The 69,357-nt window shown below is 56.5% G+C and overlaps 3 protein-coding genes across 3 annotated transcripts; 2 read left to right on the top strand and 1 right to left on the bottom strand.

Annotated features, from left to right (window-relative positions):
• Positions 1–49,308: 49,308 nt before the first annotated feature.
• DUS3L (dihydrouridine synthase 3 like) lies at positions 49,309–55,427 on the top strand (the record flags this gene model as incomplete). Its single annotated transcript, XM_084276335.1, has 13 exons — positions 49,309–49,346; positions 49,561–49,873; positions 50,312–50,872; positions 51,487–51,528; positions 51,606–51,758; positions 51,852–51,968; positions 52,354–52,419; positions 52,502–52,612; positions 52,924–53,020; positions 53,536–53,611; positions 53,915–54,103; positions 54,191–54,319; positions 54,686–55,427. 13 exons carry the CDS (start codon positions 49,309–49,311, stop codon positions 54,756–54,758), a joined length of 1,965 nt encoding a protein of 654 aa, XP_084132461.1. The 3' UTR covers positions 54,759–55,427.
• Positions 55,428–57,054: 1,627 nt separating this feature from the next.
• On the bottom strand, positions 57,055–60,608 carry MICOS13 (mitochondrial contact site and cristae organizing system subunit 13). The gene is made up of 4 exons (XM_084276295.1): positions 60,512–60,608; positions 59,351–59,507; positions 58,555–58,606; positions 57,055–57,267 (listed from the first exon to the last, which is right to left on the bottom strand). Exons 1-4 carry the CDS (start codon positions 60,538–60,540, stop codon positions 57,170–57,172), a joined length of 336 nt encoding a protein of 111 aa, XP_084132421.1. The 5' UTR covers positions 60,541–60,608; the 3' UTR covers positions 57,055–57,169.
• On the top strand, positions 60,539–65,393 carry HSD11B1L (hydroxysteroid 11-beta dehydrogenase 1 like; the record flags this gene model as incomplete). Its single annotated transcript, XM_084276161.1, has 8 exons — positions 60,539–60,854; positions 60,981–61,088; positions 61,746–61,876; positions 62,242–62,353; positions 63,012–63,103; positions 63,923–64,020; positions 64,775–64,936; positions 65,207–65,393. The coding sequence occupies 8 exons, from the start codon at positions 60,539–60,541 to the stop codon at positions 65,391–65,393; spliced, it is 1,206 nt and encodes a 401-aa protein (XP_084132287.1).
• Positions 65,394–69,357: the final 3,964 nt, after the last annotated feature.

Genomic DNA, 69,357 nt, shown 5'->3' with positions numbered 1-69,357 from the left:
CTGGTTTGGGTTGGAAGGGACCTTAAAGATCATCTAGTTCCAACCTAAAATGCAGGGACATCTTGCAGGAGACCAGGGTGCTCAAAGCCCTGTCCAAATTGGCCTTGAACCCTGTGCCAGGGCCTTCCCACCATCACAGTAAGGGATTTTTATCCTGTTTCTAATCTAAGTTTGCCCTAGATTAGAATCTTGAACGTGGGAAAAGACCTCAAAGATCATCAAGTCCAACCATCAGCCCAACACTATCACATCAACTAAGCCACGTCCTGGAGTGCCACGTCTACATGTGTTTGAACCCCTCTGGGGATGGGAACACCACCACCTCTCAGGGCAGCCTGGTCCAACACCTGATCGCTGCCCTTACCTGCCCATCTCCCCCAGCTCCAGCTCACATCCCAATGAGCTCGTGGACAAGCATCCAGGATTGCTTTCCCTGCCCCCAGCTGACGTGGTGTGCTCCACGCTGCCCAAAATGTTCTCTGCCATCGGAGCACGGCGGCCCAAATCCTGTGGAGGAGCTGACACCAGCAGTGGGGTGAGGGCAGGACCACAGGACAATGCAGGCAGTGACCACTCACCCCTCTTCTGGGAGTTTTCTGGGAGTTCTCTGGAAGTTTTTCCACCTTTCCCAGCCCCACACCAGCAGTGGGACCCGCTGGTGCAACCCAGAGCACTGGGACATTAAAGGAAGCACTGCTGGAAGAGAACAGTGCGGCTGGAGGAAGAGGAGATGGATCTCTGGGCATCTCCTGACCTGCTGCCTGCCCTGCATCCTGCTGGCATCTGACAGTCCTCACACCTGCTCCTGGAGATCAGTGGCAGGAAGCCAGACCCCTCTCCCCCATCATCAGTGCTCTGCCAGCGTGAGGTCGGTCGCCTTCCTCGGCCAGGGAGATCCTGCACAGGCAACACTTTATCACAGCCAGGCATCCCCGTCCCTCTGTGCTGGCACAGTCTCCACCCAAATCCTGGCTGGGTCCTTCCAGCCTCTGCTTTCCCCCCCACCCAACCACCCTCGGACACTGAACATGCACACATCAGCGTGTGTCCATCCGTGTCCCCTGGTTTGGCAGTGACACGATGTCACCAGCTCAGCATCGCTGCCAGCGGCTGCTTCCCACGTCCTCCTGCCACGTGCGGCAGCTCCGCCGCTGGCACCGTCCCTCCCAGATGGCTCCACAGAGCTGCTAAACCTCAAAAATGTGCTCTTAATAAGCCAGCACCACTTAACGAAGGCTGCAGCCGCCCTGGTAAATCAGAGGAGAGCCTTTCCTCGGGGACACCCTGGAAGGATGGGACTGGTGTCCCTGGGTGGGATGCTGCACCTGCTCCAAGGGATGGGGGTGTTTTGATTCGGACCCAAGGTTTTGGTCCCCCCATGTTGCACAAGGACATGGCATCCCGGCTGGGAAGGCAGCAGAGAGGGAAAACCCCAGGGAGAACCCAAAAGGCTGCTCCAGATCCTTGCTGGGACCATCCCCATCTGCTGGCTGCAGCCCAGAGCTGCTGAGGGACCATGGCCACTGGGACAGACCCCAAGAGAAGGGGGATTTTCAGCTCACAGCCCTGCTATTGGCAGCACAGGGACGAGCCAATCCCTCTCCACAGCACGAGGCCACCCAGGGCAGCAGGACTGGGGGGCTCTGCCCCATTTTATGGCACCAAGAGGTCCTCAGCCACCATCAGCCATCACCAAGTCTGACGGCCCCGGTGTTTTATAGGGAAGGGTCAGGGAGCAACAACAGCCAGCAATAAATACACAGCACGCTCCCAGCCAGCCCCAGCAGAGCACAGCCAAAACCAACATTATTAAAGGCAAAAAAGCCGCCTGCGGCCTGCGCAGCGACGCGAGTGCTCCCTGCTCGGGCAAGCGGCTCGGCCGTCGCGGGGCACGGCCTAGGCCCGCAGAGCCAGGCCGAGAGCAGTTCTCACCCCCAAGACTCAACCATTTATCGATGCCTGTCTGGTGCCGAAGCTGCCATGGCCTTGAGACCGGAGGGGTAGAGGACTGGCAGCCCTCCCCAGCCCCTGACAATGCCCCTTTGCTCTATTCACTGCCCCCTTCCAAATCCAGGCCTGTTTCCTTGCTTTAAACAGGCCTCAGAAAGCGGCAATCCTTTAGTTCCTCCAGGACACACTTTTCTCCCTTGGAAGGATTAGGGGTGGGCTCACAACCACCTCACCCCTCTGCTGCTGGCTGGAAAAACACAAGCCAAGGGGAAACCAGGGGGTCCCTAAAGCTGCTGCCCCCCTTACAGCAAACCCTGCTCACGAACGGCCTTTGTGCTCAGTGCCGGGCATCACCCAGGAGAGCTCAGGGATGGGATTTATCACCCTGCCCCCAGCACTGTGCAGAAAAGCTGTTGAAATAGAGGAAAATGCAATTCCTGCCCTGGATTATTGCAGCCTGGGAGTGATGCTAAAGGAGGAATTTCCCCCTCTTGGGACTTCTCCTCCTTGTGTGCTGGGGCAACGTGGAGCTACTGGCACCTCAGAGCACTGCCTTCCCTACCAGGCAGGGCTGCCCTGCTCTGTCCTTGCAGCCACCGTTCATCCCCTGGAAAAAGTTCAAAGGAAACATTTTCTGCTGGAAAACAAATTCAAATAAATGTGTTTCCATCAAAACCAAAACACTCGAGGAACCCGGCGCTGATGGGACCGACATTTCTTATTAAGGGACTGACATGCCGGCGACGCGGCCTTTGAACGGCTGTGGGAGGAAATGCTTTCTCCTCGTTGCTGAAGAACAACGTGGTGGCAATGAGACTGTTTCAATTTAGTTCCTTTGGATGTTGAGTTCCAAAGTGAGCCCGTTTCGGGTTTCGTGACGACAAAGAAGCGATGGGAACAAAACTGCTTGTGGCATTTCCCTTCCCAGGGTGATCACAGAGGGGGTTGGTTTGTTCCTGTGCTCTCAGGATGCTCCTTCACACGAGAGCATCTCTCTGCACCATGTCCAGCACAAGCAGGAGGGAGAACTTTGGGTTTCTCTTCCTCTCCTTCAAGCTTAATGGGGAAAGATGACTCCAAAGTGGCCAAATCCCAGAAAAAGCTGGGTTGGGTGGGATGTCTCCAGTCCTCCCAACTAATGATGGAGCTGGAGCTCACCCTGATTGAGGGACTGGTGTGGCCCATGGTTGCATCGCTGCAGCAGTGCTCCTGGGATGCCAAGTGCTCCCTGCCACAATAGGAGGGAGTGATCAGCTGGTACCCAGATCCTGATCCCCTCCATACACACACTGGGAGCCGCTGGAGCAGGACCACATGCTGCTGCCCCGGCTGGGCTTAGCGATGGTCCTGGAAGCGGCCTTGTGCACATGTGCTTTAGCTTAAACCAGCAATGAAATTGCCTGCAGCACTGGGGTGGGGGGAAACCCACACCAGTAAAGCACACACCAGTCCTGAGCTGTGCTACTGCAACTGGCACCCATGTGGGTCCCCTTCCCCTCAGCATCCCCCCCGCCCCAGGCTGAGCCTCAGTCCTGCTGGGTACCACAAGATGCTGGGTAGGAAGGGGCTGCCACCAACAGGCAGCTGTCAGCTCTCTGTGACCCCCCTATCCAAAGCCCACCCCTACATGGGCACGGTGTGGCTCAGCACGGTGCAGGATGGGGCTCTGCTGGGTGGGAAGCTGAATGCCAACACGCTGGGGACAGCCAAGGTGACTCTGGAGCCACATGAAAGGTACCCTGACCTCAAAAAGTGGATACTGCAAATCTTAGATCCTCCCTCACAATCCCCCAAAGGTGGAAATCAACCTTAGAGGCACGGCCTGGAGCCCCAGAGCCTGGCACGGCCATAGGAGAGCAGCCCAACCGCAGCCTTAGCCAGAGATTTCCCTGGGAAAGCAGGGAGGTGGCCGAGTGGAGAGCTGTGATTCACGTCTGCACCGTGGGAGGGCACCCAGTGCAGCTGCAGCCAGGCCCGCTCCATCACCCAGGACCACCCTGCCCACCCAGGGGTGCCCGCTTCCCGGCGAGAGGGGACCTGAACGTGTCCCTCCAGTCCCTGTCACAGCAGCTCTTCTAATTTCCAGCCCAGGGGCTGGAAGGTGCTGGGCTCTGAGCCTCACAAACCCGGAGGAGCCCGGCCCTGACACCACATCCAGCTGCGAAGCAGCTGCACAGAGTGACTGCAAAGCAGCAGGGGGGCAGCCTGGCACCCCGGGGTGCCTGCAGCCGGCACGGGCTGCGCTGCACCTCCCCACGCTCCTTCCTCCCGGAGAGACGCGAGCTGGAGCAGGACCGAGCGAGCACCCCGAGATCCACCGCTATTTAAAAACGTGAGGTGTACAAACAGGGGAAAGTCTTGTTTCCAAACACCCCCCCTGCAGCCCAGCCCGTGCTGGGGATGGCGCTGGAGGTGCAGGAGGAGCCCTCAGCCTGCTGCTGGGCAGCTGTGTGCTCCCACCGAGGATGCTCACACCGGGTTCACATCACAGCCCAGAGCAAACCTCAGGCACAGCGTTTCCAGCTCTGCTTTGCTACCGGGACCCAGTGCTGCAGAGGGTAGATTTGCATCTGAACCAGAGGCACAGCTAAAACCAGCAAATGAAACCCAAGAAACAAGCACCCAAGGCTCCTAAAACCTTGCAGAGAGATCTCCCCTCCCTCTTCCCTGCTCGATTCCTCTGCCCTCCGTCACGCAGCATCTGAGCTGCCTCTGCCATTAAACCCAGGAGCACCCACGGATGTGGGAACCTGAATTTGGGATCCATAGCTGATCCCACCTTCAGACCTGCAGCTCCAACACACATCCACGACTCGACACCGCTTCCAACGGCCACCAGCCCCCCTCTCCCGCTGCCACAATCCATGCCCTGGACCCAGCGCCTAATTGTGGGTTGGCTCCCAAAGCCACCGTAGGATTTAAATCAGTGCTGGCTACAAGCTACCATATATGTGCAATAAAGACATCCGAGGTCTAGGTTGTTTTTTTAAAGCCTTCATACAGAGTAGGAAATTCCCTCCCTTGACGCCGGGGTGCGATTCGCCTCCCAGCCCCCGCTAAGCTCTGGATATATTATTACCACAGCTCGGCGGCGGCCGAAAGCCGGCGGCTGGAGCCAGGAGAAGGTGACGGGGTTGCAGATGCAGGCAGAGCCCGGCCACAGATCCTTCCGTTTCTTAAACTAATATTTAGACAGCACGCATTTTCTGTCGTCCCCCCCCCCCCCCCCGCCTCCCCTTCTCCCGTGAACAAGCTGCACCCTGAGCCGTCCCGAGCCCTGTTTGTGTTCCTGCGTGGCGGGACGGTCTCCAAGTATGAAGCAAACTCCTCCGGCGGCAGCAAAGGCCGCCCCGACACCGAGCCCGGGGCCGGATCCCGCCGCCTCTGCCCGCTCCTCGCATCCTCCGGGGAAGCGCGCGGGAGCCCGGTGAGCCCCGGCCGCGGGGTGACGGCACCGGGCACCCCCCGCACCCCGCCCCGCACCCCGGGGCTCGGACGGGACGCGCGGCCCCCGGCGGGGGGAGATAAAAATAAACCAGCCAAAAAACCGGGACCGGGCACCTCGGGGGAAAGAGGCTCCGCCGGGACCCCCGGGGCCGCCCGCCCCGCTCCGCCCGCCGGCCCCGCAGCGCCGGGCAGGACCCGACCCGGGCGCGGGCAGGTGCTCGGGGCCGCCGCTCCCGGGCCGGGGCCGGGGCTGCCCGCGGGACTTACCTGGACGCCGGGCCGGGGCGCGGCGCTCAGCGGCGGCTCCGTGCCGGGGCCGGGACACGCGTGGGGCCGGGGGCCGCCATGGACGAGAGGCGGAGGCTCGGGTCGGGCTCGGCGCGGCTCGGCGGGGGGGGCTCGGCCACCGCCTCCTCCCCGCGGCGGGGGGCGGGTTTGGAGCGGGCCGGTTCCCCCGCCCCGCCCCGACTCCGCCCGGTCCCGGGCCGGGCCGCGCTCCGGTGCCGCTGCCGGTCCCGGTGCAGCCCCGCCCGGTGCCGCTGTTCTCCCGCAGCCGGGCGCGTCCGCGGCTCCCCCGCAGGAGGCACCGGCCGCTTCTCGTAGCGGAGCCGACGGGGCCTGCCCGGTCCCGCCCCGCCCCGCCCCGCCCGGGCGCAGCCTGACGCTCCGGTCCTGCTCCCCTCATCGCCCCCGATCCCTGTCCCCGGACCCCCGGGGCTGCCCCTGCAGCCGGTGCCCGAGCCCCGGTCCGCGGGAGGGGGGTGGCGGTGCGGGCCGGGGGCTTCGGCCGCCGGGGAGGCACCAACCGCGCTGCGGGCAGCGATCAGCCCGGTGCCCAACTGTCCCCCGGCTGCGGGGCCCAAGGCCCCGGCTGCATCCCTGCCACCTTCCTGGGGCATCACTGGAGTCACCTCTGACAGGACTCACCTGCTTTGCCTGATCCAATCAATCCCCAATCAAACCCAGGTGCATCCAGGGAAACTAACATTCTGTGGTTTACATCAGCCAAAGCTCAAAATCCCAGGAGCACATCACATTCCCCCAAAGATCCTAATTAAATTACACTTTATCAGTGAAAAGCTCCTGCTCTTCATGTTCAGGGGGTTATTTTCCTGCTGTATCACTTGATCTCATCCCAAAGGATTCTTTTCTCTGGGTTTGCAGAGGAGAAAGGAAGTTTGGAGCAGCCCAGAGATGCTGCATCCCTGCAATTCATCTTTGGCCACACAGGGCTCAGGCAGGGCTGGGGACAATGAGGGATGGGGGTGACAAACAGCCAAGCTCCCAGCTCCTGGCCCTGGCCACAGTGATGCTCTGATAAGGCAAATTATTTCTAATAATAAATAAATCCAGGTCAGCTATCCAGAGAGTAATGTTGAGTTTAAATCCCACAAGAAACAACTTTTAATTGAAGGCAAACCTTGGCCACCTCCCCAAGACCAGAGGGGTTGCCTTGTGGTGGACCTGCTGGGGGGACGCCGAACCCCTTGGTGGGAAGGGCTGTGGCAGCACCCACAGCTGATGCTTGTGCACCTCAGGGCCTTGGCAAGGATACTCAAAAAGAGCCAGGGACGTCTCTCCTTTTCATCTCTTCCACTTACCAGCTGTCTCCAAAGGGGATAAAGACTCCCCCAGCCTCGTTCACCCCCATATCCTCACCCGAGGGCCGGTGGGACTGGTTTCAGTAAGCCCATCACTCCCTTGGCTCCTTACAGTCACCTCAGGGGTGGCCACAGAGAAGGACTTTCATTTACAAAAAGAAATGGAAAATATCTCCACTCCTCCTTGTGGGCATGGTTAGAAACAGGACAGTTCTTTTCCTGGCCTGACATCATTACTCTTCAGAGTTAACAGCCAGCTTGTGGGCACAGACAGCTCCTACCTCTCAGTGCCCTCACAGCCTCTTTGTGTGCGCCCAGCTTTGGAGCTGGGTGATGTGGGAAGCTGGCAGTAGGTGCAGACGGACGTCGCTGCAAAGCTCAGCTTAACGATTTCACTCCCTTTCCTCCAGCTCCCCAAAGTGGCACCGGGTTGGGTTTGTGGCAGAAACATGATCCATGTTTTCCGTTTGCTTTTGTGCAAGTGGGAGGGGTGCAGGTCGGGGCAGGCAGCCTGTGCTGGGGGGAGGCACGTGCATCCCAGCTGGGGCACCCCAGGCACCTCGCTGCGGGCTGGAAAGGGTTCAGCTTTCCTGGAAACCATGACAAACTTCACAGAACAAACAAACAAACAAACAAAGAACCCAAAATAGACGAGTTCTGATTGGAAAACTGCAGAAGAGAAACGCTGTTTATACAGAGATTTGTGGAAAAGCACCAGGAAGAAAACAAAGAATGAAGCTGATGGACTGGTTGGGAGGCAGCTTGGATGGGGGGGGACACCAGCTTAAATTTGGGGACAGAGTAAAGCTGAGCTAAACTGCCTCCATCTGCTAGGGGCAGGGGTCCTGTCCTGGGGGTAGCAGGTCTTACCCAGACCCGAGTGGAGCAGGAGGACCATCTGCCCCCATCCCTCGGGATGGTTTCGGGATGCACTCAGCCTGTATGAGCCCCACCGGCTCGGCCCGCTCGAGGAAGAGTCTGGTACACTGAAGTGCTGGTGCTCCAGGCAACAAGCAGCCAGGTGAGGGCTGGGAGGGCATCAGCTGCGTTTGGATTTCATCAACCTGAAGGAGAAAACAACTCTAATCTCAGCCTGGGGGGAGATGGCACCACAGAAACCCACCGGCCAGCCCCAGCATCGGGGGCTGAGGGGTGGGCAGCTCTGTATCTATGGGAGGGAAGAGAGCCTGTCTCTAGCTCCAAAAGTCCTCTGGCTGTGGCGAGGGGCACAGAGCAGCCCTGGGAGGGGAGGAAGGAGCCCAGCCCCAGCAGTGGAGCTGGAGCCCAGCTGGGAATATAAGCCAGATGTGTTTGCTTTCCTCCAGCTGTGCGTCTCCAGGACTCCTCTCGCCAGACCAGGGCTCGGAGGCATTTTCTGGCCTCTTGTCTGTGGGCTCCCTTGCCTGTTCTGCTCCCAGGGAGAAGGGTGAGCTCTGAACCACATCCAAACACCCCTAAATATCCTTTAAATAGCCTCAAACACACAGACACAAACTGGGGTGGAGGTAGTGTCCCAGTGCTCCCCATCACATCCACTCCGGCATGCGCTGAGGCTGGCAGCTCATGCTTGGGATATGCTCAGCATCATCCTCACCCAGCAGGTTCCTGCAGGGAAGGGCTGGAGCCCCCAACTCCTGCCTGCTTGGACCTGGCTCTGCTCCATCCCCAGGAGCCTCTCTGGTACCAGGCAGCCACTGGAGCTCCAGCTACCTCGCCCTTCCTCAGCCTCTCCACCATCAGCTCTTCCCACCTGGTTCCCACCGAGGCTGCGCAACCCCAGAGCTGCTCAGAGCTCCTCAGGATAGAGCCCTGAGCAACCTACCTGAGGCCCTGCCCTGGGTTTGGATCTGTCCCTTCCAACCTCCACCACTCTGCCACCCCCAAAATACTCCCCAAGGTGAGCAGGAAACCCTGATGAAGTGTTACCTTAGAAAGAACCACGGGATACGGTGCACAGCTCTTCACCAACTGTTTTCTCTGCTGAGGGGCACTGGGATTTCCTTCATCCCCTCTCTCACCATCCCTGCTCCCATTCCAGACATGCCATGCAGGTCCCATGCTGAATCTGCACACCCAAGGACATCCTCAGACCAGTCTCTCTGCAGGACCTGGCACTCGGAATGCTCCAAGGGGGAGTGGGCCTCCTTTACGCCTCCTCTTCCTCTGTTGAGTTGAGGAACACAACCCCAACGTGTGGCTGGGACTAACCTCTTCCAGATACCTCAGGATGCAACATCAGCCTGATTTTACTTGCTGGGCTCAGGAATCACCCAGAATCCGTTGCTGTCCTCCCCTAAAATTAAAGGCAAGACAAGTTGAGAAGTGCTGAGGAGAGGTGGGAACCCTTGCAAGGCCCCCAGAGGCACGTTGGGTGGCCGGTCCTGCTGTGTCTCCTGTGACTGTGCCATGTCTCCTTTGGTTGTTGCTACTCCCCAAGCTCTCCCATCCAAGCAGAGCTTTGCCCTGATGGAAAATCAGGATGTTGTGTTGTAAAGTGAGTGTTGGAGATGCTGAAAAGACCTTGAGAAAGAGCAGATCTGGCTTTGGGATGGGGTTAGGTGCCCCTCTGGACAGACCTGCTAGGGCACAGTTGAGGACTGCTCTTGGCACAGGGTGTTCGTGGAGGCAAAGGCTGTAGGAAATGGAGGGACTGGAGGTCCAGAGAGGTCCAGCTCCCCCCTAATGGCTGGCTCGTTCCTTCTCCTGCCTTCCTAGTGTTTGTTTTTGCAAGTATTAATATGCTGGGATTGTTTCCCTTAGCGCACGTCGGGTCTGGAGGGTTTCACTGGGGGTCTGGGATCTGGGTGACCTTGGAGACCAGGAGACCTTCCCAGGAGTGGTCTGTGCACCCTTGCCCACAGTCATCCCAGATCCCCATGGCTCTGGCAGGAGCTGCAGAGGTGTCCCTGCCACAAAAACCACCCAGCCCAAGCACACAGGGAGCCACGAGATGGTGGGACTGGTGAGGTGAGCAGCAGTGAAACGAGAAGGCTCCACCTTGACGGAGCCGGGCTACTCTGCAGAGCAGGATTGCATGACACCCTCCTGCTCCACAACCCACAGGAGGCAACAGCTGTCCTGCCAAAACCCCAGTAGCTGCTAAACAAACAATTTAATGCAAAACAGCCTCCACAGAGCAGGAGCAAACGTGCCCAAGGAAGCGTCGAAACCATTCCGGAGCCGCAGCCAGAGCACATGACGTTGCAGCGGCTTCGTGGAGCGCACAAGCTCCTGCAGTCTGCATCCCTCCTTTCCCCTGACATCTCCCTAGTCATGTGTGGAACGTGGTTGGTGATAGAGAGTTTCCACCTAGCCTGCCTTAGGTGCTTGTTTTGGGTCCAAACATCAGCCTGTCCTGATGTCCCCACACCTCTGCCTGCTCCATCTCACAGGGTTGGTACTGGCACCTTCTTCCTACAGTCATGAAGCAGAGAAATCCAGCACCTAACAGGGATTACCCTGGCTGGGGGCAGAGGTTTGGGCTTGGCTGCCTCCTCCTGCCCAGCCAAGCTGCCCTCGATGCACCAGGGTTTAGCCTGGCCCCAAGCTGATGTCTTGGGGGCTGATGGCTACCTGGGAGCACAGCCCCTATGCTTCCCTTCTCTCCTACAGCATTTCCTGCTTCCAGATGCAAAAGGACCTGGAAAGGATGCACACCTGGGCACCTGGAAGGGATGCACACCTGGGTACCCAGAAAGGATGCACATCTGGACATCTCACAGGGATGTTCCAGGACAAGGAGGGATGCTCTGAGTGCTGCCTTTGAGCTGCATGGGCAGGAGGCAGATGATGGGCACAGGGTGCACAACCATCCAGTGCTGGCCTCGCAGAGCCGAGCGCTCCCTGGGCTCCCATCCCACTGTGCATCCTCTAGAAGGTGAGAAGAGAAAAGGTCCCCTGTGACCCCAAGTCTCTCCTGATCAAAGGCAGTGACCCAGGTAAATCAGGGATGGTTCAGAGAACCAACCCCCGCGCTGTGCACCTTCCCAGTGCAGACCTGGGACGCCCTGAGTGGGGACATCCAGACTGGTCCTTCGTGCAGAGGGTGGGGAAGTGTGGGCAGGAGCCACACTCAGCTGCTCTGCCCACCACAAAGGCTGGTGAAGAGTCAGCAATCCCCAAAAATGAGAGATTTGGAAGAAGAGAGGTGCTGAGTGAGCCTGCTCTGGAGAGATTCCAGCCCCGTCTGGACACCGACCTGTGTGACCTGTCCCAGGGACCCTGCTTGGGCAGCGGGTGGGACCCCATGGGCTCTGGGGGTCCCTTCCCACCCCTACAATTCTATGATTCTCACAGCCTCACTGACCCCAACCACCCCGTTGGGAGATGATGGAGCCCAGAGACATGATCTGGAGCAAGAGGAGATGCTGTGAACCACCGGGATGGAGTGAAAAATGGGAACTCAACAGAAAATACATGATCCAGAATGTCACACTCAAAACCCAGCAGGAACAAGTGTCCACAAACACCAAGGGGGGAAATCGGAGCAATTAAGTCATTTGAAATGTCAAATAGCCCACGGACCCCACATTTGGACATGACAGATGAACAAAAACACAGACATTAAAAATTCCCCCAAACTAACAAGGGAACAATGATTAATTTCTCTCTGTTGCAGGGCAATCACATTATATACACACAAAGGAGTCATAAAAATTCCAGGATGACGGAAGAAAATCCTTCGAGCTCCACAGATAAAATACAACCATACTGGAAGGAGCTGGAACTGTCCCTGGAGGGAGAATGCCTAGGGCTGGCTCCTGTATATCCTGTTGGATAAAACACCTTCCCTGGAAGATTATGGCTGGGGAAAGTGCTGGTGAACAGGAATGGCACATCCCAGCTTGAGATTTCAACCCCTGGAATCAGGACAGGCTGGGGGTGAGCTGCTGGAGAGGAGCTCTGTGGAGAAGGACCCTTCCAACCCCTACAGCTCTGTGATTCTGTGAGATGGGACAAATCCCTCTTGCTGCCAGGAGACTGAGGATGCTGAAGGATGCAGAAGGTGGAAGGCAAAGGGTAAAGAGTTCAGCATGGATTTAAAACTCCTGTTGAGCCCCAGGTGCTGGAGCTGAGGATTCAGGAGTTCAAGAAAATGAAGGGATAAAGTCAAATCATTTCAGTCCACCAGGGAGGCTTGTTTCTTCAGTTAAAAGAAAGATATTCCAGCCCAAAACCACAAGGAAAATATCATTAAAGAGGCCGCAGTGTTGCTGGGTGACCACTCCTTGGCTTGGTGTGGGATGTTTTTCATCAAAACCGGCTGTGGAGCCTGAGAAATTAATTGAGGAGGGTGCTGAGCAGTGCCAGGGGCAGGGGGTTTGTACACCATGTGAGAACAGCCCCTCTGAGACAATGATCCCCTGGCACAGGCAGCAAGCAGAGATCAGGGTGTCTGCACCCACCCTGCAACCCCTCTGTGTCTTTGCTGCTGTATCCTGAATAATCCCATCCCATCCATGCTGGAGGCTCCAGCCCAGCTCTGAGCCTGCTCATAATTCACTCTCCACTGCTCAGCAGCCCGGAGCAGTGAACCCAGCCCTTGGGTTCCCTGCTCCTAATGGGCCATGAAACTTCAGCACGCTCCAGGACACCCCGAGTCCTACCTGGGAACAGACAGGGAACAAATGTGGGGGCTGTGGCAAAGCCTTGTGAGAGCTCAGGAAACAGCATCACAGCAAGAGAGGGGTAAAGCAGGAATGGGGGGGCACCACCCTCACCCTGGGCACAGCTGTGTCCCTCAGCAGCAGCCGTTCCTCACGCCTTCCCCATCCCAGTCCCCCCAGTTCCCAGCCAGGAGAGGTGTGTCGGGTGAGAGCCATGGCAACTCTTACACAGAGTGTCAACAAAAAGCAGCAAAATAATGGCTTTCTCCTTGAAATCTCTGGGGAGGGAGAAAGGCTGTGGGCCAGGTCTGCCTGCCATAAAACAGGCTTTAAAATTCTTCAGTGGATGCTGAAGCAGAGCGAAGGCTCCAGCCCAGCCACATCCCAGCCTGCTGGGAGTAAGAGCCAGGAGAGCCACGGGCACTGGTTGTCCAGGCTTCCTGCTGTGCTAGGTGAGCAGCTTGGATGCTGTGGTTACACCAGTCCCTGCACTGGAGCTGTCTCACCACCCCTGCACCCAGCCTAAGGATGGCCAGCTCCTGCATACCATCCTGGGGAAGTGAGAAGAGGGAGACTTTGCATTAATCATACTTTTTGTTTGGCATAAGGTCTTGAAAAAACGTATTTTAAAACAAAATCCACTGGGTTTTAAGAAAAAAAGGTTGGGTTTTTTTCTTTTTAAATGGAAAAGATGATCTAGAGGCACTTCTGTGCCACGGGCTGGCAGGGACAGTCCACCTTCCCCACCAGCACAGGAACACCCTCCTGCCTGCTGCTCAGCAGGGACTCAATTACACAGATGAAGCTGACCCGGCCAAAACTCAGCCCAGAGGAATCTGACACGAAGTTGGGAAGGTGCCAAGCAAGAACTAATTGAAAGTGGTTCCTGCAGTGTCTGTCGGTGGGGTCTGGGCCGGGTGAACCCTCCTCTGTCACCGTGAGTTACGAGCGTGCTCTGCTTTGAAATGAGGCAGAGTAAATCTAATCACACTTTTATGAGCCCCTTTTCCTCTTGCTTTGGGCACACGCTGAGCAGGGGAGGAGTGGTGGCTTTCCCCTGCTCCACATCCATCTCCTCCTCTGAGTGGCGGGTCAGATTATTAAGAGATGAAAAGTTCAAGATGTAATAAACTCACCCCCCAAAATGAGTTGCAGGCACGGGCTGGGCAGAGATGGGCAGGCAAGAAGATGTCATTGCCAACAGCCTGGACTCTGCCATGTGTCCCCGACTTGTCCCTGTAACGTGGTCCCAACAGGATGCTCAGAAGGGACTGGGGTATGGAGCTAGTGGGGGACACCAGCCAGGAGGGTCACTTCTCAGGGGCTGAGCAGTGTTGCTGAGCAGTGAAGCAAGAAAAGAAGTGCTGTCCCATGGCTGGTGCTCCTGAGGGGTCTGTCCCTGGCAGCCAGCCTGTCCTGGATGCCTGTGTTTCTCCCACCTCCACCTGAATTTCAACCTCCTAGACCACTGCCAAGCGCAGGGGGCAGCCCCCAGCCGTCCCCAAAGGTCTCCAGGACCTTGCCCAGGGCTCTGCTCCAGAGCAATAATGAGCCACTGTAAAGCATCCTGCCTGCTGCAGAGCTATCTCCAAAGAGTTGTTTCACACCTCCTCGGGCGTGAAGGTCACAGACCAGATGTTCCCCATCAGCAGTCAGATCCATGTACATTTTACAGGGGATTTAAGCCCTGCAGTCAAATCACCTCAGAGGCAAAGTGATACTCGGGCTTGGAGCAGCGTTTGGCTGGGAGGGGAAGGGGGTGAGTGTTGATGCACGACCCTTGGGACACAGAGCAGAGCCTGCCTTCCCCAGGGCTCTGCTGAAATGCCTGGCTCTGGCAGAGCGTGCCCCATCCTGACCACAGGCTACCAGGTACTGCAAGCAAACCCGTTTCATTGCCCACCCCAGCAGAGCAGCTCAGGGGCTCAGCTGCTGACACACTGAGCTCTTACCCCAAGACTGCTCCCAAGAAACGTGCTGCACGTGGGCTCCTTGCTGGAGGTCCCCCTCACTCCAAGAACTGTCCTTGTTCTGCCACCCACAGCCACGGGGACTCCGGGATCTGCATCCCCAGTGCTGGAACCACAGCAAAGCGCAGGGGGAGGGTTGGGGAATATCCCTTCAGACACCAGCAGCTCCCAGCAGGACCTCTCACTGGGAGCTCCAAGCAGCAGACCTCAGCCTCGCAGCCCCACTGCAGTGATGGGCTTCAGTGGGCACCCCAAAGCAGCCCCCAGGAACCAGGGTTCGGTCTGCAGCAGGATGAGCACAGGGAGCAGCCTGAGGACAGTGTCCTGGTGCTGCCCAGGGAAAGCAGAGGGGGGGTCACTCCTGCAGGAGGATTTACCTAATGCCCTTAAGGCTGTGGAACACAATAGCCTAATCTGCACCACACGTGCCCTCCAAGGGGGCTGCAGCACCACTGCTGTCCCCAGGCTAAAAGGAAACACCTCAAAGAGCAGCCAGGAGCTCGAGACTCACCCAAAGCAGCCGAACCAGCCCAGGAGGTGCCTTGGGTCCTGCTTCCTCTGCTCCACGCAGCAACAACCCACATCCTGGTCAGACAGCCTGGAGATAAACGTGAGAGAGGAGGGATCCATTACAGGAACTGTGGGGAGTTACTCTGGGATCTTTATCTCCTTGCACAGAGATCCCACACCGATGCTCTTGCTCTGTGCTGTGTGTAAAGGATCAGTGCATTTGCTGAGCACCAGAGCAGGGAGCTGCTGCCAGCTCTTGACTGGCTGTTTAAAGAGCCATAGAAAGAGATGATTGTTTCCTTTGGGGAAAGTAACTGGGATTTTTGAGAATCACAGACAGGGGAGGGGTCCTGCCCATTGGAAAGAGCGACCAGGAGCCACAGCGATGGTGTGTGGCTGGTGGTAGCCATGCAGGGCTGTATCCAACAGGTCAGGAAGGCTGGAGCTTCACAGAAACACACCCTGTGCTCAGGTCCTGCTGCAGTGCAGACCAAAGAGTTCCCTCCTCCCACCCAGTTCTGCTGCAGAACCACTTTTGCCAGGTCCCAGTCCCTGTGCAGGCAGTCGCCTCCGTACAGCCCTCGGCCAGGCTGGGGCTTCAAGCAAAGCAACACGGTGAGTTTGAGGAGCTGCAGGTCCAGAGAGATTCAACACCCATCTGTATCCTCATCAGATCCTCAGGGCTCAGCCCTGGCAGCTTCTCACGTCCCATCCGTGCTCTGGCACTAAGAGAAGGTGCTGGGGAACTGGTTTAATTCCTCCTGGCAAAGCCGCACGTGCCAGACCCGGCTGTCCCAGGGAGCTCAGCCCAGGGGCTGCTCCCTCCTCCCTGGTACAGTCCCTGAAGGTGTGTGGAGCTGGGTGCAGTGGGTGGCCACCCTGCACCACAGACCCGCTGGGCAACGCCGGCTCCGGATGCGGGTTTGTGTCTGGCGCTGCCGGCACAGTCGGGCTTCTGCCTCTGCCACCGGCACTGGGAGAGCTGCTGGGGCAGAGGGGCTTCACTTCAAAGCTGTTCTGCCTCTTATAAAACCCCCTGCCACGGAAATGGGGATGCCTGGAATGTACAGATGCCTGGCAGGTCTGGAAATGAAACGTTGGGAGCAGTTGGCTGGCTTGGGGAGGGGGAAGTTAAGTATTGATGTTGTGGAGACATATGGAAACTTCAGCTGAGAGCAGAGCCTTGCACTGCATGCTCAGAGGCTGGTCCTGCCCCAAAGAGATGCAAAGCAGACAGAGAGATGGACATCATGCACCAGGATGGAGAAATAACCCAGCCTGTGACACGCTGGGTAGTGGTGGGGGTCAGTCCTGAAGCAGGGGCTGGGGGCAGGTGAAGGCAGCAACCTGAGCCAGGTCTCTAGCTGCTGCATTGCAGGGATTTTAAACCCCCTCAAGCCTAAACACAGCACTGGGAGATCCTGCTCCCCTTCTCCAGGTGACAGGAGCAGGCTGCATGGGTGCTCTTACTCACCCGCAATGCAAAACAATGGATTTGCTTAAATCCCCCGCACAGACCCAGCCAAAGCAACCTGCCCCCAGGACAAACACAGCGGGAGCCTCTTATCTCCCTTCCTGAAAGCGCCTCTGTTCTCAGCAGAGTCCTTCCCCAGGGCCCACCGACCCCAGCATGTGGCCAGCCCTCTGCTTCCCTTCCTGGGAAAGTCCATCCTGGGGCTGCTCCTCAGCAGGAGATGGGCAGCAGCTCTTGGCACTGCTGGTGCTGGGGCAGCATCCCATTCTTCAAAAGAAGAGATTTTGGATCCAGCCCTTCCTAGCCCTCTGGGCTGGCATCAAACCTCCCTCTCCAAGGAGCTCACTGTTCCTGCCAGACAAGCCCTGCACACCAGCTCCACAGCCAATAAATCCTCTTCTGCATTAAACATTGTGGGTCTCAATTAATTAAATGAGCACAACAACCACAGTCCCCCCTCAGCAATTAGAGAAGTGGCTGAGTAATTAGATGGAATGTTAATTTAATTTCCAGGAGGAGGGAAGAAAAAGAAAGAAAGGAAAAGAAGAAGGAGCAAATGGGATTACATTTGAGGAGAGGGAAATTAAAAGTCACTTAATCATAGAGCAATTAAAGTTCCCCAAACTATGTAGCTAGGAAAAACACAACCCCAGGAGGACAGGACCACCAGCATGTGCTGTGAATGATGCTCAGGCAGGTAAAAGACTGGCTGGAGGCACATGTGTACATGGATTTGTGTAACACCCACCCCAGCTTAGCCTTGCCTTTCCCCTTCATTAGGGAGCCAGGAGAAGGCTATTGCCTTGCAAACAACTGCTTCATCCTGGCCATGCCTCCAGATAATGCTCTTATCAGCCTTCCCCAGCTAAGTAAGATCAGTCATCCTCTGCCAGGAGGAACAGGAACACAAGGGAGGATTGCTGCAGGGAACGGGGGCTGGTGGTTCCCTGGCATGGACAGGCAGGGTCACCCCCTGCACGGGCACCTCCTGGGCTGGGGGTCACCCCACTGATGCCAGGCTCCAAGCAGCTGCACCCCACCTGCCCTCCCAGGAGGTTGTCTCCTCTCTGCAGGGTTTTTACATCTGATTTAGATATTGTTTTCCAGCCATGGGGAGCATCAACAGGCACCAGGTTTCAGCCAGGACCCTGCTGACAGACCACAAGCAGCGATGCCCCCAGCCCATCCGAGGGTCTGCCAGAGCGCTGGTGTCATCACAGAGGCTGGAGCATCCCAGCTCCCACCTCTCACCTTCCTGACCTGGCTTTCAGGGCGGCACAGCCACAGTGGGATACACATTCCCCAGCCCCTCTGTGGTCAGGGAGAAGCAGGGTGGGTGCAATGAAGGCACCCACGTTCAGCTCCCGGTGGCCTCCTGCCTTATCCCAGCCTGCAGCAAGGTTTGGAGATAAAGGTAGGTTTTGTTCAGTTTAATTAGAGCTGGCATGGCAGAGCTGCTTGCTGCCAAGGGCTGACAGGCAGATTAATTAATCCACTCACCGTTGTCACTCTGAGACAGCTCCTCAGCAGCCAAGTGGGGGAACCCCAGAGAGGAGCAGAGAGCCTCAGCGAAGCAGAGAAGCTGGTGGGGAGAGGGGACAGAGGGAGATGTTTTCTCCCTGGCCATGCTTTTCCCCTTTTCCTCTCCCAAGGCTCAAAGCCTCCTCCTGCCTGAGCATCTCCTCAGGGCTCTGGAGCTACACTGACCTCCTGCAAGAGCCAGAACTGCTTTAGCTGCTGAGCTGAAGGGCTCAAACCTTCCACCATGAAACCACCCAGGACCACAGCAGCGGTTCTGCAGAGGGTAAAACAGGGAGTCAGTGGCCCTGCAGCCCTTTGGGAAGCAGCAGATGGTTGGCTAGCACTACAAGTCTGATTTTATTACAGAAAGCCCTGTGAAACAAAGCAGAGCAGAAGCCTCATGCAAACACCGTGCCTCCAGCCAGCCAGCAGCCCAACAGGCTGCAAACACCCCAGCTAATTCCAGTACTCACAACTCACTGGCTTTTAATTATGATGTGGCACATTCACAGCAAATCCAGGAGGAAAAACCTATTTTCCACCAAACAGCTGTGTCTGAAATGTTATTCCAAGGCTGGAAGCAATCACAGCAGGCAGTGAATGGAGGTGTAACAGCAGCTCTGAGCACATGTCACTCAGGACCACGTTCCCAGCTCCACCAAGGTGTCACAGGCAGGGCTTAGTGCTCACACCCCACTCTTGCACAGGGCTGGCTGCTTCCCATCCCCAGCTTCCAGCCCCCTGTGCCAACAGAGGCAGGTGTGCAGGCTGGGAGGGCTGGAGACTGCTGCAGGCAGAGACTTGCTTGGGAGAAAAGAGCAGTAGGGAGAGTCAGGACTGACTCCTGGGAAGGTTCAAGGGCAGAATGGTTGTGGTCACGGAAAATAAGGAGGAACTGGGATGGATGGATGGATGGATGGATGGATGGATGGATGGATGGATGGATGGTAACTGGGAATCAAAAGAAATAGAGTGTTCAACTCACAGACAAGGACACCAGTTCCTGGAGTCCTTGAGATGGGAAACCACAGAGCAAGTAAGTAGGATGAAGTGCTGTCAGCACCCTTGCAGGGAGGGGAGGCTGCAGGGATGGAGAGGAGCAATTTGGGCTAGAAAAGAACATTTGCTCTGGGATAAATGGGCAGGAGCTGGCTGCAGATAAACCTGGAGGATGGCTCCCAGTCATTGAGGAGACAGAAACAGCTTTGCTAGGTCTGGCTGCTCTGGGGTCATGAGATACACAAACTCCTCACCAGGGCCCTTCCCCACCTCTGCACATCCCCCTGCAGACAGCCTGGCCCCAACGGGCTTCCCTGCAGCAGTACCTGCACCCACGCTGTCCCACCGCAGCCAGCACGCTCTGGGCATTGCTCCAGGCTTCCTCCTGGGCTCTGGCACAGCACTGTCCCAACCTGGCTGGAAAAAAAAACATGTTTAGGAAGACAGAAGAGTGACATCTCCAGCAGACCCTGCCACACGCCCCTCCTCAGGGTCACATTCCCCTCCGGTGGCTCAGGGGGCTTCCTGCCCCCCCAGCTCAGCCCCAAACCTCCTCCCTGTCCCCCATCAGCAGGCAGCCTTCTTTGGCTCCCAGATCTCTGCTGCAGATCCCTTCCCTGCATCAGCATCCTGGGGGCAGCTAGAGCCAGACCTCCACCCTTTCCAGGGCTCTTATCTCCCAAAACCAGGTCCAGAAGTCTTGCCTGGACCCTTAACTTGGTGTTAAGCCCCCACACACACCAGGGGCATCCAAAGAAGCTCATGGCCACGTGTCTGGAGGAGGCAACTGTTCCATGTGCACTGCAGACATTCCTGAACCGTGGCTCTGCTGGGCACAGCCCACATTTAAAGCCCACAAAAGCAGGGGTGAAGCACAAGTGCCAGGTGGGGGACAGCCAGCCCTTCCTCTGTGGAGACTAAACGAGTGTGTAAGCTGTGCCTCCTCTGAGGCACGGAGGTCTGGCCTTTGTCGGGGAGGGCACGCTGCTGGAGGGGGGCTTGGGTGGGCGCCAGGCTGGGCTACGTGCAGGCTGCAGGCAAGAGGCCAGGTCCTGTCCCACATCCCTCAGCCATGCCCTGCTTTCCAAGAGCCAGCAGCACTGCCAGAGCATCCTCAGGAACCTCAGTGGGGAAGGACAGAGGTGGCTCACTGCCAGCTCTGGTCACTGCCAGCTCTGAGATCCCCTGGCAGATCCCTCTGGATCCAAACAGCCCAGAAAGGGAGCAGAGGGGATGCTTGCCATGGGGAAGGGTGCCCTCAGCGTGCCAAACACACACAGAGATGCTTCACCTCCTCAGTTCCCATCTCCCTGGGCTGCTCCCACACCACCTCAGCTGCCCAGGGCAGGAGGCTGCACAATGAAGCACTGACTCTGAGCCTGTGTCCCTCTCTGTGAGCCCTGAGGGGGGAAGCACAGGAGCTGCTCCCGGGGCTCTGCAGAGGCTGCATAAGCCCTGCATGCCTCCGGGGTGCTGCTGCCCTTCATTGCTTGTTTGCTTAGCAGTAATTATAGCAGCCTAATTATAATCAGTGCTCGTTTACTTCAAGAATCACTTTGCTTGGCTTCTGGGCCCCTCTGCCCTCTGAGCCACTTGCCAAGACAAACCCTGGGAGCACAAAAATTACCATGACACAAGGTCCAGGGAAATGGAAAATAGGAGAGAAGGAGGGTGAGGCCCCCCCCCAGCAGCCAGCTTGGCCCACATTCCACCTTGGATGGGAAATCTGGGAGCACCGAGGTGCTTCCAGGGGCTGTCAAAGGGAACAGTTCAGCTGTGGTGCATCTTTCAGCTGTGAATCCACAGCCAGCTCCATCCCAGCACTTACTGGGTTTGCACAGACTGGCTGGAGCATCACTCCTGTGCCTGCTCCTGTACAACCCAAAGATGTTTGTGATGAATCAGGCACTTGGGCAGGGTCAAAACTCACCTTTTTGAGTGAACAGCATCTGGAAGCATCAACTAGGGACAGGTTGAAGAGGAAAAGAAACACATCCAGAGACACAAGCTGCCTTTTCTTCTTCCCCTGAAGCAAGCTGGCTTGGCTTTACTCCTGAAAAATCAAAGAAAAGTCTGTAAGTATTAGGTTGGTTTTCAAAAGAGTTCCCATTTGAGCTTTTTAAATAAAACCCAGGTTTTCAAGGGAGCTCAGCTCAGGGCTGCCAAAGACAATGGCAAGGGAAGAAAAACTTTTCATCCACAAAAACTGGGGATTAAAATATTTGTGTTTTCTTCCTCTGGGCTTTCAAGGCTTGCTTGAAAAAAAAGAAAAAACCAAAAAGGCTCCAAAAGTGATGATTCCTCTTCCAACACTCAACAGGTGAGAATAAAGCCAGCAACTAAAAAATGTCCTTTTTAAAATCAGGTGCTTTGAGAAGCATTTTGGGGACCTCCTGTTCCAAAGCAGCTGTGTTTGGAGGCTTTATACTGCTGCTACAACACCCTCACCCCAGGCAATTCTTGCCCTCACATCTTCAGTTAAAAAAACCCATCAGGTTTTCAGTAGATCCATGGAGGTTGGGAGCACGTGGATGCCAGGGATGGATGGTGTGGCATCAGGACATCTGCATGCCATCACGTGCTGGGAGGGGAGCATCACCTTCCCCAGCAGAGCCAGGTCTCCAGCAGCCTCAGCTGGGTCTCTTGGCTGGTTTTCTGGACCAGTTTTGAGCCCAGATGTTGTGTGTGCTGGGATTACACTGGTCAGAACCAAAAGGGATTGATTTCCTTTGCTGAGCTGCCTGCCTGTCCTGGGGCACAGAATCACAGAGTGGTATGGCTTGGAAGAGACCCCAAGGATCACAGAGTTCCAGCCCCCTGCTGCCCTGTTCTGCCTGGAGATGGACTATCCCCAGGGTCTGTGACTGGGATAATCATTATCCTTACTGGGAAGGACAAACCCCAGTGCCTCAGTCTTCCCTCTTCTGTCCCTTCCCCAGGACTGCCAGATTTTCTTAAGCATTTCCCTGCTGCTAACTGCAGGTTACTTATGGGACTTAGGAGAACCATAACTCCTTCCAGCATCACCCCCTCATCCTGCAGCCCTGCTCAGGCACAGAGTAGGTGGTTGGCTGAAAAAGGCCATGGGCAGCAGCTCTGCTCTCCATCCTCTCCTGCTGAGCCCTCCCTGCTTGCCTCTGCCATTGCAGAAGGGAGTTTGCCCACCACCTCCAGGACAAAGAGCCCAAATGGTGAGATGGGTCCTTGCCGCCTTCACACCCTTCCCCTGGATCCCAGGAGCTCTTTGGCTTTCCCACTCTAGCAGGATTATTTTTCCCAGGGTGGTTTTGGGGATTTAAATAGGATCAGCAAGGCAGGAAGAGTCTGGTCCCAAGGGAGAGGATGTCTGTGAGTGCCTGCCTCAAGAGACCACTTGTCTGGGCTTCCCAGCTGCTCAGCCCATGGTCTCTGGGATCTGTTCTTCATCTGATGCAGCGATGACAGGCTTTGCCTGGCTCCCAGCAGCCACCTCAGGAAGGGGTATTAGCCCCAAGGCCAGTCATGGAAGATGAGGGTGGTTTTGCCTACAAGCCACATCTGTTGTATTTTAAGGGAAGCCATTCCCAAATCCCACTTCTCCTTCCCCTCCAGCAACATCTCCTTCCCTCCAGGAGATGCCCTTCCTGGCCCTGTGCACTGCTGATCTGCCCATCACACCATCAGATGGCTTTGAGTCCAACAGGAGTTACCAAACAGCTGGCAGGGATCAATAATGGAATGCTACTGGTTTTATGAGCTGGTCACAGGGCAGGAAGGTTCTGGACCACCCCGAGACAGCCGGCACACAGGTGAGAGGCAGAAAGCAGCCACGCATGATGAGCCACTCACCATGGCTTCACCAACTCCTTACCAGCCTCAAGGAAGCAACATTTGGGGAATAAACCAGCAGAGTTCATTATTCCTGCAATTCCCAGCTACCAAAACCAGTTGAGAGGGCAGCAGCAGAACAGAGCTGGGTTGGGAAAGGATTGGAGTAAAGCAAAGCTAGAAAGTGAGGATTCCTGCTACAAGAGACCTGGGCTGCACAGACCCCTTGGGGATCTTGGTGGCTGAGTAAATCCACAGGTAGTTGTTTCTCTCCTGTGAGCTTTATTCCCTCCTGCAGCACCGACTGGCTCCCCAGAGCCACAAGCCAAAAACCCCCAGGGTTAAGGAATTAAAATCCTTTCATGACAACTCACAGGTAGCAGCCTCATCCCAAGGCACAGTGAGACCCAAGGTGTCTCTGTGCTGGTCCAGCCTGGGGTGTCCCAGGCAGGGGAGGCAGTGAGGATGCTCGGGCAGGCCAGCCCACTCCCCCCAGCCCTGTCCCTTCCCTGCTCTCTCTCTTTCCCCAGCACTGATCGTCCCTTTGGGCCGGGAGCCAGAGTGAAATCTCATCTCCGGAGGATGCATTTTTAGACAGTTTACAGAATCTGGCTTCCTGCTTTGAAATATCTTGGGTCCTTTTGTTTCCCATCACCTGGAAGTAGGTGTAAGACAAGTCAGTGTCCCCAAGTGACTCTGCAGCCCTTCTCGCCGCGAGTGGGCAAACACTGTGGCTGTGGAAGGGGCCAGAAGCCAAGTACCCTGAAGGCACCCAAGTGTGCTGAGCGAACCCCACGGCCACCCCAGTCACCTCCTGCTTCCCCACTTCTGCCCAAGGGCACGACCTTCTCCCCTCCGTGACGTCCAGCCAGGGCAGAAGAGGAGCCCTGTCCGAGCAGAGGCACAGAGCAGCTGGAACAGCACAAACCAGCGACAGGACCCAGCGGCATCACCCCTCCGGCTCCACCACAGCTCCTCCCGGCGGCCCAGCACGGCCCAGCGGGGCAGCAGCACGGCTGAGGCGGGTGTCAGACCCCAGCATACTTGTGCTGCTCCTTCTCCCCAGGCAAGCCCGGGCCAGGCGGCACACAAAGCCTGCTCTGTCTCGCACATCCTCTTGGCACCGGGCGCGCTGGCACAGCCACCCACCACAGGATGCTGCTGGCAGGGGGACTGGCTACCTCCAGGCAGGAGTCAAAAGGGGGTTTGCCATGTCCAGGCTTCTCTGCACGGCTGCTGGCTTAGGGAAGCTTTGGAGATGACACCGTTCCTGGACCGTCCCAGCTGGTTCCTTCCCTTCAGAGCCCCAGCCAGTGGCAGTTTCACATCACAGGGTGTTTGCTGGGGGAAAAAAGAGAAAAGAAGAAAGAAAAATGCATTTTATTACCCAGGAACCCTGACAAATGTTCTGAAAGCCGTGTACGTTCTCTTTTTAGTGTCAGCTGGCTGTCAGCAGCTTGGCACTCGTCTGCTCCCCAACCCTGAGCTCAGACACCCACTCTGGGCTTGTAAACAGCCCCTGGGGCCAGGCAGCGGAACCCAGGTGAGCACAGCCTGGCCAGGGGTGCTAAACCCCAGCTCAGCCCCAGAAAACCCCAGGAGCCCTGGCCCTGAGGACAGGGAAGATGCCCCTCTCTGCAGCAGGGTCATGAGGGGAGCTGAGATTTCCAGGAGCTGCTTGAGTATAAGGAGGAGGAGAGCAGGAAAGCACCGGAGGCTGCGCTAGCTCAGCAGCCTGGGGAGGTGTTGCTTGGTTTGTAAGCCACCTCTCTTCCACCACAAGCTCAGCAGCAGGTCCCACACCTTAAAGGATTAAGAGAGGACCAAACCCAAGGACAGTGCTCTCAGGCTTTGGGAGCAAAGGTGCTCAGGAGTGCTGCTCCCAAGGACTTTACCTGGAGATGCCTGAGCATCTCCACTTTCGGGATGCCCTTGGGCCGCCAGCACAGAGCATCAGGTAGTGAGTCCCCTGCCAGGACCCTTGGCACAAGCAGTTTGAGGGGCCAGGGCCACCCCTTGCCCCAGGCCACAGAGACAGCATCCTGGCCTTTTGTTCTCAGAAGACAGCGTGCAGGCAATTGGGTGCCAGCCACAAGAGCTTGTGCTGGTGCCTGCTTCCTCCCTTGGCATGCAGCAGCGGCCCTGGGTGCCTCTGGCCAACTCTTGCTTGCGTAAACAGCCCAAGTAACGAAGATAAACGAGGCTGAGTGGCAGGGGAAGGCAGCAGGTCGGCTGCCAGCCAGCCCTTTGCTGTGAAGCTGGGCACACTACAGGGCCACACTCGTGGTTAAGGAGTACAGAATCCCAGGAGGTGCTTTCTGAGATGCCTTAGGTCGGGTCCCACACATCACGGGGGCTTAAAGTGGTTCTTAGGACTGGCACAGATTTCACTCATGCAGAAACACATCTCCACAAAAAATACTCCAGTGGGGTAGGGGGAAAACGTCCCAAGTTGCAACTGTTCCCCAGGCCACAACCCAACCTCAAACCCCACCTCAGGCACACGTGCCCATGACCATGGCAAGATTTCAAATGGCTCTGACAGGAGGGGGTTCAAAGCCCATTTCCACCAGGCAGAGGGTTCCTCTTACTCCCCAGCTGCTCCTGGCCCTGGGCTCAGCCCATGGGTGAGCACCCCCATTAGCTCCATGTTGCTCATCTCCTCAGCTGGCAGTGGCAGAGAAAACCAAGCCCCACAGCCATGCTGATGCTTCCTGCTGATGCAGAGCCTGACTCACTGCCCCAGGGTCTGTGTCAGAGCTGTGTCTTTGAAGGGACACAAGAGGTTAATATTAAAAACACTCCTGTCTTGAGCGATGCTAATGCTGCAGCAGAACAGAGCACCCCTGCCAAGAAGCTTATCTGAGGCTCTTTGTGAACAAAGTGAACCCTGGAAGGTGGCAAGGCTCAGTGACAGGGAGCAGGGATGCAAGCCAAGACTGCTGCCTCTGGCCAGGGGAGAAATTTCCATCTTAAAGAGGAGTCACCCTGCTCTGATAACCCTGCTGTTCCCACCGTAGCAAGGGGCTGGGGAGGGTGGGGACCCTGCTCCCCAGGAGCTACCAGCTCAGCCCAGCTCTGCTGCGGTAGCATCTGACTACCTGACACACACCTCAGCTACAAAGCATCCATAAGGGATGCAGCACGGGGCAGGTGTCCCTCCACTGAGCTCCACAGCAGCTCTGCCTTCCTGCTGGCTCAGAAGGGGACAGAAGAGGCTGTCCCTGCCCAGCCATCACCCACCACAGCTACACAGCGCTCAGCACCCATCTGCTTCGCTCGCCGGAGGTTCAAGCTCCCTGGGGAAGCAGTTACCACCCCAGATAGATACAATGAGCCTTTCAGCCCTTAAAACCTCTGGAAAGAAACTTGAATGAGCTGCACATCTAATGAACGTGTGGGAAAATCTCCGAGCAGCCAGACTTTGACAAGAGGCCCCTGACTGGAACCTTTTGCTTCCCAAAAATCCTCCCCAGGCTGTGTGGATTGGGAATGGAAAGAGAGCGACTCCAGTTGAGTGCTCTTTCCATCCCAACACCCAGCCAGGGTCGATAAGGATCAGCTGTGACCGAGCACAGCCCATCTATAACTCTGTGTTTGTTTTTAACAGGGAGATTTGGTGGCTCAAAACTGCGTCGGGCCCCACCAGTTCCTGGAAATTTAATCCACATATCACTTCTCTGGAGCTACTGTGCAGCAGCTAAGTGACCCTGGACTTAGAGCCCCTCTCCACGCAGCTGGGAGGCAGCCTTACTCACCAGTGATTTACTGTGTTTTGCAGCTGGAAAACCTGCCACAACCCCAGGCAAGTTCAGTGGGTAAAATGAAAGAGAAGCCCTCCAACGCTGTGGGGAGGTAAAGGCAGAGAAAACCCTGCAAGGTAGAAAAAACACAAGGGAGCTGGACTAGAGATGTGAAGGCAGCTGCATCCTGCAGCTCTGGGATGAGACAGCCAAGTCGAGTGGTGCCACAGCCCTTCTATGGGCTCCAGGTGGGCACCACGCTGCTCCCAACATCCCTCCTCTCCGGGGGATGGAACTCACTGTCACAGCTTTGCTTTACACTCTGAAAATCAGCACAGGAGGCTCTGAAGAAATGCTTCTTGCTCCCTGGGCCACAAGAGGAAGAACAGGTCTGTCAGCTCCCGGAGAGACGCCAGCAGACAGGGGCTGGTGTGGAAAGGTCCCCGTGAGGCTCGGCAGGCAGCACGAGCCAGACTGCCCCTCATCCTCACGCAGCAGGGCTCTCCCTCCGATCCTCCGGAGTGGCAGCAGGGCTTAATCTCCATGGAGATCGGGCTAATGCAAGCCCATGATCCGCTGCAGGTGGTGGCTTGGCTACTCAGAGCCTGTGATGAGCCAGGCTACCTTTCCACTGCTGCTCTCCATCCCTGCTGGCAGCCGCCCTGGAGCGCGGTGGTCTGGATGCCGGGACAGGGCTCACTGGACTGGAAGATGCAGATGACAAGGGCAGAACCAAAGCTCTGGGTGCAGCTGGGGGAAGCCTGAAGCATGGGTAGGACCTGGCTGCTCCCACATCTGCAGCAGACTCTATTTGGCCGACTCAGAGACCCCATGTGCAGGCAGGATGCTGTAACGCTGGAGCTGAGGGTGCCCCTGAGCCTGCAGCTGGGAGACACTCCCCAAACCTCACTGCCACTGCAGCTCCCAGAGCAATATTTGATTTCTCAAAGGATTCACCACCAGTGACAGATTTATCTTGGGTTTTACTTTCCTTCCTCTGCAAAAACCCTGTTTGGACAACACACAGCAACATCCTCACTCAGTGCAGCCAGGGATTAAAGTGAGCAGATGCTTGTTTGCTCACACTAGCTGGAGAATTGGACCTAAAATATTCAACAGAGTGAGTTTTTCTTTTCCCAGCTGGAGACTTCCCTCTGTGTGTTTTGAAGCTCCCCATAGGCCAACAGGCCTCCAGCACACACAGCCCAGCTCCCCAGTGTGTGGTCCTCGGAGTGCCCATAGCCTGCAAGGCTGCAGAGACACACCTGAGCACTGAATCTTCTAGAAAGAGACCTGATGAGGCTGCATCACATCCTGCTGTAGCTGGTATGTCACTCTAAAAGCAAGAGGCGCCCTTTGGTCTCACAATAAACCTTACATGAGGAGTGATGCAGCACAGCAAACGGGTTTTGGAGCTGCTGATGGATGGAGAGGTGACCATGCTGAGGGGGCAGAAGGTGCAGAGCTGAACCATTCAGACACTTGCAGGGCAAGTTGCTCTTCCCATGAGCTGCAGCTGTTTCCTTGCTGGAGCTGGCTGGTTTTTATGGAATCAGGCAAAGGGGCTGGTCTTGGCATCCTCAAAATCAGCTGCCATGGCAGAAGGCTCCCCAGAACCCAACGCTTCCTGAAGCCTGTAAAGGAGTGAGGAGCAAGGAGGGTCTTCTGCCTGTGAGGTTTCCCTCTCCCTCATTCTCCTGGTGTCAACAGGACACACCAGGGCAGCTGAGGACATCTGCTAAAAGAAGAAAGCCTAAATAAGTAACAAGGTGGTGCTGTGATGGATGGGCTCTAATTGAGATTCTCTGAGAAGCCTGTTGTTTCTGGAATTATCCCCTCTGCTAAAAGGAGACAATCAAAGGAGCTGAAGACCTCAGCACTGCTGCTCAAGGTGATGGCAGATTATCCGGCTTTCTTGCTCATCACAGGCTCTCACTCCAAGGGCTGGCAGAGCTGATGCTCCCCCAGAGCCACGCTAAGAGACACAGCCCTGCAGAGCACCTGGGCACAGGGACACAGAGACCAGCCCCTTTCCTGGGACTTTAACACTGAACAGCTCTGAGGACTGAGTACTTTTAGCTCACACTCAGCTTGGCACCCACCTGTGCAGCCAGGGGAGTGTAAATACACCTTGGCACAGCAGGAAATCAAGCAGGAGGGGGGATATTAATGCCACAGTGGGAAAAACAATGTCTGAAGCCAAGCAGATTCCAGCAGAGCATCTTCCCAGTCTGTGGGAAGTCTGGGGTTCCCTCCCCATGACATCTCAATGTGCTGAAGGAGCCTGACCCAGCCCAGAGACTGGAGGAGAAGGGGACCCAGCTGCAGCCCTGAGAGGGACAGACCTCTCCCATCCCACCCACAGCAGCCAGAGCCACCCTGCTGCATGAGTGGGACGCTGGGGAGAGGGGCAGGCACAGCCTGGGTGGGCACTTCCACATGCCCCTTCCCACCACAGCCAGTTCCAAGCCAGGACACAGGGACATGTGGCTGTCCCAGAGCCACCCCAGCCTGTCACAGCCGCACCGCTTGTGTCTGACCCGCTGTGGGCCAGTTTCCTCTGGCTGAGCCTCCCTTGCAGGAAGCACTGATGGGCTAATGGCTGTGTCTGAACACATTAACCAAACCACTCGCTGTGCTCTCTGTTTTCCTGGAGCCCCAGCCAGACCCCAAGACTATTTACCTTGGCGTTGAACCCTCCACCCCTCGCTGCGCAGCGCGAGCACGGAACCGCAGAGGTTTGTTAACAGAAACCAAGGCAGGAGCCACCACCCAGCCTTGCAGGGAAGGGGCCTGGCCTGGCCCAGCAGCTCAGAGCTTTGCTAATCGGTGTCACAAACAGCATCTGCCAGGGTGTCAGACCTGCCACTGCCCGGGGCCGCTCACAGGGACAGGGAAGGGGCAGCAGGGTCACTGTGTTCTGTCACCTCCAGCCCTGTGGCTGCTTCTCCTGCTCCTGCCTTGCAGGGCTGAGGCAGTGGGGTGGCAGCCAGCCCAGCATCCCCTGAGCTCCTCACCTCTGCCCAGGGACTCTTCACAGTCTGCCTTCATCCCACAGCATGATGGTCCCAGCTGAGCTCAAGGCCACGGTGTGCAAAGGGCTGCACAACCCCCCAGTCAAAGAGGGGTCCACCTCCTCCTCCTCCTCAGAAAAGATGAGGACTGAGAGGACACAGACCTCCTGGTGTGTTTGTCAAGGTCAGGAGCAAACATCAGCTGTCCTGGACCTTATCCTGGAGTGACTGCAGAGCAGCTTGGGCAAGTGCCCCCCACCAAACAGCAAACCCCAGGGCCCTGCTAGCAGGGTTTTGCTCCACAAGTTCCCCACAAGCTTTTCTAGCCTGATTTTTAGCACTTCAAGTGCTGAGGTTCCCTTGCTCCCTTTAGCAGACTAAATCCCCATCCATGTGATGGATTTTATCCTGCTTTTCCTCAGCCACTTGGACTTCAACCCAGCTGAGACCATCTGGTGTGAGTGGCTGTGCAGAGGTTCCTGCTTCAGCTGAAAGAAGGGCTGAGGTTTGCTCAGCCTCCACCATACATGGAGGCTGCAGCAGCTTCAACAATAAACAAGGGTCAGGATTAGCTCGCAGGGCGGGCCCTGAGCCCAGGCCTGGGGATAAATAGCCATGAGAGCCTCACGCTGGGCACGCAGAGCCAGGGGACAGGACTCTGGTGGTTCCCTCTGGTGAGGAATGGACCTTTGTCACCCTGCCAAAACCAGAGGCTACTTGATGAAGGGACAAACCTCTGCATTCCCTCACCAGTCTTTTGTCCTTCTGCATCCAGAAGCTACTGTGAATGCAGCACATCAACATCTCAGCTGGTTTCTGGAGCATGCAGCTGCCCAGCCAAGGGGCAGAGCCGTTACTGGAGCAGCACAGGAGCAGCCAGGTGAGCTGGGGCCAGGACCTCTGCACGGATCTTTTCAGCCAGGGCTTATTTCCTAGCAGGGAAGCAAGGATGTAGTATTCATTCCTCATGAATGAATGAAATCTGCCTTGAATTTAAATGCAATAATCTCAGCCCAACCCTACAAACCACAACTGAAGCTTTGCAGTGAAAGCCAGTGTGGTTTGAATAAGGGATTGCTAAAGGCTTCCCAGTTCATACTGCTCCTGCACCAGTGCAGGGCACAGAGCTCTGTGAGAGAGAAACACTGGGGAGGTGAAGTGCTGCTGGGATTGTTTCCTATTTCCAGCCAGGCTGCAATCACTGCAGAGCAGAGCTAGAAGGATCTGCATGATTTTTATCATCTCCCAGGACACCAGCAGAGATCCTCAGCAGGTGTAAAGTGCCAGAGCTTAGTTCTGGGTGAGATTCCCTGATTTCACTCACACTGAGGGGCTGGTTTTACTGCTGGGATAGAAACATCTGCCTTAGAGCTATCTGTCCAGCCACAACTGCCCATCCATACCAGCAAACACAGCACAGTGATGACCTAAGTGTTACTGGAGGACTAATGTCATCTCTAGAGAAATCCTTCTTGGTTCCAGTCACTCCTACCTGTTCCCAGCCCCAGCTGACAGCGCTGTCATCCAAGGACAGTGTTTCTCTCCTTGATGCACAGCACAAGAGCTGATTTCAGCAGGAGGGTGAGGTACCTCTCAGGCAGGCTCTGACAGCAGCAGGCAAATCTGGGACTGGAAAACTTTCTCCTCTTCCCAATCAGCAGAGATAAATCTTTCATCAAATCTCCTCTCAGCCTGAAACTTTGTGCCTGGATAGAAACAAATGAAGCACGTTCTGTGGGAGACAGGGGGAAGGCATGAGGGCAAGCAGGCAGCTCTGCAGAGAGGCACTGGGGGGGCAAGTGCTGCACAGCTCCTGAGACTCTGCGATGGCTGGGCTCAGCCTGGGGCCTGGGCACACAGCTCAGAGCTGCCTGGGAACCCCAGAGCTCCCACACTCTCTTCCCCTGTTGGCTTCCTTAGGGGCTGCATTGCACTAGCCATGCAAAAGGCCCTAAGTGCTGTGCTGGGGCTGCACACAAGATGTTTTCCTCTCAAACTGAGCCACCAGACTGCTGGAGGGGTCTGCAAAGCCCTGTGCTGGGTGGTACTTGGGCCAGGGCATCCCTCTGATCCCTGCTGCAAAGGATCTCCTGGTTAAACCTCCCCTTCCATCAGGAACATTGCCTCCTTCCACGTATTCCTCCCTACCCAACAGGGATGGATACTGGTTTCCTTCACCTTGCAACTCTCACAAATGAGGTCATTTTATTTCCTGAGGAAGACAGTGGCCAAAGCCCCCCAGCAGCTCACAAACACCAATTTAATTACATTTTTTATCCAAAATCTAAGTCTCAGCTAATATCTGGCATGAAATAAAAGAGAATAGGCAGATCCCAGCCCTGAGCAACAGAATAGGGGCTGGTTTCCTTTTAGTCTCCACACACATATATAAAATATAAATATATCTAGAGGTATGTGTGCCATTCATATATACAGAGAGCAAAAGTGCCTTGACAAACCTGTTTGGGGCTCCCCAGCTGCACAGAAGCCACTCACCAGCAGGTGCCCACTGTAAAAATTCCCTTCAGTGGTTTTTCAGAACCATGAGGTGCTTCAGGAATGAAAAAACAAGCCAGGGAAGACCCCCAGCATTTGCCAGCACCACCCCAGAGGACAGGCAGGGACATCCATCTCCACTGCCATTAGTGCTGGAGAGAATGCCTGGCTGGGTGTATGATGGGGAGCTGCCTCTCACAGGCTATGGGCTGTTTCCTTGCTAATAAATCCAACCTCACCCTCTAACATGTTTGGCTTTGCTGAGCAGTGCTTACCAGGTACTTTTGGAAGGCCAGGCTGGGTTAATCCAAAGAGAGGTGCCTCTGTGCCACAGGCAGGGCTGAAAGCAGATTTCAGCCTCCTAAACTGGTGTAAGGAAGGAGTAAATCAACACAGGGTGGCAAAGAGGGTGTAAAGGGAAGGAGGATTAGCTCTGCTGATAGGGATGGGCACACAGCCAGGGCACCAGGAGTCTTTTCCTTCAGGGAAATGACTGTGGAAAGGCAACAGAGGGCTGGGTGCTGGAGCCAGATCCTGGCACTGGCGTGGGGGGACCTGAGAGCACCACATTATACTGCCCAGCCCTGGCCCCACAGCCCCTGGCCCACACAGAGCAGGGCTGCTTCACTGCCTGCAGGGACCTGTGCTGGGGCAGCTTGTGCTTCCAGCCCCAGGGATGGCTGCTAGCACACTACACCCCTCAGCTCATTAAACACCACATTTCTGGCTGAAAAAATACATTAATTAATAGCAAGAGCCAGGCCTGTTGCTGCCCTTGGGTGGCTCTGCCCCTGCCTTTGCCACTCTGCTCTCAGCGACTCCCAGAGCTGAGGTGCCAGGGGAGGATGGATATCCAGACCTGCTCAGTCAGGGGTAGTGGGCTGATCTTGTTTATTATTTTATTGGAGCCAGGAGGAAAGATTTCTATTTTCCAAGAGCAGGGAAAACGTGTTCAGGCTGATAAATCTCTTCCAGCAAGAGCCATTAGCTGATTAAGGGAACCATGAGGAGGAAATAAAAGACAAGGTGCTGCCATTCCAGTGGAACTGCCCAATAGGCTTTTCTGTTCCATGCAGGGACTTTAAGAGATTTCTTGGAGTGCAGACCTGCAGAAAACACGTGTGGGTCTATTCAAGGGATGGATCATCAGACCTTGTCTAAAATAATCCTCATTCTCTGAGATCACAATTAACTAGCTGCCCAGATACTTGACCAGCTTCTCCTTTCATTTTTTCCCCAGCTCCTCTGCTACAAATCCAGCAGCTGTGCCAGGAGCTGCCAGCATCCTCTCCAGCACAGGGACTGGTGAAGACAGGGAGACCTTATGGGCCAAACATCACATGAAAGCCCAGCAATTCTCCCTTCTAGCAGTAGGGAACATCACCCCCCCAGCCCTCAGTCAGTCTGTCCTGTCCCATCCTCCCACCCCTTGTAAAATAAAACAAGGGCAGGTCTGTCCAAGGAAGTCCCTGCAGTCCCAGCAGTGGAGGGTCTGGGCTGTGCTGGTGTTGGGAAGCCCTTCCAAGCATCCTGAGGGTCTCAGGAGTTTCAGTGCCAATCTCCAAGCCCCAGTTCCTAGAGTGAGCTCACATCTCCAGAAGTTTTACACACTCTTGAGGTCATAGTGGAAAACCTTGGGAATCTCATCCCCAAAACCCCTACAACTACCAAGCAATGACAAAAGATGCTCATTATTCTTTCCTGGAATTTGGGGTTCAGTTCTTGGTTCTCAGGACAGTTCAGAGGTTTAGGACAGGCTGGTGACAGGCTCCAGACCTGCAGGTTGGTGTCCCTGCCTGTGGCAGGGGGTTGGAGCTCTGGGACCCCTGGGGTCCCTTCCAACCCAGACCAGGCTGGGGTTCCATGACAGACCAGGGCCAGGCAGGGACTCATCACTTTGAAATCACTGAGGTCAGCAACACTGCCACGGTCTGTGGGTAACACCAGCCTCCACCAACCTCCTCTGCACCACTGGCAGAGGTAACAAACATGATTTACTGCAGCAGCAAAGGTTTCTATCTAATCCTCTCTATAATCTCTCACTCTAGGAAACTTCAGGATACTGGGTGGGAAGCAGGCTCAACCTTAACCTCAGGCCTTACCCAGGAGCAACAGGTCACAGCAGGACTGATCCTCCATCGCTGTGCATCACAGCCTCGTGCAGGAGTACATCTAAACACAGACCCTGGACAGGCACAGAGCAGCAGTGAGCACCAGAAGGAGAAGGATCGATGCAGAGCTTGGCTCAGCACCTCCTGCCTCCCCTCCCCTCGTCCCAGATGTGGCTGGAGACCCAGCCCAGCCCCACTGTGCCACATTCAATGAGGAAAGCCAGGCATGTCATGAAACAGAACACTAATTGCCCCCAGATGTCTCATTAAGGCCACAGGAAAATCCTACAGGGTCAGGAAAGCACTTGTGGAAAGCACCAGGAGGTCACACAGCCAAACCCTCCCCAGGGCTACAAACAAGCCCAGGGCTTGGTGACACCTGAAGCACAGAACCTCGAGCCCCGGCTCAGGCAGGAGGAGCCTGGCAAGCAGAGCAGCAGCTCTGCCTGCTTCCTACCAGGAATACACCCATTTTTACAGAGGAAGGGGAATCACAGACCTCAGGGTGGCTTGGGCTGCCCCTGCTGCCTTCTCCATTGCTGAAAGCAGGGTGGGTATTACAGCAGGAGAGGAACAAGACCACCCTCTGGCCGCTGGTGTCCAACAGCTCACCAAGCCCCTGTGCCCAATTTCTGCCACTCAGGCTTTGCTGCCCCCATCCCTGTGGTACTAGGCAGGTTCTGCTTCCTCTCAGTCCCACTAGAGGAGAGACCCTGCAGCAGCCCTTATCCCATGGGCCAGGGGCCTCTCATCCTGTCCAGGCAGCAGGAAGCCTTGGGGTGAGCGAGGTAACGTGCTGGTGGAGGCTGCTCCATCTGCAACTCGTCCTGAGCTCCCAGCAGCAGGGAGATAAGGAGTTTGAAAGGTCTCGTGGAAAACTCTGACAAGTGATCTATTTTGAGCTGGCCTGGCTCTCTTTCCCTGCTGCATCTCCTGTGCAGGCCTGGGACCAGCCAGACCTCACATCTCTGGAGGACAGGGCAAGGGGAGAGCTGTCCCTGTTGGTGGGAGGCAGCAGGGGGCTGTGATGTGCATGAGAACGTTCCCACCAAGGGAAGGGGTCCTGGGCCCGTGGGTGGCTGTGCAGAGCTGGCTGTGCAGAGCTGGCTGTGCAGAGCTGGCTGTGCAGAGCTGGCTGTGCTGCCTTCACTCACCCCACAGGCTGCTTGGAGTCCCAGGTTCCCAGAGTGACCCTGGCCCTACAGGAAAGGCTTCAAGTGACACAGTGTCCTGGTCTCCATCTGCAGAATTAGTTCAGTTCAGATGCTTTTGCCTGGGGGAAGGGGAAGAGCACCCAGGGCCCAGGCAGGGAAAGCACAACAGTCTGCAAGTTCAGACTCTGGGCTGGAGCAAACATGCAGGAGTTCACTCTGCCCGTGCTCCAGCTCAGGGGCAGAGATGATCTGTCATCCAGAGCCCCCTAGAGCAGAGGCAAAGCTGCTCTCACCTACCTGGACCAGCTCTGACCACGGAGGGCTTTGCTCACTGCATGAGCCCCCCTCAGCCTCTCAGCCCAGCCACCCCCTCGCTGGCTGTGCACAGAGCACTCCCTGCCCTCTGGCTGCCCTCCCTCCTGCTCCCAGCCTTGGCACATCTGCAGCCCTGGCTCCTGACAGCTCCAGCCCTGCTCCAGTGCAGCTCCCACAGGCTGGCCACACTCTCCCACTCCTCCTCTCCACAAGCCCACACGAGGACGTGGGTCTGTCTCCCCAGCACCAGGCTCTGTGATTTGCTCTGACTCAGCCTCAGCTCAAAGCATCCCTGTCCCCCCAGCCTTCTGTCCATCCCACACTCAGCCCCCACTGCCCCCTGAACATCAGCTTCACCTGGATTCTTTGGACACAAGATTCAGTTCCCTAAAAAAAGAATAATCCCAACCCAGGAGCTCTTGGAGGGGAACAGAGCTGGGATGCAGCCAGGGCTCCTTCCTCACCACACCCTGGCAGAGATGGGAACCAGGGCATTGGTGCTCTGGAGCAGAGCAGCCTATTTTGGGAGGGGAAAAGGGAAACCATGACAGAAGCTGATATGGAGAAGTGAGTAAGCAGCAAGCTGATGACATTTACTTGGTGCCAGGGAGACAAGCCCAGCACCAGCACGTGCCAGCCAGTGCCCACTCTGCAGCTTCCAGAGCAGGTGAGGATGCTGTGAGTAGGGGGGTGCCTGTACCATTCACCCACCCCAAACTGGGCACCTCCTGGGCATGGTGCAGATCAGAGGGATCTCACTCAAGGCCACTCCTAGCTCAGGAGGCTCATGAGAGAGGCAGAGGCTTCTGCTGCTGCCTTCAGAGAAAGCAATTTTTAAAGGATGAGTAAGAAGATGACTTTATGATTGAACTGCTGCAGTGTCTGGGAACCAAGTGCTTGGGATATGGGAACTATGTGGCAGACAGCTGAGGACAGGGACTGTGATTCATCCTGGAGACTCTGGAAGCAGAGAAAGGGCACAGAGAGCCAAGGCAGTTAAGTAGGGATATAAGGAGAATAAGCAATGGGCCCAAGGCTTTACAAACTATAAACACTGTGATGGAGGAGCTTTGTATTCAAAATAAGCAAAGGCAAATTAAAGGAGGGAACCAGGGGAAGGGAAGGAGAGCAGGGAGGGGAAAGGCTGAGTGGAGATCAGCAACCAGCACCAGGTGGAGAGAAGGAGAAGGTTCTTCCCAGGTTCTTGCTGGAGATGCACAGGGAGCAGAAGCCTGAGGAAGAAAAGAGGGGTCTCCAGGGAGCCCAGGGATGTTTCTCAGAGCTCTGAAGCAGAAGTGAAAGAACTGGTTTAAAGGAAGCCAGGCAACAAGTGCTGTGTCCCAGGAGCCAGTGTGAGGAGCTGTGTCCTGGCCAGGTGTGTCAAAGCTCAGTTGGAATGTTGCACATAAAATTACCTGTTCATCACATTAAATGAGTCTGTGTCCACACCCACCACAAAGTCCTCATCACACTGATCCCAGCAGGCTTGAAGGAAGAACTCCCCTTCCCCACCTTCCCACAGGGTAAAAGCCTCACAAGCCCCAGGCAAGGCAAGACACAGAGCAGCCCCCTGGGGAAGAGACCCTCCTGCTCGTAAAGCACAGGCCAGTTTGTGCACCAGTGGCTGCACTGGAACCAGCCTGCTGAAGCAAAATCCCCAAGGCCACAACACCTGCTGACTCTGCTGAGCAGGGAGACTCAGAATCCCCAGGTTGGAAAAGCCCTTTAAGACCATCAAGTCCAACCATTCCCATCCTGTGCTGAAGCAGATCCCTGAGCACCTCATCTCCCCTCTGTTAAACACCCCCAGGGCTGGGGACTCAGCCCCTCCCTGGGCAGCCTGTGCCACAGCCCCACAACTCTGCCAGGGAAGAACTTTGCCCTCCCAGCTGAGCTGACCCTGCCCTGGGGCAGCTTGAGCCCATTGCCCCTTGTCCCATCTCCTGTCCCCTGGCTGCAGAGACCATCGCCCACCTCTCTGCACCCTCCTGGCAGGCAGCTGTAGGCAGGGACTCACATCCTTGCCTCAGGAAGACAAGGCTGCCTGCAGACCCCACCACAAGCACCTACTCCCAGGATAAGAAAAAAAAAGGATGCATCAGGAGGATGCAGGATAAAGGTGACTCATGACATTCTCCAGGTGCAGAGTAACCTACTCCTTGTTTCCACTCCCTTAGCAACACCGAGTGTGTTAGATGGCTCAGAGAAGTCTTCAAGCTCTGCACCCTTATCCCTGCACCAAGCAGCAGCAGCCCATCTGCTGCTCTTTCCTCCAGACCCCAGGTTCAGCCAGAGCCCTCTACAGAGACTAACGTGTTCCACACATCACAGGTCACCTGGGGGCAGAGAAGAGCACAAATAACCTAAGTGGCTGCTTTAGATGCAGGAGGCACCAGCAACTCTGTGATGCTGGGAAGCCTGGGAAAGTTTCACCCAGCCAAGATGCTGATCAGCACTCCAGCAGAGTGCTGAGTCAGGGAAACAGAAGCACAGGATTGATTTGCAGGAAGCAAAGTGCCAGATGCCTTCACGTGTGTTCCCAACTTCACCCAGCCCAACAGGTTTCATGACCAGTGTGACACGTTCCTCTGAGGTCCCTGGGGTCCAGCACTGTCCCCTGGCAGCCCCCTCTCCTGGTGCTTGGGCCCATCCAATCAGTCATCCCCACAAGCCCTCATGATGGACCTGTATTGATCCAGCCCAGCTCCCAGGTTCCTATCTCCATTTATCAGGCCTTCACGTTCTTTTAATCCCACCTCAGCCCTCCCCAAAGTAATGAGATAAGAGGCAGGCTGGAAAGGCTGATAAAAGGCAACTGAACAAATCCATTAATGCTGCTCCTGTGCCAGGAATTACAAACCCCAGCCCTTGGTAATTATGCTTGCCAACCAGAGTCCCAAGACAGCATAAGCCACAGAAGTCAGTCAGGCTCACTGAGAACTTCTCCTGGGAAAAAGAGCCACACCTGGAGTACCAGGACTCTGGTTCTTACACAACTTGTGGCAGTGACTTGCTTGGGCACAGAGGGAGGTCAAAGCAGGGTGCTCAAACCAGAGCAGCTACAGCATCAATTGCAGGGAAGCCCAAAGCAGAGCAAGTGCTGGCTGCCCCAGCCCTGCCCTCTCGGCGGGACGTCCGCCCCGGCCCACACACTCCTCACACCCTGTGCTGGGCTGTTCCAGCACGCTCAACCTGCAGAGCAATCCACTCTGGCTTCTGGGCAGTGCAGCAAAAAGCCTTTATTCCTACTGGGAACACTGGGCAGAGCCTGGCTGGATCTGCTCAAGGAGGACAGGGTATGTTGAGGGATGAGCCTGAGCCAGGGTGTGATGGGAGGTGGGAAAGACACAGGATGAGCTACCACACAGCCACTCATGGAGGGACAAACCCTCACCCCAGGAGGTGTTCCAGGATCTCCAATGTTAAAAAACCCACCCAACAAAACAAATCACAAACAAAAACAACCCCAAACCAGAACCAACTCACCAAACAGGAACAGCCAAATTCAAGATGTTCTCTCAAGGTGCAGAGACTGGAGGACAACTTCCAGGGTCAACTGGAGCATGTCTTGACTGCAACCTTTTGGGGGAAAAAAGGCAAGTTCCTTGTATAAATGGAGATTAATGAACATTTCAAGAGACACAGTTGCTTTAGCCTAACCCCTCCCCTGCCCGTTTTCCTTGGTATGTGGCCTAATGGATGTGTCAACAATGTAAAAATGAACAAAAACTAATAAAATAAGTAAATCAAGACACTGATCCAACCAACACCCTCCCTGGAACAGAGCCAGCTTCTATTTTAATTGCTATCTTCTAAACCCCAAATCCTTTCTCAGGAAAAATAAACCCTGGCCACTTCAGGGAATAAGATGATAAGATTTGCTCAGGATCCTCTGGTTTATGGAGGCAGAGGCAGGAATCCAGGTCAGGAGCACAACACTGAGCACACAGGCAGAGGAGAGCACAAAGCATCTCCCAGAACCTGATTTCACCCTGACCCCTGAGGTGTTCACCACTCTCTGAGCAGGTATTTGAGCTCCTGCTGTTTGTTCAGCTACTGGGGTTGCACACCCTGCCTTGAAGCCAGCCCCAGCACCAAGGAAGATGCTCTCTTGGTTCTTCTCTTTCCTGGAAGCAACACCCGCTGACAAGGCACTCTGTCTTCCTCTCAGCTCCCACTTGAGCAGCCCAGGGGCTCGTTAGGGAATGGACTTAATTACATTTGATGGATGGGGCCTGGGGACTATTACTTATCTCTGTGCAGCAGACAGACCATGAAGGATGCAGCACGTGCAGGTGAACTCTTCTTGTGAAGCACCTGCACAGCCTGTTCCTGGGCTGAGTCCACAGCCCCAGAACCTCCACTGTCCCCACGGCTCCAAATCCTGAGAAAGAGACCACAGAGCAGGGAGGGAAAACCTCAAACTAGTGTCCTGACACCCAGAATGAGAGCAGGACCTTGGGCAGGAACTGAAGGGTCCTCTCAAGACACTGTTGGACCCAACCTGAGCTCTGGAGCAGAAGCCAAGAGACAACAGAGGCTGCAGCACAGGAGGGAAGAGAAGCTGCTGAATAGAACAATGGATGCCCAGTTCCCATTCCACTATGAAGACTTAAACTTCCAGAGGTTCCTCACACCTGATGGAGCATCTCATGCCTGTGCTCACCCCTCAGTACCACTGCCCACGTTGCTGCCTGATGGCAGAGGCTGGGCACTGCTGGGGTTAATAATCCCTCTCCAGCAGCAGGTTGTTTTTCTGAACCAGTCCAGCTCTTTGCCTGCACTTCATGCTGCACTGGGGCCATGGCCTGGGGGCAGAGACAGGGGCTGCAAGTGGGAGTTGTCCCATGAGATGGCTGGTTCAGATCCCACTGACAGTCCTCCTGGACTAGCCCTTGTCTTAGGGTGGTTTGTTGCTTGGAAAGTCTCTGGACTCAAAGGCACTTAACAGGTGTAGGTCACAGGGAAGGGCAAACTGAGCCCATAATTAAGTCCTGGACATGAAGTCTTTTCCTCAAAGAAAGAGGACCAGTTCCTAATCACTGTCCTTCCCTATGTTCTCCATCCCATCTTCCCTGATGGTGCAGGAATGCTCCACACAGGAGGATATTCAAACACTCAAGCCCTTCTCAAGCATTTTAGCCTTTGCATGTGGCCATCGAGGCTGCAGAGGAGCGGCAGAAGCAACAGAGAAACCCCAAAGCCAAGAGGACAAACCCCACACCTCTCAACTCCCCCTCAGTATTCAAGCTGGAACCACACAACTTCTCTCAGGTGTATCCACACTGATGCCTTGGAGGTCACCTAGCAGGAGAAATCACAGCCCACAACAGACAAAGGGGCTACAAGAGAACGTGCCAGGGCACCAGGCTCAGTTCTGCTGGCTGCAGGCAGATTAGCTCAGACCCCAGAACCCGACCTGCAAAGGTCAAATACCCTGTCCTAGGAAAGGAGGGTGGGTAAACGGGATCAGCCAGAGCAGTTGCTCAAAAGGGTTTCCTGCAATCACACACACAGTTGCATCAGCACAAAGGAGAGGATGGTGTGGGGTGGTGGAGGCAGCTCGTGGGAAAATACGTTGAGGAAAGTGATGCTTAACCAGACCAGAGAGGAGGAGGAGGGAGGGTGTGCACATCATTCCTTCCCCAGATTGTAGTCAGGGAAAAAAAATCACCTTCTGCTTTAGCTGCCTCACATTAGGTCACCTGGGAGCAAGACTCTGAGGGCAAACTGGGATGACTGAGCTCCTCCCAGCTAAACACAGCATCACAGACTGGGCTGGGTTGGAAGGGACCCCAAGGGTCCCAGAGCCCCAACCCCCTGCCACAGGCAGGGACACCAACCTCCAGCCCTGGAGCTACACAAGGCTGCCCAGGGCCCCAGCCAACCTGGCCTTGGACACCGCCAGGGATGGGGCACCCACCCCCTCTCTGGGCAGCCCCTTCCAGCCCCTCACCACTCTCTGCAATGCTTCTGTCTCCCCATTTGCTTGCAGCAGGTGCCACACTCCTGCCAAACACCCACCCCACTTAACCATCCATCAGCACTCATCAGGCCTTATCCCAGCTTAATCCACTGTCATCCCACCCTTCACAGGGGGAAGGGGTGAGGCTGCAGCCCAGTCTGCAGAGAGAGATAAAGGCACCTTCCCCACCCACCCCCACAGCAAGGCAGCACACTGGGGCACACAACAAAAACCACTGGTGCCGCTGGAAGGTGATGCCCACTCCAGCCAGGGCTGGCAGGGCACCCTGCCCCCAGCCACAGCACCCTCAGCACCCACCCTCCTGGGATCCTGCAGGCTCACAACCCCCTCTCGTGGCAAACACACAGCCCGCTGCTCCCTGGCCCCTGCACACAGCAGAGATGCTGTGGGTCTGGTTCCCACACCCCAGCACTGGATCCTGCTGGGGGTTTCCAGAGCCCTTCAGAGGCTCTGCTGCTGCACACATGAATATTGATGATTTGCAGAGATGCAGCAGAAAAAGCAGCTGGAGGGAGACAGACTCTCCAGAGCCAAGTTCAGCAAATGCTGCCTGGTGCAGAACACCTCCTGGGGCAGGAGGAAGAAGGGGGAAGCAAAGCTTTTCTGGGGAGAATCATAGACTGGTCTGGGCTGGGAGGGACCCCAAGGGTCCCAGAGCTCCAACCCCCTGCCACAGGCAGGGACACCAACCTCCAGGCCTGGAGCTACACAAGGTTGCCCAGGGCCCCAGCCAACCTGGCCTTGGACACCCCCAGGGACGGGGCACCCACCCCCTCTCTGGGCAGCCCCTTCCAGCCCCTCACCACTCTCTCTGCAAAGAACTTCCCCCCAATATCTCCTCTCACCCTTCCCTCCTCCAGCTTCACTCCAGCCCCCTTGTCCTGCCATTATCTCCCCTCTTAACAAGCCCATTCCCCTCCTGTTCCTCTGCTCCCTCCAGGGACTGGGAGGCTGCAGTGAGGTCCCCCCACAGCCTTCTCTTCTCCAGGCTGACCCAGCCCAGCTCCCTCAGCCTCTCTCCATAGGGCTCCAGCCCTCTAAGCAGCATGTCATGCCTTTGAATAGCATTTAGGGGACAGTGATCCTACTTTTAAGCAGGAAGGAGCACCCCATTCCTTAAAGCAAAGCTTCAGAAGCAGCCTCACCTCTCCACAAACCGGGGTGACTCAGAGGACCAGCAGTTTTACAGCTGGGCAGACTGGCTCTGCCTGAGCGCTTGCACTGCCAGCCCTGCCTCGCAGGTCAGAGCCAGCAGGAACAGGCTCTGGCTACCTGTCCCTGACTCACTTTTGGTTGCCTTTTGGGGATTTATTTAAAGCCCATTTATACTCTTGGCGTTGCCATAGAGCTGTTTACATGTTTTAACGTGGAACCTCCACTGAGCAGGAGCTGTACTGGGGGCAGGACAACCCCTCAGACTGGTGTTCTACAGCTCCTCTCTCCTCATACATCGGTAATCACAGCTCCTTCCTGTACCCTCTACAGCCCCTGTGCTGCAGCAATGCCAGACCTCACTCACTAACACCCCAGGTACACCCTGCTCCCCTCTGCAGGGCCCCCCAGCACCCCACATCCACTCCCCACCCTCCTCTGCAGGAGCTTGGGAGCTGGGTGCCCTGGCTGGGTGCTGGGTGCCCTGGCTGGGAGCTGTGCTCACACTCTGCCAGCTGGGCACCCCTTAGACAGGGCAGAAATTGGGGTACTAAACCAAACCTCTGGGCTCCAGGGATGGGGAAATGAGAGCTCCCCTCTCTGCTGGAATCAAGGGATGCAGCTGGCCCTGGCAGGGGAAGGCTGCAAGGGCAGGGACCCCACACACACCTTGCACAGGACGGAGCCAGCCTGGAACACAAGAGGCTCATTCCCTGCTGAGAGGGACACAGGGGTGGGGGAACAAACAGGCAGGAAGCCTTCCAGTGCAGAGGGGGGTGTCAGGGCTCCCTGCAAGCACCAGACCCCTCACTTCCCTACCAGTACAGCCAGTTCTGGTCACACAGCTCACGTTCCTGCTCCGAGCCCCCAGCCAAAGCCCGTTTGCTTTCTCCTGGACTTCTCACATCCCAGGGATTGCCAAGGCTGCTTGGAAAAGGACACCTAACGGCTGCTCTCAGCCCTGCTGCTCCCTCACCCTCCACGTGCAGAGCGGCCAGCAAGCAGCCAGAGGGGCTGGTGTGCCCTGCACAAGCACCCCAGAGCTCCCCTGGGAGCTCTGGCAGCGCTGCCACAGCACAGCTGATTCCCTCCCCCTCCCCTGTGCTGCGAGGAGGAAGGGGGTGAAGTGACATCTTCCCATCTCAGGGGCACTGTGATTTCTCTGGGGACAGCACTGCCTGTTCCTCTGCATCCTTTCCACTCCTCTGCATGGGGCCACGTCCACAGGCTGGGGACAGCTGCTTCCTCTACACAGCAGGCCTGAGCCAGCCTTGAGCTCAGTGACACGGCCAAGCACGTGCTCTGCAGCTGAGCTGAAGCAGCCAGCACAGGAACCCCAGTCCCCGAGCATCCCCCTGAGGCACCTCTGAGCAGCACAGGACACACAACTGGAACCACCAGGCTCTAAGTGCCTGAAGACACAGGGGACCCCATCGCCTTGGCAGGTCCCAGCAGCCCACCTGAAAGAGAAGAGCCCCCAGGGGTGCCTGGGAACACACACTGTGCTGCTGAGGAGGGCAGAGATCAGACTGTTACTCATCAATGACAGGGAAATAATAATAAAAATCACCAAAATAGAAGTTTTGGAAGGTCCCAAACCCATTGGTGAAGTGGGGCCAAACTTGACTGATGGATTCAGCCAGAATGAGGAAAATAATTAGAAAAACATTGAAACATGGCAGTTCTGGTTCCTAATTCCCCCTCCCCCCCCTCCTTTAAGTGAAACATTTCACTTTGGAAATGGTGAAGCATTTTAGTCCCAGCAGGATCTTGGAGCCTTTATCCCAGTGAAAGGGGAATGTTTATTTGGTTTGTCACTTATTGACTGAGTTAAATGTCAGGAGGAAACCTCAGTGTTGCTTTTGCATGTAAAAATAAAAGTGTACTAAAGATTTTATCGTGGTACAAGCCATTAGGAGAGGCTTGCTAAAGGCAGGCACCCTTCCTGTCCAGATCCACGACTCCCCTGAAGGCCCAACAGAAGATGGAGCCAGGGGTGGAGGAAACAACCTGCATGGGAAAGCAACGGGGTGACCTCAGGTGACAGGGAGGGCACAGAAAGGTCCATCTCAGGAGGCTCTCTCCCTACCAAGCCAAGGAGCTGCCTCAAGACAGCCACACAAACAGCAGGGTGGAGGGTGAGGAAGGCTGGGAGGGATTAAGGCTGGTGTGAAAAGCCCCCCAGAGGTCCCAGAGTGGGAGAACCAGGGTCTTCTCCTTGGTCCTTGTGTCCAGGGGCGCTGGGGAAAGCCACATCCTGCCTCTTCCACCATGCAGAGCCACCTCTGCCAAGAAAGCAGCCTCTCCTGGGGCTTCATCTAATTTTAGGGTCTGATGAAAAGACCTGGGGTCTTCTCCAAGCTTTGTTAGTGAAGGGCTGACACAGCCAAGAGACTGGGGCTCCCCCACTGCTCCCTCATGAGCCCAGATCTCCTACGTGTTTCCTTCCCTCCTCCACCAAGACCCCTGCCTCACACCACACAGGTTTTGCAGATCCAGGGACTCACCACCAGTCCCCTACTGCAGTTTGAGGAGCCCTGTGGCTCCTGTCACAGGAACTACTGGAGAGGGGTCAGAGGAGCCACAAGGATGCTCAGAGGGCTGGAGCCCTACGGAGAGAGGCTGAGGGAGCTGGGCTGGGTCAGCCTGGAGAAGAGAAGGCTGTGGGGGGACCTCACTGCAGCCTCCCCGTCCCTGGAGGGAGCAGAGGAACAGGAGGGGAATCAGCTTGTTAAGAGGGGAGATAATGGCAGGGTGGGTGCCCCGTCCCTGGGGGTGTTCAAGGCCAGGTTGGCTGGGGCCCTGGGCAACCTTGTGTAGCTCCAGGCCTGGAGGTTGGTGTCCCTGCCTGTGGCAGGGGGTTGGAGCTCTGGGATCCCTGGGGTCCCTCCCAACTCAGACCAGCCTATGATTGGTATTACAACACAGACTCTAAACCCCACACTGCTTCCAGTGCAGTCACAGCCTGTCCCAAAAAACCAGAGGCTTTGCCCAGACACTGACCTTTAGCTACTCCATCCACGGGCCAAACGCTCAGTCAGCGCCCCGAGCGGCTCCTCAACCAGCCAAGAGGCAACGACAGCAAGAGAGATTCTTCTAAATGCCACCACACAACTGCCCAAAGCCTGGCTCAGCCTTTTACAAGCATTTGAGGAGCACACACCCCCCATTTCCAGAGCATCTCAGCACAGGTCTGCTCGGGGCTGGCGTGGCACGGCGGCTTTCGGGGTCTTGGTGGGGGGTTCAGAGACCCCAACCCACATCCTCAGGAACCTCCAGCTGCTGGGAGGAGACAGACCTGGTGATTACAGCAGGCAGGGAATTGGGAGCTGGGGCATGAAACTAGAGAGGGGAAACATTTAAGCTTTAATCTTGGAAACAGCTTCCTGATAGTAGATTTATGAGCAGTGGGAACAGTCTCCTTCACAGGAGGCTGGAAGGGCTGTTGCACAGGGCTTTAAAAACAAGACTGGATTAAAAAAGAGTATACAACAGGCATGAGGAATGGCTTGTGCTTTGACCAGATGGAGAGAACCCGATGGTTCACTCCCAGCTCCAGCCCCCCTGCCCCTCCAGCAGCAGCAAATCTCCCACCTGCCTTCTGCAGCACTTGCCCAGCTCCAGGAGCAGCCAGCAAAGGTGCTCCAGACATCACTGCATCCCAAAGAGTGGGACCAGCCCAGGCTTCTGTCCCTGCTCTCACCCCGCTGCAGCTGGTGGGGGTGACCTCTTGGGGCTGCTGCAGAGCCTCATTTTTCAGCTAACGCCTGGGTGTAGTAGCCAGAGCCAGGGGCTCGACACATCCCACTCCAGCGCAGGAAAGGGGTATTTTCCTTAATACATGTGGCTTGTTTAACTTGGACATGGAAGTGGCTGAACTTCCTCCAACTTGCTTCTCCCCATAATCAACTTTTCCCTTTCTCCTGACTTGGCCTTTCCCAGGGAGCCTCTGGGTGTTGGTTTCCTCCAGAGCTGCTGCAGTGCTGTTGAAGGCTGGTCAAGTGACAGCTTTGGCCATCCAAGCACTATGCTCACCCAGCAAAGCCACCCAGCTCCAGCAGCCCCCTCACAGCTCCTGACACCCCAGCCCTGATTCTCACCTCACTGTGACCCAACTACACCTAAAAAGCAGCCAACAAGAGCAGCACCTCTCTGCACCCCCAGCACCCTTCACCTGCATCCTCCAGCACCCCTGGGTGAGCACCCAGCTGCTCTACTGTGTGTGGTTAAGCCCCATCCCTCACATGGGGCAGGAGCTGTGCAGACACACAAGGGGCTGTGGTGGAGCTGGCAGACCCAGGGGCTCTGTGCTCCTCTCAGACCCTTCGCCAGGGCCTGTTGGGACACTTGCCTGAGACTCAGGCTCATAAAACCACCGAGCCAGTGCCCTGGGAAGGGATTAGCTGCAGAAGTCTGTGACCTCAGCTGAGCACAGCGAGTCAAAAGCACTCTGACTGCAGGCTTATTGCCCCACAAAAACAGTGAAATCATTTCATTCATCCCCAGGGCCTCATTTCCTTCCTTCCTTCCTTCCCTCAGCCAAGCTGGAGCTTAAAATAGTATTTTGCATTCCTCATATTTCACTCCAAAACTAATTAATACCCAATCAGCCCAAAGCTCTTCTCACAGCAGCCTGGCTCGAGCGTGCAACCTGCCCACCCTTGGCAGAGGCAAAAGACTCCCAGTTCCTCCCAAAAGACTCTTCTGACTGAGCATCTGGAGAGCTCTGCACTAAGGCAACAGAAAACAGGAAAACAGTGAACTCCAAGCCCCACGTGCAATCTTCCCCCTGTCCCATGTGCACAGCAACTCCTGTGCCCACAGACTCACCCTGGGGTTAATTCCCCCACACCCCAAGTACAGCTGCTCTCCACCAGCTCCTGGCATCCCCAAAGGCAAGAAGCACGAGTTACCCTCTGCCTCCTCGTGTTGGGACCCGTGTTACAGGGCTGAAACCTCACTCCAGTCTGTTTTCCTGGGCTCATGGAAACAAAGAGGCCATTTTTTTTTCCTCTTTGGATCAAAAGGCCTGGCAAAGGCCTCTAGGTCAGTACAGGGTGGGGAACAGGAAAGAAGGAGCATGAGACTTTCTTCATTTGGCCTTCACAGCTATTTCTCACCCTCTCAGCAGGCCAGGCCAAGCATGAGTCAAACAGCAAGGCTGTGCAGGTGACGAGCACAACTCCAAGGGAAGGAGCCTGAGCTGGAAAGGAAACCCCATCCAGAGTTCTGAACACATCACCCCACAAGACGTGGAGCCCCCTCACCACAGGATCTTTCTTGCCTGATGCTCAGAGGACCACAAGCAGCTCTTTGCATCCCAAGTTGTGCCCCAGTGAGTGTCCCAAACACGTGGGCAAGGTGTAGTAGCTACAGAGGTAGAAGGAGAGGTCAACATCTGCCACCTCACACCAAACACCTCACACCTGAGACATCAGTTTGCCTTTCAGCCTGAACTTCCACCTGTGGACCAGAGGCAAGGGCAGGCATTGTGCTCCAGCCAGTCTGACATCACCAGCCCTCGCCCTGCACCAGCAGGACAGACACTTCAGTGTGAGCACAGACCTCCAGCCCATCAGCCTGGAAAGGCAAAGCCCTCTGGCACCTCAGCTGGGATAGGCTTGAAAACGCTCCCAAAAGGGAAACCCCATTGCCAGAGCTGCCCCAACAAAACCCAGCCCCTGAGACAGCTCCAGGGAGACTCACAGCCCATCCCCTGTTCAGGATGAGCACCAAGCAACCTGCATCTAGAGCTTAAAAACACAGCCCAGAGGCACCTGAACCCCCACAGCGAGTGCCCTGCAGAGCTCCAGCCAGGGACAGCTGGGGAGAGGCTGATGAGCTCTGAAATGCTCTGAAACCACAACTGGCTCGTTCCCAGCCCTCAAGCCAGGCCCAGCCCAGCTCCAGAGCCCGGCCCGGGACACCAGCCCAGGCTCAGCCCTGTGAATCCCAACCCTGGGAGGAGCTGAGCCGCGGGAGGGGATTCCTGGAGAGCCACAGAGGGGAGGACACCTCTCCCGGCACACGGGCTGCGCGCCGGCCACCCCTCCCCGCTCGGGCAGCTGCGATGCCGCCGGCCCCGCGGCCGGGCCCTCCACAGAACCGCCGGGGCTCCGGGCCCGCGGAGCCCAACCACAGCCTGACCCGGCCGAGTCCACCTCCTGAGGAGCTCCCTCACCACACAGGCCGTGTCGCCTCCTACCCGAGCAGCAGCAGCAGGGCCGGACGGGCCCAGGGCCTTCCGCAGCCCGGCAGAGAGCCCTCGGCAGCGCGGAGCCCTACACAGGGCCGAGCGCCAGGAGCGCGGCAGCCCCTCCACCTCCCACCCTCCCGCCCGCCGCTGTGAGGCAGTCGCGCCTCTGCCGGCCCTTTTATACCCGTCCCGCCGGCCTCGCGCGCGCCGTCACGTGGTCTGGCGGCGCCTCCGCGTCATCACCACGTGCGGCAGCATGGCGGCGGCGGCGGGAGTGGCGCCGGTCCGCGCCCGGTGAGTGCGGGCTCGGGGCTGCCCCGCCTCGGCCCGGCCCCTCCGTAACCCCCCTCGGTCCCTGCCCAGCCCCTCCCTACCCCCCGGTCCCTGCCCGGCCCCTCCGCAGCCGCCCCCCGCCCCCGGTAGGTGCCCGGCCCTGCCATCCACCGGCCCCCGCCCCCCGCCCTGTCCCGCGGCCCCCTCGCTGTGCTCACTCGGGCGGGCCCCGCAGGTTCCTCGCCTCCAAGGAGCAGTTCCACGCCTACCTGCGGGCCAGGGGCGAGCCCGGCGGCCAGCAGGAGGAGGAGGAGGTGGAGAGGAAGAAGGAGGAGGAGGAGGAGGAGGCCAGCAGCTGCCAGAGTGAGCCCCCCGCCAAGCGGGTGCGGGCGGGGGACAGCGGTGATGCTGGGGAGAACGGAGAGGCGGCTGGAGCGGAGCAGAGGGAGCCGCTGGAGCGGAGGCGGGCCCGGGGCCAGAACAAGAGCAGGCCCTGCATGAAGCCCAAGCACTGCGAGCGGCTCAGGCTGTGCCCGTCGGTGACACAGGTGTGGTGCGGGGACCCTGCTGCCCGCTGCTCGGGGCTGGGGGTTTGGGACCCCGCTGGGCTCACCCTGCTCCGGGGCTGCCTGGAAAGGCACCTTGAAGATCAGAGCCCTGCCAGGGCTGTCCCAGCACGGGCAGCGTAGCGGGAGCCCTGCTGGAAACCAGCCTCTGGCTCTGGCTGGGACAGGGTGAGGTGGGGTGAGCTGGGCGGGGTGTAGAGCATCAGCTTCCCTGAAGCTGCCACAACAGCCCCTCAGCTGGGTTTGGGGCTGCAGGGAGCTGCCTGCCGGTGGATCACAGGCAGCCGCCGTGCCCCGGGCAGTGGTGGGTGCCCAGCACCGCCCTGAGCCGGGCCAGAGCCACGCTCAGCCCGCGTGCTGCACGGTGCAGGCTGCCCGGGCTGGCGGGGGAGGGGTCAGCCTCCTCTCTGCTCTTCCCAGGGGTGTGCAGAGAGGTGCCCCTTCGGCTCGCGGTGCCGCTTCCTCCACGACGTGGGCGAGTACATGGCCACGAAGCCCGCCGACCTGGGCCCCAGCTGCGTGCTCTTCGAGACCTTTGGCAAGTGCCCGTACGGCGTCACGTGCCGCTTCGCCCGGGCCCACCTGGGGGACGGACACCACAACGTCGTCAACGCCGACTTAGCCAGGCAGTGGGAGGGCAGGTGGGTGGTGAGGAACAGCCTGCCCAAGGACCTCCAGCACCAGCTGCGCAAGAGGACGTTCAGCTTCAGCAGGGCCGAGGAGTACCTCTGCGGCCTGGCCAAGCCCCGCGGCGACGCTGGGAAGGGCTGCAAAGCCACAGGGTGCTCTGCAGAGGAGCAAGAGAAGTCCAACTGCACGACGCCCCAGGAGGGCCTGGGAGACGGTCCCGAATGTCCTGTGCCTGCGGAGCAGGGAGAAGATCCCAAAGCAGATGCCTTAGAGCGTCCCAGCCCCATCACAACAGGGGGCCCAGTGACAGACGAAGACGTGATAAAGCTGCGGGCGTGTGAGAAGAAGAAGGTGAGAGTCAGAGTTTGGCCAAGTGCTGCCATCTCGTGTACCTGTCAAGTGGCTGACACTGTGCTGGGGAAGACAGAAGAGACCTCTTAGCTGGGGGAGACAGGCAGAGGAGCTGCCCGGGGACCACGGTGCTGTCAGGAGGGGAGGGCTGCGGGAAGGTGAGCTCTGGGGGCTGTGGTGTCGTCCTTGGAGGGGTGAGAACAAAGAGAAGCTGCAGCCCCTTGTGAGAGGAGAGCCAGGGCGGAGCTGGTAGCGAGGGTGGGAGTGATCTGCAAGGAGAGCCAAGGCTGGGATGGTTGGTTTGTGTTCTGCATGGTATTGCCCTGGGAAGGGACCATTGCCTCCTTCCTCTCCTCCTAGTCACTCCACCCGTGCATCTGCTAGCCAGTCTTGCACCCTGCTGTAGCTGCAACTGCTTTGAGTCTTCTCCAGGCTAAGCACTGAGAACAGATAGAGTGGTTCAGGTTCCTGGTTCTTTCATCCAAATGATACATTCTCTTACAAGAGTTGAGGTTCCTGGGTTTGCTGCTGAGTTTTACCCAAGGCAAAGGATAAAACCACTAACTGGGCCTGCTGGTGCTGTGCTAACATGCTGCTCTGCCCTTGTTTTCCAGCTGGAAATCCAAGGCAAGCTCTACTTGGCTCCACTGACCACGGTACGTAGAGAATTCTCTCCTCCTGCCAAACGTTGCACAGAGCAGCTGGGGCAGAGCATCTCTGCTGTGTCTTGCAGTGTGGTAACCTGCCCTTCCGGAGGATATGCAAGCGCTTCGGGGCAGATGTCACCTGTGGGGAGATGGCTGTGTGCACAAACCTGCTGCAGGGCCAGTCCTCCGAGTGGGCTCTCCTCAAACGGCATCATACCGAAGATATTTTTGGGGTGCAGGCAAGTGCTGTCATCTTAACCAAGCAAAAGACAACTCACTTCTGAGGAGAAAGGCTGCTGCTTACACTGATGCCAATTGTCCCCCCTTGGCAGCTGGAGGGAGCGTTTCCAGACACCATGACCAAATGTGCAGAGCTCCTGAACCAGACAATTGAAGTGGACTTTGTTGACATCAATGTTGGCTGTCCCATCGACCTGGTCTACAAGAAGGTAAGAAGATGTCCCACAGCACGTTTTGTGTCCTCCAACAGACTCTTGTCTTTTGCCTCATCTCCTGCCACCTGATCCATTCCTCCCAGTCTGATCCAGAGCTCCCAGTTCATTTCTGGGCACTGGATTTCTGCAAGAAGGCCAATAAACTGTTGGAAGAGCAGGGACTGGTTAGCTGTCTCACCTGGCAACAGGGAGAAGTTGGGAGAGGAAAGGGCTGCAGGGTTATTTTTCTTGCAGAGTCCCCTTGCTCCAGGTCCTGAGGTGCTCCAGGTCTTACCTGCATTCCCTGAGTAGAGGGCTGTGCTCTTGAGCATCTCCAAGGAGCCTCTTCACTAGGCAAGGGGGCAGAAAGCCTTGACTGTGCCACTCCTCTGTCTCGCAGGGAGGGGGCTGTGCCCTGATGACTCGCTCCAGCAAGTTCGAACAGATTGTCCGAGGGATGAATTGGGTGAGGCAGCGCTGGCAGCGGGGAGGTGAGCTGATGGGGCCGAGCCCTGCCTCAGCCTGGCCTCACTGTCCTGTCCCTGCAGGTGCTGGATGTCCCGCTGACGGTGAAGATACGCACAGGAGTGCAGGAGAAGATTAACCTGGCTCATAAAATAATCCCCCGGATCCGGGAGTGGGGAGCAGCCATGGTCACGGTACGGGGGCTGCTCCTTGTGGTGTGACGCTGCTGGCCAGCGCCTGGGCAACTCTGTGTTAGCCTGGAGCAGGGTGTGGGGCTCACCTTACCCTTCCCCACAGCTGGGCAGCTCTTTAAACACCCTTGACCAGCTGTGTCCATCCTTCTGGTGTCCTCTGAGAAACACTCAGACGCAGAGAGCATTCCCCAGATGTTCCTTTACCCCAGCCTGGTGTGGGTGCCTTCGCTGATGCACCTTCCTCCAGCATCCCCCTCCAGCCTGCCCTCCCCGGGTGTCTGCTGAGGACTCACCACGGCTTTTCCCCCCAGCTTCACGGCCGGTCCAGGGAGCAGCGGTACACGAGGAGCGCTGACTGGGGCTACATAGCGGAGTGTGCTAGGATAGCGAGCCCCATGCCTCTTTTCGGTAGGTGTTTCTTCTGGTTTGTCCTGTGGGCTGAAAATGCTGCCTGTTTGATTGGAAATTCTCTTTAAAAACCTGAAAAAGTCAGGGTCCTGAGGATGTTCAGCCTGGGGAAGAGGTTGGGGTATCCCTCCTGATGATGATGACACGAGGCAGTGAGTTCCCAGCAGCTCTTGTGCAGCCCAGATCACTGTGGGAGGAGAAGGGACAAGCAGGACACGAAGCACATGGTTTTAGCAGGTGCTTTCTGCCATGGGCATCGTGGCACAGACAGGCCCAGCTTAACCTTCGGGGTAGGAGCTGGCAGTGGAGGAGAGGAGAAGGCTCACCTTTTCCTTGTAAGGGGAATGTCAACGGGAAACATCCCTGGGAGGCTCCAGATGCACCCCAGAGCCTCTTTGGGGCTGGTTCTGGGACCTTGTGTCCTTTTTTAATTTTCTCCCATGTCTGTGTTAACTCATGTTGACTTGTCCTTGTGTATCACTTTGACCTCTTGCTTCTCCCTTCCTTCTGGACAGGAAATGGTGACATCCTGTCATACGAGGACGCTAACAGGGCCATGCAGATGGGTGTCTCAGGAATTATGATTGCAAGGCAAGTGCTGGTGTTTCCTTTCCCCTTTGCTCCTGGGGTCCATTGCTGAAAGAGTCAGAAAGGCATTAAAAATAACCTGAACAAACTCAAAACATCAGGAGGTTGCTCTTGGTGAAAATACTCTTTGAAAACTGGTACAAATCAGGTTTCATCCATGCTGCTGAAATGGAAGAATCAACGAAGAAGAGTTGGCTGGCAAATAAGTGCTGGCAAGTCACTTGAAGTAGTTTGTATCTTGAGAAGCATCACAGGGCATCACTGCTCACGGGAGTAACGATGCACCTTTGTTTATTCTGGCTGCAGAGGGGCACTCATCAAACCGTGGCTTTTCACTGAAATTAAGGAGCAGAGACACTGGGATATCTCCTCCAGTGAGAGATTTGATATCCTCAGAGACTTCACCAACTACGGCCTCGAGCACTGGGGGTCGGATACTCAGGGAGTGGAGAAGACCAGGAAGTTCCTGCTGGAGTGGCTCTCGTTCCTCTGCAGGTAGCCCTCCTGAGCTGTGAGGCTCTTGGCTGCAGTGAGCCTGTACCACTGAAGAGCAGCACGTGATGCTGCTGCTTGTCATTGCAGGTATATCCCAGTTGGCTTGTTAGAACACCTACCTCAGAAGATCAACGAGCGGCCGCCGTACTACGTGGGGCGAGACTACCTGGAGACGCTGATGGCAAGCCAAAACGTGGATGATTGGATTAAAATAAGGTGAGAAAGCTCTGCACAACCACAGTGAGAGCAGGGAGGAACTTCTGGCTGTATCAGTGCCAGCAGTGAGGCTGGTATTCAGGTCACCAACCTTAGGAACCCGGCTCAGCATCGATTCAGGGACTCCCCAGCCAGGGCAGCGTTGCCTTTACCTGCAGGCTGCATCCCCCCAGTACTGTGGGTCTGTTAGAGCTCAGCACTGGAGGTGTGTTTGTGCAGCAGCCCTCCATTCTGGGGAGGGGGAGGGCTTGCTTAGACACCTCCAGCTGCAGACAGCATCGCTGCAGAGCCAGGGGACGCACACCGCCCTGGTGCCTCAGTTGTACCCCTCAGGTTCATTTTGGCTTGGTTCTTTTGTTTTTGCAGTGAGCTGCTGCTGGGCCCTGTCCCTCCCAGCTTCACCTTCCTGCCTAAGCACAAGGCGAACTCCTACCGATAGGCTGGAGGGGACCCTTCCCGCGGCGTCCGCAGGCGGCTGCGATGAACCGGGGTGTTTTCAGCAGCACAGCTGCCTTCCTGCCCCAGCCTCGGGCCCTGCTGCCTGTCACACAGCAGAAGGGCTCCCAGCCAGAGGTGCCTCCCTACCAGAGCCTGATCTGTTCAGCTAACAGCAGACTTTGGCCTCCAGTCCATGGCAGGTGTCATCCCCTGCTGCCCCCGCCGCACGCTGCTCACAGAGACCCCTCTGCTCCTCTGCTACCCAGACACCCCTGGCAGTGCCAGATCTCCATGTCCAAGGAGATGGGTGGACACACACGACAGGGGCTGCAACGCCTTCATCTTACCACCAGCACCCCCCCAGCAGGGACGGGGCTGGGTCCCCACAGCCCCCAGAGCCTCAAGACAACGGGGCCCTTCCCCGGGTCTCAGGGCACTGGGCTCCAGGGCTGCCTTTGCCTCACAGCCACAGAAACCAGCCCCAAAGCCCCCCAGCCACAGCCCAGCCAGGACCCATCACCCCTTGGCTGCCTCTGCCTCAGACAGAGACTCCCACACAGCAGTTCCCCAGGGTGGGACAACCTTTTGTATAGAACCCTGACTCCAGGCTGCTGCCAGCCATCTAGAGGGGAGAAACGTTTGCTCAGTTGTTATTAAAGTTGTCTGTGACCCACCACCACCAGAGCATGTGCCCTTCAATGCACCACAGTCTGTGAAAGGATCAGGCTGGTATTGGAAGCACACATCGCCCTCAGGAGGTCATAGAGGAGAAGAGACATACTGGGTCAAATGAAAAAGTCCTTCCCATCTGTATTATTTCTCTTTTTGAGGCAGGAATGTAAAGAAAAATACCTAACAGGGTGCATGTGGAGCAGTCCTTCCTCAGGTGCTGCACTCCCAGCGTGTGGCACAGCGGGATTTACCCCAGACCATCAGGTTAAAGAGCCACTGATGGCTCCAGCCCCAGGGATTAGTTTAAGCGCTTTTTGAAGTTATTTCTGCCTCAGCCAAATCCTCTGAAATCTCCTGGCACTCAGGTGCACAGCCACTTGTTCAAAAAGGGAAACAAAGCCCTGCAAATCCTCCCTCCTGCTCGTGCTTTAACCCTGGTCCCCAAGCTGAGGCAGCACTCACTGCTCTCCCCACCTGCCCCTGAGTTCGTTCCTGTGTCGCTCTGCCAGCCCACACTGGCACTGGGAGAGACTGGGACAGTGTGACACTGCCTGGGGAGCAGCGTGGGAGAAATGCTGCCAATCACATTCCTGGGTTTATTCATACAAAAACTAGGAGAAAGCCTGGTAAGAAAACAGCTTGAAGTGTCTGGGCACTAAAAAAAATAGGGGAATTAAAAGAGATCTGTGGAGACTGTGGAGTTACTCAGAGGCCAGCTCCAGTTTTACTCCATGTTCATGTATTTGTTCGTAGCTTGGCTGGGGAGGGACTTCTTGGAAGGGCTGGGAGTAACAGGATGAGGAGGGATGGTTTTAGATTGGGAGGGGGTAGAGTTAGATTGAATTAGGAAGAAATGTTTCCCTCTGAGGGCGGTGAGGCTCTGGCACAGGGTGCCCAGGGGAGCGGTGGCTCCCTGGGGGTGTTCAAGGCCAGGTTGGATGGGGCCTTGAGCTGGGCTGGTTGGTGAGAGGTGTCCCTGCCCATGGTGGGGGTGGGACTTGGTCTCTAAGGTCCCTTCCAGCCCAAACTGCCCGTGGTTCTATGATCAGTCTGTCAGGGTGGCTGGTCCCTGACTGCACCCAAGGTGTGGGTGGGATGCTGCCTGCAGAACTGTTCTGTGATTCTGCTGTTGAAGCTGCTGCACCACGAACACCCACACTGCCCACAGCTTGACAGGCTGTTGAGTCTCCTACAGCTTGACAGCATCACCACCTTGTAACTCCCTTCTAACACACCCTGTCATCCACAGTGCTGCAGCGTCCCAGCTGTGTGACAGGGCACAGAGCACTGGGAAGCAGCTTTCACATCAAGAAGGGGCTCTGCCTGACAGCAGAAATCCTTCCCCAGACAACATGGAGCCAAGTGCTTTGTCTCCCAATGACATCTCTTGCTGTTACCTAGGATGCTTCTGATTTCACTCTCTGGCTTTTAACTAGCTGGCATTCACCTTCAAGATAATCCCATTTCAGAGTAATCTGTTCAGTCAGCAAGCCTGGCAGCTTTAGAACGGGGGGTTACCTCAGCATATGGTCACTGCTTCATTACAGCTGATCCATCCCTGGGCCCTGCTCAGACAGAAAGCAGTTCTCAGCCTGTAACACTGAAACCAACCCAAATACAACAGGGAAGTTCCACAGTCTTTTTATTGTAGCCCTTGCACGGCCAAGCTGCCCTCCAGAGGATGCATCAGCCCAAAGACAAGAAGAGGATGGAGAGAATCACGAACCATGAGGAACAGGCTCATTTGACAAGATCCTTCACATACTTCCAGCCTTCTGCAGTGTATTCACAGGCCCTGGTGGGAGCTACAGACAGGGCAGACATGACTGTCTGCACTCCTGCAAGGCAAGCAGAGAAGAGTTATCCCAGGCTGTTACCCCAGCACTGTTTCAAACACAGAGAGAAACATCCAGCTCTACCTCAGCAGCTTCCAAACACCCCACAGCCCCATGAGCCTTGGTTCAAGTGCAGCTTAACTGTCTCAGCAGCATTAGTGGCACAGAGAAGTTCCCACCCTGGCACAAGGGACAGGTAATCCCACCAGTGAAACACAGGACTAAGCCCAGCTCTGGTTTATTTCTGGACTTGCCACAGGCTCTGTGGATGCTGTTGGACATGTCCCACAGTCTGCAGACTGTGTTTCCCCACAATTACATGAAGTTTTATTTCTCTGCTGCACTGTAAAAACTACAGATTAACTTACTAGGGGTTTGTAACATGTTCTGGGCTTCAAACAAGAGCTTCACAATTCTAACAACAACAGGAACACTGGTGCTCATTGCACGTGGCAATAGGACAAGGGGTAATGGGTTTAAACTGAAACAGGGGAGCTCTGATGGGGCTCTTAGAACCTGCTCCAGTGAAGATGTCCCTGCTCACTGCAGGGTGGGACTGGATGGGCTTTGAAGGTCCCTTCCACCCTCACACATTCTCTGATTCTGTGATCCCTCCTGAAAAGGCAGATGCTGAGTCAGACAGACCAGCATCTGAAGAGTTGATAAACTTCACTCTTTAACCAAAGGTTCCACTTTCAGTCCTTTATTTTTATGCTCTAGTTTCTCTCATCACCACCAGTGCTGATCAGCTTACTGGTGTGGAAACTCTTATCTATTTATTGTGGAGCCAGAGGCCTCTCCAAACACTTCACAGAATCACAGAATGTCAGGAGCTGGAAGGGACCTCCAAAGCTCATCCAGTCCAACCCCCTATCAGAGGAGCACCACCCAGACTAAATCCCACAGGCACTTCACTGAGGCATTGAACCTTGGACTCCAGGGTAGTGCTGGCACGCCTGCCTTGGGCACAGGTGGAGAGCAAGCCTGTTGGTAAAAGAAACTCCAGCTCCCCTGATTAGAAAAGGCTGCCAGGTTTATGGACACGTCTCATCCTCCTTATTTCACAGTTGGAACAAGAAGAAATCAAGTTCAAATTCACTGAGTGGAGTAGGGAACACCTAGAGCAGAATACACTTCCTCAGTCCCAGTCACAATACTCCTTCCATCAGACTAGTATCTGTCACCTCCTTCAGCATCATTCAATTCAGGAGGACAGTACTGAAACAGAGCTGGTGTGTGGCACATCACCCAGCCCCTTGCTCCTTTCCGTTTGGTGAGAAGTTACTTTACCTTTATTCCAGGAGTCAGAGGGGGAAAAGTCAATTTTTGGAGTGGGTGGGAGCTAGAAAGAGAGAGAGAAAACATCAGCACTGCAGGGCTTTACTTACAACAGGATTCACATCACCTTGGAGAAGCCTCTTGACTTCAGATCTCAAAGATACTTAGGTGCCAAGTCTCCCTAAGTCTCAAAAGGGATCAGACATGAAGCTTAAAGCCTGGACTTGGCTCTTTTCCCCTGTATAAAGTAGAGGCAGAAGGTAGTACTTCTCATTTGGGTGCTCCTGAAGAACAAATTCTCTCCATGGCTGTCTCCTTACAGATACCTCCTAGTTCAGCACAGTCCCTAACATGAAAAGTGCTTCTCAAACTCCAGCAAAGGCTTCTCCTGATCTGAGCACTTTAAAAACCCAGAATTACTCAAAGAAAAGGGTCTCCTCAGGCAATTTCAATTCACCCTGACAAACTGGGAGGAGAATCTTTCCATTACTTTTTTCAGAGCAGATGGGATCCTTCAAAAGAAGCTGAGGAGTAGCACTACGTAGCAAAGTATCTCCCAGGGCACTCCTGAGATCCCCCCCTTCACTCTGCACAGGATAGTTGCCCCTTCTCCTTTGAAGTAACACCTGTGGGTAAGGTTTCTCCCCTGAATTTTATCCTCCTTCCATTTCAATCCTCCAAATATTCTCGATGTGAAATCCAGTTTCATCAGCAAAACTCCTGCCAGCATCACCAGTACCAGAACATCACCCCAGTGTCCTGTTCTCCTCCTTCAGAGGACGTGCTCGTTTACCTGCCCAGTCCTTACCTCCCAGCCTAGGTAACTCGTCCACTCTTGGACGGCTGGAGGCAGCGCTGCCTGAGCCTTTCTGAGGGCTTCTGCACCCTGTGTGCCACTGCCCAGCAGCCCCTGATCATAGGCCACGTACACAGCAGCTCCAGCCAGGCCTCCTTTGATGACAAACCTGAGGGAACCAAAGGCATCAGTCACTTTATGGATCTGAAACGTGTCTCTCAGGGGGCTGTGGCTGCCAGAAGGAGGATATTGACACAGAGATTACAAGCAGCAGGAAAAACCACCTAGCTGCCTTCCTGGAGCAGCCCTTGTGTGGCAGCCCCTTGGCACCAGACCCGTCCGCGTCTCACCAGGGGCAGCTTCCAAGGGAAAACGCTCAAGTATCAAACACCTCAGCACAGGAGCCGCTTGTTGAAGCCTGAGAATCACCAGCACGGGGGGATAACGATGGAAGGAACTAGAGGCTTTCTCAGCGGGGTAACGCTGTGGCTCTTGCTGCCTCGTTAAGTTCCTGACAGTCCAATTAACACCCGTTACTGCCGGTTCCTGGGTTGTGAAGTCCCCACTCGGCACGGTGGGCGAGCACCAGCCCCGCAGTGACCGCCGGGCAACCGGGCAGAGGGAGCTTTTCGCCTTGATCTGCTCGCTCGGTAGGGACAGGGAGCCCCCGGGGGCTGCCTCCGCCCGAACCGAGGCCCGAGGAGCTGTTTCCCCTCACAGCAACCCCAACTCCACAGAGCCAGCGGCCCGGCAGCCACAGGACGGACGCAGCGGGACGGGGAGATGAACCCGCGTGTCCCGGGGCGCTCGGGGTTTCCTGCCAGGGGACGGGCCGCTGGTCCCTCGGAGCCCCGTCCAGCCGCGCCCGGCCCCGCTCCCCCGGCAACACCCGGCCCCGGGCCGCGTCCCCCGGTCCTTCTGCCCAACCCGTTCTCGGGAAAACCCGCCGGGCCCGGCCCGGCCCCTGCAGACCCCGCGAGGCGCCGAGCGGAGCCCGAGCCGGGCACGGCCAAGGGCGCAGCGCGGCCAAGGGCGGAAACAGGCCCGGGAGCGCGGGGAGAGGCGGAACCCGCTGCCCGGGCCGCGGTGGAGCCCCGGCGGCCAAGAGGGTGCGGGGCAGGCGGGGGGGGTGCGGGAGGAGCCCCGAGCTGCCCGCGCGGCGCAGCCGCTCACCTGACCACGGGGAAGAGCCTGGCGGCCATGGCGGCGGCGGCGGCGCGCTCGGCCCTTCGGGAGCCGCTGTCGGGAGCGCGGCCGCCCCGGCTGCCCCGCCCCGTGCTGGGCGGGAGGGGGCGGCGGCCGAGCCGAGTTCCCACCTTATGGGGCGGGGCGGGGGGGGTACCCGGCCCGGCCGGTGTCCGGCCCCGCGCGGGGGAGCGGGTCGGGGTCTCGCCCGACGCTGCCCCAGGGCCCGCGGCGAGGCCCCGTCCTGCCCGGGGCGCGGTGGGTGCGGCGGGACGGGGCCCGTGCGGCGCGGGGACCGGCTGCCGGCGGGGAATCGCCACCCAAGAACCCGGTCTGTGCCCTCCCTGTCCCCTCCCCTCTGCAGCCCCTCACCCCACTGCCCGTGTCCTCGCCGCCCTCCCCTGCTGGCAGAGCTGCCGCTGGTTCCCGTGGGGAGGCTCCGCGTTGCTCCCCGCAGCCTGCAGGGACATGAAGCCGGTTGGGAGGGCGCTCTGTGCCTCGGGGCTCCTGGCCGCGCTGCTGGCCGCGCTCCTGGGTCTGTCCTGCAGAGACTCCTTCCGCCCGGGTAGGCTCGGGGGTCCCACCGGGACACGCACCGGGGGGGGGCTGGGCTGCCGGGCTCTGCGGGCGGTGGTCCCAAGGCGATGCTCCCTCCCCGGGCAGCGCCAGACAAAGCAGAACTCAGCGATCCAGCCGCGGGATCTCGCTCTGTAGGGAAGAGGCGGGAGCTGAGTGACCCGCGCTGGGGGAGCGCTGGGGGGGGGGGGGGGGGAGCGGCTGCTCCGGTTCCGCCCGGGTCAGACGGAGCCTCCTGGGCTGGGACCGAACCGGGAACCTGGGGGCTGTCGGGATGCGGCAGGGAACCGGCTGCCGCGTGTCAGCGGCGCGGGGCTGGGGGCTGCCGGCTGGAGCCCGGTGAGCCAGCCCAGCGCCGAGCCGGGGCCGGGCGGCTGGCGACAGGGGAAAAAATAGCTCCTTCTTCCAAGATGAGGTGACTGGTGTATGGGTTTCGCTCTGGCAAGAACTGGGCGGTATTGCCGGTTTCGTGGCTCCTCCACACCAGTCCCGCCTCCTCCAGACAGCGAAGCTTCGGAGCACTCACACCCCCTTCCCCCTCGGGAGCTCTGACAGTGGGTCAGGGCAGCTCCGTCAGGGCAGCTCCTCCGCTGCCCCCTTCACTTTCTTCTCTCCCTTTTCCTCTCTTCTCCCTCCCACAAATCAGAGAGCCTGTCTGGTGCCCGCGTTCTCCTGACTGGGGCCAGTGCTGGGATTGGCGAGCAGATGGCGTATCATTATGCCAGGCTTGGTGCTGAGCTTGTTGTGACTGCTAGGAGGGCACCTGTGCTGCAGAAGGTAAGAACGTCCTTCTACGAGGGAAGGCATCAGGGATTTGGACACATAACCCCTACTGCAGAAGAGTTCTGCTGAAGAAGACTCTGTTTTGGGTGACTCTTGGTCCTTTTCCAAGGTAGATTGAATCTGCATCCTCCTGCCTAAGAGTTACCTCTAGTTAACCAGCTGGTTAACGAGTCTGGGTGCAAAATGAGCTCTCTGTGGGTCACGTAGCAGTAGATTTAAAATGGAAGTTCATTTTTGCCCTGGACTTTCTCTCAGTGAGTGGAGTATGGGGAAAAAACTCACCTTACAGTCCCCTTGTTTGTGTTCTTCCCCCCCCACACACTCCATATGGTTTAATTTGGGGGGGGGTCTTCTTCCAGGTGGTGGAGAAATGCCTGACACTTGGAGCAAAGAAGGTATTTTACATCCCTGCAGATATGTCTTCCCCTTCAGAGCCTGAAAAGGTGGTTCAGTTTGCTGTCCAGAAGCTGGGTAAGCAGAAAGACAGGAGATACCAAGGAGAGAGAGAGAACTTTGCTGCTCAGCCCAGTTCATTCCCTGTTCCCTTTGTCATGAAAGGTTTAATCACACCAGGCCCTGGTCACCTTTCAGAGCCTGTGGTTCCCAAGCAGTGTCGTGCTCCACACTGCTGTGCAGGTCTTGTGCAGCTGTGTTCTCATGGCTAAGGAGGCCAGCAGCATCCTGGGGTGTGTTAGGAGGGGGTGATCATCAGCCTTCTCCCTGATCACAGACTCCCAGAACATTAGGAGCTGGAAGGGACCTGGAAAGCTCATCTAGTCCAACCCCCTGTGCCAGAGCAGGACCACCCAGACCAAACCCCACAGGAGCACGTCCAGGAACAGACACATTCCCATACGAAGCATCAGTTGTCTGTTACAGACCAATAACACTGGCAGTAAACTGTACCAGTCTGTGTTGCCCTGAATCACCACAGGCTTTCCTCCCCGTCCTACCCTGAGGAGCAGGCAGAGCTGCTCCTGCATGGACACACCTCGTTTATCTTCATGGTAGAGCACGTTGTGGCTTGCTGAGGAGCAGCTGGGTGGCTGAGCTCTCCTGCTGGAGTTTCTGAGGTTCCCACTGGGGGGCTGGCCCCTCTGTTTGACTCCTTTCCTTCTCCTGTCCCCAGGGGGGCTGGATTACCTGGTGCTGAACCACATCGGCGTGACGCGTTTCCAGATGTGGGCTGGGGATGTGGAATACACCCGCTGGCTCATGCAGGTGAGGTTCCCCAGCAGGGAGAGCTCACCTGGGACTGGGTGACTCTGCTGCTCCTGGGACAGCTTTGGGGAGCTCAGAAGGCAAATTCAAGTCTATGGCAACACCTGAGAAGGAAGGAAGCTTTTATCCATGTTCTAAGCCAAGTTGGAGGCTTTGCTACTGAACAGCTGTTTGCTCACACAGGTGAGCAGGAGAATGGGAAGAACTTTGCTTCTTCCTTCTGCCCTCCTCATCTCCCATTAGCCTGGGGCTGATGGGATTAATGGGTATTTATGGGTGGTTGTGCAACGTACACCTGGTTTGGGAAGGGTTATAGGGCAGGCTCAAGCCATTCCTCCTGACCTGCAGCAAGCAGGTGGCATTGCAGAACACAGGAGGTGGTTGGAAATGGTGTTTGCCTTTGGGGGCTCTGCTCACAGATTGGGAGCTTTCCTGTAGCATCATCAGGGAACCAGGCTTTGGGACCTGGAGATGAAGAGCTCTTCTCTTGATTGGGATTTCTTAGGTCAGGCAGGTCGCATTAGTTGTGTCTCATGTTGGAAGGAGCCTGTGTGCTGGAGAGGAGGGAGCTGGGGATCACAGGAAGGAAATTCCCTACAAGTTGGAGAGGAGTCAGCCCCTGAAATGGGTTTTTCTGGACTCTGACAGTCTCACGGATGGAATGTTTGTCCTCAGCCCCACATCTTTTCACTGATGTTTAAAAAGGGGAATCCAAGCCATGCTCCTTTCCATCTGTAGTCACTCTGTTGGCTTTGTGGCTCGTGCTGACCTTCCCTCCAGCTCCTCATGCTTCTTCCCCACCTACTCCTGTCATTCCAGGTGAATTTCTTCAGTTACGTGGCACTTGCAACAGCAGCTCTGCCCATCCTGGAGAAGGATAAAGGTGCTTTGGTGGTTGTTTCTTCCCTCACAGGTCAGTGTCTCTAATCACTGGCCTTGAGCAAACAGTGGTTCCCAGCACATCATGTTTGTGTCCTTCAACCCCTCAACACGATTTCAAGCTGTGTGTTTCCCAGCAGCAGGCAGGATGGGGGCTGGCTGTGTGCTCCTCGCTCTCTGCAGGACCTTCTCTCTGGTGTTACCTCTTTGCATTCCCCTGGAACTTTGCTCTTCAGTCCCCATGTGCCCAGATCTGCTTGTTTGGCTTCTGTCCCTCACAGCCAGGCCCATCTCTCCAGCACTTCTGACACTGCATTAGGACCATCCTGCTCTCTGAGGCCTTCTGGCCAACCTGAATAGCAGGCTACTGAGTAGCTGCATCTCCTGTGCAGGATGGGAAGGCAGGACAGAGCCTCAGGGAGCTGCATCACCATACCCAAGCTCATTCCTGTTGTGGGAGGCAACGTGCCTTGGTGTCAGGGAAGTGTCCCAGCCAGACACACCGGTGTGTGACACAGCACATGTGATGGGGAAGGGGACAGCTGCAGCTGGACCAGCACATGGCCTGATCACTGTGGAAGTTAAATGTCCTCCCATAGCCAGCTGTGGGGTGGGATGTGCTCACACAGGGTGGGACAGTTGTCTAAGTGCCTGTGTGTGGCTGGGAATCAAGGGAGACTCACCTGAGCAGAACAGGGGTTGATACAGGATGGAGAAGCCGCTGTCTTTGCCCTGATCCCCTGTCCATGGGACATTCCCCTGGTGTTTCCCACTCTCTGCCTTCCCAGGGAGAATACCCACTCCTTTCACCACCTCTTACTCTGCCACCAAGTTCGCGCTGGATGGGTTCTTCAGCTCGCTGCGCCACGAGCTCACCATGCAGAAGAGAAACATCTCTGTCACCCTCTGCATCCTGGGGCTGATCGACACCCACACGGCCTTGGAGAACACCAGGTGTGTATCTGGAGGAGGATGGAGCAGTCTGGGAGGGGGTGTGCCTGTGTCTCTCCTGCAGAGCGTGCGAACACTGCACCCCAGCTGTGCTGGAGATGCTGAGTGTCTGAACAAGCAGGAGAACCGATGGGAAGAGTCATCTTCTGGGGTACGTGGTGGGGTTTGGGGGTGTCCAGCTCTGGAGTGTGCAGAACGTCCTGGTCCTCAGCCTGCAGGGTGAAGCTGTGCTGAGGGGGGAGTGGCTGTGAGCCCCCCTCTGTTTCCTTCCAGGGGCAGGGTGCACCTGGCCGCTTCCCCCGCTGCTGACGCCGCGCTTGCCATCGTCCAGGGCAGCGCCAGGAGGCTGCAGGAGCTTTTCTACCCGTGGTGGCTGCAGCACGTGTGCAGCCTCTGGGTTCTGTCCCCCGTGGAGCGGGACCAGGTCTTACAGAGTTACTATAACTACAGCAGCCCTTAGGGGTGCCCAGGCTCCCTCTCCTCTCCCACTGGACATTCCCCACCCCACCAAGCATCCCGTCCGACCCCTGGTGTAAAGCAGGAGCAGGGCAGTAGTGGTAGCAAAGTACCCTCAGCTCTTTTCATGTGAAAAGATCCTTCTTGGTCTCCCTCTCACCCTGCTTCAGCCTGTATTCCTGTGCTCCAGGCAGAGATCTTCCTGCTGATTGCTCCATCTTCGCTCTCCACCCCTCTCCTCTCCTTCAGCCTTCCCCATCTGCTCTCACTGCCTCCGGGCTTCACTCAGCTCTCTCTTTAACCTCTGTCTGTACACTGTGTCTCAGAATAGCTGGACATTCCTGGGACATCCTGCTCCTCTGCTTCATTGGTTGGTGGATTCTCTGAACCTTGTTTCCCAAAAATAGAGATTTTAATTAAAGTCTTTTTTGCTGCATTGCTGTAGCTGTGCTGGTGCTTCATGTGTGAGGCTGGTGCCCCGGCCTCTGTGTGCACCAGCCTGGTGACAGATGGTTGCTGCACGGGACCCTTTTAATCAGCTCTTCTTGCTGTAAATCCCAAGATAGGGGGATGATTCCCCAGGTCCTTCTCCGCTACGCTGCCCCCCAACAGCCCAGTCCCCAACCTAGACTGGTCCCTGGGGTTGTTCTTCCCCAGATTCCCAAAGCAGAACAATCCACAGACTGGTGCTGGGGGTGGAGGCTGCAGTGTGGAGGTGATTCTCTGCCAGCCCCAAGTGCTCCCTGACCTGAGGGCCGAGATGAGGAGGGATTGTACATCCAGCCTTCCAAGTACACGCTCTGGAAACAAGGGTGTCTCACCTGAAGAGTTCAGGGCTGCTGCTGGATTTGCAGAGCTGGGATCAGGAAAGCCAAGGTGCAGCTGGAACTGAACTTGGTGAGGGATGTTAACAAGAAGAAGGGGGGATTTTACAGGTCCCTTGGCCAGAAGAGACCGGCCAAAGGGAGTGTCACCCCCCTTGGGAAATGAGGCGAACCGGCTGCAGCAGCTGGGGGGAAGGCTGAGGCACTGAGCGAGGTCTTTGCCTCAGTCTTCTCTGGCAGCCTCTCTCCATCCCTGTGCTGGTGAAAGAACTGGTTTTGCTCTCAGGTGTGAGCAGAGCACCCAGCAGCTCGTTAAAAGTGCCGGGTGCCTGCACACAGGAGCTGCAGTTGGTTTGAGCTGAGCTCCAGCCAGAGCTCCAGCCAGAGCTCAGCTGCCAAACTCATTCCTGCCAACGGGGCCAACACAAGGAACTCGCCCTTCAGGGACCACAAGCTGCAGCCTGGCAGAAACCTCCCCAGCCAGGCTGAGGGACACGGGGACACCAGGCTGTGGTCAGAGCAAGGGCTGGGGCCTGGAAGCGTTGGGCTCGTCCCCCACCCCATGAAACCCTTCCTGGCTGCTCAGACTCACCGAACGGCGCCGGGACCCTCCGGATGCCTCACCGCGCAGCAGCACCTTCCTCCCCGCAGCCCCCGGCGACCGGCTCTGAGCACACGCAGCAGCTACAACCAGGTGTGACTACACCGTGAAGCAAAACCCCAGTTACTTAGCAAGTAAAGCTTTTATTAAATAAATTTAAGGTTTTTTGTCTGTTCTTTTGACCAGAGTGAGGAATTAGACATTGACAAAGCTCATATCCCACCTGCACCACCGTACAGTCAGGAACCATGACAGAAGAAACTTAAATCCTTGTTTTAAACCAGCCTGACCTGGAATTCCCAAAGTCCTTCCTCTGTGTAATTCCCATTTGGCATTTGTCAAGAGTCTCTTTTTTTTTCCTTTTGTTTTTGTTTTGTTCAAAATTAGATTAAAGTTTAAACTTCATGAATTTACTTGTAGCAGAAATAAAGTACATTGTACAAATCACGTAGGGAATAGATGTCAAGTATAAAAATGGTATTTACAATAAGTAAACATGGACTCTAGAAACACACACGGACTCACACGGCGTCACCCATCTCTCATCAACTCAGCGCTCGGTACGGAGGGGGTGGGAAGGAGATGTGAAGTTGAACTGTGCCACAAACATCTCAACGAGGGGCAATTGGAGGAGGAAGAGGAGGAGGAGGAGGAGAATTGGCTGAGGTTTCGCTCAAGTCCCCGTGTCGCGCCCTCTGGTCGCGGTTGAATGCGCAGACAGACAGACAGACACACACACACAGATTCTCAGTACCTTATCAAACAGGAATACTGGAACTATTAACCCAGGGCTGGAGGGGGGGAGCTGGGTGGGTTTAGTTTTCTTATTTTGGTAGAAACTTGGAGCCAGTTTGAAGTCGTTGAAGGGCTGTGCCTTCCCAGAGCGACACACACCCCATCCCCAGGAGCTCTGTGCTCGAGTCCTGAACCATGGTGGGTGCTCAGGTGGGTGCACACGCAGCAGCAGCGTGTCTGTGCACTGCAGAATGTCCATGGTGGGTGCTCAGGTGGGTGTACAGGCAGCAGCAGCATCTCTACACGCTGCAGAATGTATAGCTGTCCAGTGGAGAGGGGGGAACAGGATAGCAACCCCCTTTCACCACGCTGTCCTCGTGTCCGCTGGGGAAAGCTCTGCAGAGGGTGGAAGAAGTGAGTCCTCTTGCTCAGTTGGGATGGAGAAAACTGTCCCGTTTCATCTGGGAAGCAGAACTGCCCGGGAAGCAGCGCTGGGTTCCTTCCAGCACGGGGAGGCAGTGTGTAGCCCCTGGGAAGCTTCCAGCGCTCAGAGCGCCGCTCCCAGTCTCTCTTCTCTCGATCAAGCCCGTGCTCCGTTGCCATGGAGAGCCATGAAGCACGGGCTGTGCCGGTGTGCAGAGGCAGTGCAGTTCCTGTAGGTAAAGGACTGGTTTCCTGTGCTTTCAGCCGAATGGAGGAGTGCTCAGGACAGGCTTCAGCACCAGGAGCTTTGTCTGCAGGAGCCCTTGGAAAGGTAAGACTGAGAGAGCTCTTGAGATCCTTTACCAGGCTGGTGCTAAGGTGGGTGGAGGAGTGACTCAAGCTGAGCAGCTGGCCGTGCCCTAACCCCAGAGGTATGTAGTTCTCTTTCTCCTTGCTTCCTACCGCTGAGCGGAGAGCTGCACGGTGCCTCTCCCGCTCTCTGTCCGTCCAGCCATCCTCACACAAGGCTCAGGTCTAGCTGCAGTGCTTGCTAAGACACTGGTGCAAAGGTAAACCCTTAACTTCCAATCCCTCTTGCAAGGAGTCAGTCTCTGAATGGAAAAGTTTGGTCCTGTGAGCCACTTTAAAAAAAAATAGAGACTGTATATATATATATATTTATATTTATATTTATCTATGAAAGGGCCAGGAGATGGGGCAGGAGGGAGAGGAGGATGAAGCTAAGTTTCCACACAGCACTGCAGTAACCTAGAGCCATGCCAGTGCCTTTGCTTGGTCTGTGTACTCCAGGCATCCCCCAAGAAGAAGATGATCTTCAGGTCCCCAGGGGCTGCTGGTTTTCTGGTCCCTTTGCTATGCACCACATTAGCAGCAAATACACGAGTCCATCGTGGCAAGAATCTTCCTGCTGGGCAGATATTGAGCCTTCTCTTTAATGGCATGTTTTGGGGAGGGGGGCAGGAGGAGGAGGGGGTGGGGTGTACAGGGAGCGGAGGAAGGAAAGGGGTGGTGGTGGCAAAAGAGTTGATAAATTTACTGGCCTCTCTGTAAAATCAACCTGAAGCAGAAATTCTTCCTCTGGACTTTCCCTTCACCTGAATAGAAAGGGAGGAGGGAGGGAATTGGGAGATTAGGAGCACAGCTATGCAAAACCTCAGGCTCTGAGTTGCTCTTGCTTACGCCTGGAGGAAGATGACCCCAATTAGGAGGGACCAAGATGAGCCCCTCCCTGGCTCCCAGTGCTGGGTGGCAGGAGTCAGCTCTTTGGGCAGCTCTTCTGGGGCCCTTCAGGGTCTCACCTTCTCTCTGTTTGTCTGTGATCCTTGTGAATCACGGGATTGTCCTTCCTTACCCTGGAAAACACT

Source organism: Gallinula chloropus (genome assembly GCF_964237585.1).
Source record: "Gallinula chloropus genome assembly, chromosome: 28".
Classification (NCBI taxonomy): Eukaryota; Metazoa; Chordata; class Aves; order Gruiformes; family Rallidae; genus Gallinula; species Gallinula chloropus.
This window is presented reverse-complemented; position numbering and strand designations above follow the sequence as displayed.

Bases quoted from the DNA above. Each gene is read 5' to 3' on its own strand.
- MICOS13 (XM_084276295.1), bottom strand. From the start codon at position 60,540: ATGGCCGCCAGGCTCTTCCCCGTGGTCAG. The intron at 59,508-60,511 runs GTGAGCGGCTGC...TGGTTCCCTCAG, and splicing joins AGGCTCTTCCCCGTGGTCAG to GTTTGTCATCAAAGGAGGCC. The intron at 58,607-59,350 runs GTAAGGACTGGG...CTCTCTTTCTAG, and splicing joins CGAGTTACCTAGGCTGGGAG to CTCCCACCCACTCCAAAAAT.